The sequence below is a fragment of the Sinocyclocheilus rhinocerous genome, unplaced genomic scaffold (assembly GCF_001515625.1).
Source record: "Sinocyclocheilus rhinocerous isolate Xijiao unplaced genomic scaffold, SAMN03320098_v1.1 scaffold334, whole genome shotgun sequence".
NCBI classification, from domain to species: Eukaryota; Metazoa; Chordata; class Actinopteri; order Cypriniformes; family Cyprinidae; genus Sinocyclocheilus; species Sinocyclocheilus rhinocerous.
Window position 1 is genome coordinate 1,390,665 of NW_015658500.1, and position 72,089 is coordinate 1,462,753.

General features: G+C 36.3%; 2 protein-coding genes across 2 annotated transcripts in view; both read left to right on the plus strand.

The window, feature by feature from the left end:
• The window catches only part of LOC107722231 (ras-related protein Rab-40B), a 14,678-nt gene extending 11,962 nt beyond the window's left edge, over nt 1–2,716 (plus strand). The window contains exon 7 of the mRNA XM_016530511.1: nt 1,683–2,716. Coding sequence (XP_016385997.1) covers nt 1,683–1,954 — 272 coding nt within the window. The 3' untranslated portion in view covers nt 1,955–2,716. The remainder of the gene's footprint in view (nt 1–1,682) is intronic.
• Nucleotides 2,717–12,371: 9,655 nt separating this feature from the next.
• On the plus strand, nt 12,372–55,349 carry LOC107722186 (glutamate receptor ionotropic, NMDA 2C-like). The gene is made up of 13 exons (XM_016530438.1): nt 12,372–12,513; nt 20,691–21,129; nt 33,878–34,473; nt 38,471–38,585; nt 44,375–44,586; nt 46,916–47,084; nt 49,082–49,235; nt 49,621–49,746; nt 50,439–50,668; nt 51,633–51,793; nt 52,158–52,345; nt 52,864–53,096; nt 53,976–55,349. Exons 2-13 carry the CDS (start codon nt 20,707–20,709, stop codon nt 55,347–55,349), a joined length of 3,981 nt encoding a protein of 1,326 aa, XP_016385924.1. The 5' UTR covers nt 12,372–12,513; nt 20,691–20,706.
• The last annotated feature ends 16,740 nt before the right edge of the window (nt 55,350–72,089 follow it).

The following is a 72,089-nucleotide window of genomic DNA, read 5'->3' on the forward strand; positions in this document are numbered from 1 at the left end:
TAAAAAATAAAAATAAATCATTTATTTATAATAGGGCTATGTCTTTTACATTCAGACATGTATGATATGGACATTATCTAACTGGGACTCAGAGGTTCACTTTTGTAGCGATGTGATATTTTAAAAAATATAATAACACAAAACAATATGGAATGTGGAATGATATTTTGTAATTATCATATGTATTTGATTGATTGTTTCTTGTAAATTTCAGAAAACATTTCAGTTACTTTACAAAACACTGTTATTTTCTTTTACAAGAAATATATATTTAGTAAGAATATTTTATGTCTTTTGTATAAGGACTTGTTTTGGGAAGTTACTAGAGGTGAATAGGTTAAAAAATATATATTCTTATGAAATACAGTATATTCCTATTAAATTATAACATTTCTTATTATTATTCTCATTTTACTGTATCTTTTTACATTACAAGTTACTTCAAAACATGTTAATATCAAAAATGAAACACTAAGATATACTATAAGATTGGGAACAACATTTTTTTTGCCCATGTTTGCACATATTGTATAATCTGAATGCAAAAATCATTTAAACAAATCATTCTCTATCAAAATATCCTATTTAACATAATTGAGAAACTAAGTGCAGGAATTTATATGTTAAGTGGAAGTGTGAAATACAAATTCATATGCGTATATGTCCTTACAGAAACACAACATCTTTTTTTTAATTTTTGAATAATATGTTAAAGAAGAAATTTGTAAATGAATTGTTGATGACAGACATAATATAATATTATATTATATTTTTAATGCCAAACAGTATCATTCTGTGAAAATATATTTTATTTTATATTTTATGTATTTTTATTTTAACAATTATTACAGTGAAAATATCGCTTTTCAGTTACATAAATGTAAATCAAATGAAAAGACAGCTAAACCTCTACAATCATCAGTAGTTCACAACAATACCATTGCTGTCTTGTTTCACTACACTTCCATCAACATCTCCCTATGACTCATTATGTTGTTGAGGTTGGAAATGTTCTCTCCGGGAATAAAAAAAAAACTTCTCCATAAATGCTTTTGACATTAAATGATGTATTAAGGAACGCTGTAATAGAATAACGCAGACCTTTTAGTGGAGCCTTTTCTGAGAATGACCACATAAGCAACAGCAATACAAGTTTTTTCCTCAGACCAATGCTGCAATTATGTATAGTCCAAAGGAACGCTTTAGAAACCTGAAATATGCAAAGCTTTGAGACTTTATACTGCTCTCAGCGGAGACACCCAGTGTTCAAATATCAATGTAACAGCCAGCCGCCCACACAGCACATTTCAGCTCTTAATAATCATAGTTTTGGTTTATGTTAGAAGAATGCTTTTAGGAAGAAGGTCAAGCGATACGAAAACATTTACTTAGCTTAGGTTAAGGCGTTTGAATAAAACATTATATGTTTATTTTGACTTGAGATTATTTAAAGGCCAAGTAATAGGATAAAATAACTTTCCATTGAAGTTTCCATTGAATGACTTCATCCTTTAAAACATTGCTGACAGACTATTATAAACCATATAATGACAGATTTGAATTTGTGCAGTATTTTATGAAGAAATAATATCTAACATTTTTCCATGCCTGTGAACTGAGGATGTTTTTATGGTCTCTAATATGTTGCATTTAACCTGATCCTGTTCTTTTCTTTTGTCCAGTGTTGAGTCTGCAGGACCTGTGCTGTCGTTCTATCGTTTCCTGCACTCCAGTGCACCTTGTGGACAAACTTCCCCTTCCTGTTGCCTTAAAGAGCCATCTGAAGTCCTTCTCCATGGCCAACGGTCTCAACGCCAGGATGATGCACGGCCGTTCCTACTCGGTCATAGCTAGTAGTGCTAAAAAAAGGAACGGAACCAAAAAATCCAAATTCATCTACCCGCCACTGAGTCCATCCCAGAACTGCACACGGACGAGCTGCAAGATTTCATAGATCAGTGCAGTTGCTGTACTTACAATACACACTCACAATGCAATTTAAACAAGGAGCTAGTGTTCAAAACCACCACGGTCTTACAATAAATAAGAACAAGCGAGACAACTGTGGCCTGTGAGGGCTTTGATATATTAAGTGTTTGACCAAACTTGATCAACATGTTATTTAAAATATCCTCCTGGCCATATCCAATTGTGATCGCTGGATAGATGTAAGAGAGAGGATCTGTTTCTAAGTGTTGAAAAGCCTTTATAATGCTCTGCATTGTTTAAATATGTACAAGTTCTTTGTCTTGTAAATGTATTGATGGTACTGCATTTTCCTGTGGAGGACTCTTTTTGCTACTGAACTTGGACCAAGCCAGCAGGAGAAACAGACAGCTTTCCTGTTTTGTGATCACTTTCAAAACGGACCTTACTGACAAGTAATACCAGCTTAATTTCCTTTAATACTTTTATTCAGACACTTTTCAGGGGCTAAGAGAGTCAAGGTTGAGACACGCAGCTCTTTGTATGGTGTATATAATTTGGTTTGTTTGATACTATATTATTAAATTCTTAATTATTGTGATACACTTGATCTGTGACCAATATTGTTATTAAACAATACGTTTATATGGGAAACACACCAAAGACATGGAAGATTAAAATGTGGCTTCATTTGTCACATTGAAAACAATGCTAATATTTCAGATTCATTTACACTGCAAGCAAACCGAAATTTCTAACATGCTATCATATCAGGTTTTAAATAAAGATCAGTGAAAAATCAAGAGGTCATGTTGTCTTTTATTAACTTTAATAAACTTAGTATTTTTGTTTATGTTAAGTCTGCCAACATCAGATAAAAACTAGAAAAAGATTACATAAATTTTTTTTTAAAATGTGTAAATAAATACATAAAACAACTCACAAATGTAAACATTTAAATATTCCATATAGAAAGTTAAGTTATATTCATGTGAGTGTGCATAATTTTAAACATTTTTAATGGTTCAGAATTATCTTGGCTTAAAATCTAGTATGTCAAATTACTATGTAGGAAAGAATATTTCAAATTTAGTCTGGGGTTCAGATAATGACTTAATTTCCAAAGAATGCAACTGAGCATTTACTTTCAAATCTGTATAAGAATCGGTATAATAATCATATCTGTATAATTTCTATGATGTGCAATAAAAAGCATAGAACATAGAGGGGCTGAACAGCGCATTAATCCATAATTATTAAACAACCTGCAGAGGGCATACTTCACACATTTATGCGCTTAGAACAATATAAGAACTGCTTTGGATCCTGTATGCAACCTGCTGTTGGCACCTCAGCAATATTCCGCTATTTCATAAAAAATTTAGGTGGTCTGTCCAGTTCCAGTTTTGCCTTCTGGTTTCTTACATTCAGTGTTGCCTATTTGAGATCAATTTAAAATACGTATTGGCCATCTTCACATAGATGCAGTGTAATATTCTTCAATTGTTCTTATCCATTTGTCAAAATATTGTCATACGATATGAGATGAAGTATCATGGGAGATGGATATGGTATCTATGGTGACACTGTCTGACCTACACATGTATTGGTCATATAACATAATACTGATAAGGACATGCCTTTCTTCAAGGCACAGGGCGAGTGACCCTGTCACTGTAAGACAAATGGCTGACCTGTACAGCTAATAGAAGGCCGAGAACAGGCATGTGCACATGCATATGCTCTTATATAGTGACGCATTGGATTAGTGGACCTGTCAGACAGGAGTTATGAGGGGCTTTTTTCTGCATGAACAACCAGAAGTTCCCTCTGGACTGGTCAGTTGGCCTTCAGTTCTGTCCTGCCTCTTAGTAAGAAGCATAAATAGGGTCAGCTTTCAGAAAGGTCGAAAATGCATTAAATTGTATATGGTGAGATGTATGTTGTGGTATAAACATGTTGCAAGGGCACTATAGAGACCCCTCTCACACACATTAAGGATGCATTCAGGTGTCTTTAATGCTAGGTATACATTACACAATTTTGGGCCCATTTTTTACTTGCAGACAATTTCTGGAGATCACCTAACAAAATCCTGAGATTTGAGGCAAATTGGTGCTCATTTATGTGAATCATGATCGCATGATGTCAATTATCAAAGACACAATCTGAGAGAAGTGCCGATGAGAGAGCAAGATACCCAATGAGAGAGCAAGATACAAGGCAAGGGCAATTTCAGAGGGAGGAGTCTTACATCACTTCTCGTGAATGTTTTTGGAAATTGTTGTCCTAGTAAAAACAACTTCATGACACCCAAAACAGTTGTGCAGTGTGAAAAGAACAGCGATCCAACAACTTTGAAAATCGTGTAGTGTAGATCAGGCATAACTTTCATTGTTTTCTAAGCAACTTTCACCATGAGGATTTCATTTTTGGGACAGTCTGCAAAGTTGACCATAGGCCTGGGTATTGATACAGATTTTCTGATTAAATCTGATTCACAAGTTCTCAATTCAGTTGGATTTTGATGTAATAATTTGTTTCATTTCGGTATATATCAGTTATATTTCTTACATTTAAAAAATTCTCAGCGTATGATGTAAATTATACCGGATAACCTTTTAACTTAAAGCTGCAGTCCGTAACTTTTTTTGGCTAAAAATTATCCGAAATCAATATTTGAGCAAGTACATAACCAGCCAGTGTTCGAAACTATCGCTTTACTTTAGCCCGATTCCCAACAGTCAGTTTATAATAATGTTTTCTACAACATTACAAAAGATTAGGCTAATTTTATTGATATATATTAATTTATATATAATTAAATGTTTATATATAAATATATATTAATATATGTATAAAATTAATTGCTAATTACTTTACATTTATTTATATTTAAATGTTTCATCTCTGAAAGTCACTATAGATTTTATAAATAAATATTGAGATTGTTCAAATGAAGATTGCAATTGTTCAGAAAATGTATATTTTTACCTAGCCCATCACACCCTCTAATTTTTTATTTTTAATGTTTAATATTGAGATACACTATTCGCAAGTTAAGATACACTATTCGTTTTAAGTATAAGCACTGTGGTACTATAAAAACATTGCTCTTTTTTTTAGCAAAATTGGCTCAACCAATGGTATAAGTTTGGGGTGGGACTATCTGTTTGTCCAACCAATGAAAGACAGTTATGAGTGATCAGGAAGCCTGTTTGAAAACACTAGTGCTGCAAAAATTACAGTCTCCACCTTTAAGATTAGTCAAATAGCCATTCAGACTACCTTAAAAAATTGTGTAAATATAAAGTATTACACATACCATATTTTCCAGGGCAACAACAAAAATGCTAAGTTAACTTTGTATTCAGTATTCCATGTGTCCATGTTTTTCTGCTTATCTCATAACTGCCATGAAAGCTGGACCAGGCCTTTATTTTATTAGCTGTGTTCTCACGTTTCGTTTCATAGATAATATTTGCACTCCAATGAAATATTCATGATGAGTCTCTATCTCTCGTTCCTTTAAATGGTGCTCCAGCATAGCTCATGTCAAAAACATAATTTGTCTCCTTTGATAAATATTAGATCTAGTATTGTGCTGATTATATCATGCAAATTTGCATAGCCCCTCACCGCAGGCTACATTGTCCAAACGGTCAGATAAGGTGCGTTGCATCGAGCCACAGTGTTTGGATAGTATATCTCTCATCGGTCTCTGGCTGAGAGCACGGTGAGCCAAAAAACAGACAGATAGTCCACAGGTGTGACTGCGCATATGGAGTCAAAGCTCATCCCACCTTGCAGACAGCCATCTGGCCGGCACTGAAAGATCTGCTTCAAACTTTATGGTCGTTAAGCTTATCCAGTTGTCTATCCCTCTGTCCTTCCAATCCCTGTGAAAACCACTGTCCTTGTTAAAGTGAGAGTTTCAATCCTTTTACAGTTGGCTGTTAATAATTCATTTGCAATTAATTCAGCTGTGATTTAATGGAGTTGTCAAACCATGTTAAGTGTCTATTTTTGGAAACTAGACCACCAGGTAGTGCGTGTGTACCTACAGAGTGCAGAACAGTCATGACCATGACATATTTATGTGGACAAAAGATACTTTCATGCTTTATTTCCATGTTCGGATGAACCCTGCGTGTTTACTTATCCCATTGGGGATCTTTGTTTCATTTCTTTGCAGACCACTTGAAGATTTTCCTTTCATCTCCCATGTGAATACCACTCTTTCTTCTCCCGTTTGTCATCTAAGAGCAACAATACAGTGTGTGCAAATTCATTCAGACAGGATGATCATGAAATATGTGCTTTAGTCTCTAGAGAAGCTAAAGGTTGAATATAAATTGAAATAACATACGTTGAGTATTTAAATGAAGGGACATGTGCTTGCTCTCTCTCTCTCTCAGACAGAAGAGCACTTGTATTGTTGACATGTAGACCTTTTCTCTCAAACCTATGAGTGCAAGGAAGAGGCTTGTAGAGATGTAAAAATAGTTTCCATGCAAATTTGGAGTGTCCTTCAAAAAATGCAGAGAATAAAACGAAGACCTGTCTGTAATAGTTGTGCATCTATTAGTAAGCTATTTCCTACTAGGGATGGGAATCAGATAGGACTGGAAAAAAAGAGGTTTGTAGTGCGGTTAAAGTCTGAAGAGGTGTATAATGGCTGTCATGACTCTCTCTGGATAGTAACAAAGCTCTGTAGCTATATGCAGTCACATCAAGAATGACCAGTATAAGTCATTCATTATCCATTTTCTCCTTTATGATTTTCTTTCTTGTCTAGGCCTATAGGTGGCAGCAAGATGATTCCACTGAGGATCAGCAGGTTTTCCTGGTGTGCTTTGATAGATTTTTAGGATTTCAGTCTTAGAAGGGGCTCGACCCCTTAAAAAGAGCATGAGTTGATGTGGCTCAAAATAAAAAAAATGTTCCTTACTTGTGAGTTTGAAGGATAGTACATAACACTTACACTGGAGGGAAGGATAGTACATAATGATAAGAACTTTAACGTTTTGATTTGTAATGACGTAATGACTGGTAAGGGTGAGGACTTCAAGTGAAATAACTTGCAGATGCTATAGCTATTCCAGATGCCCTTTTCAGCAAACATGAAGTGAGATCACATGGCTGAAATGTAAATGGGAGATTGAAGCCCCCCTAAGTACGGTCTAACAGCACCTATGATTGATACCATTACTTTAAAAAGGCATGAAATATAACGGCAGCATATGCTTTAGGGCTGTTCTTTATTCAAAAACAAAATTCTATCCCCTAAAATTGTAGTACTCATACTGTATGTTCATGCACAATATGAATTATGAAATGTAATTTTTTTTTTTTTTTTTTTGCTTTATTGTAAAGAAAGACCTTATTTTCAGCAGTTAATAGTTCAAGAATAAAGCAAAACAGAAAAAGTCATGAACTAGTTTTTAATGGTTATTTTTTGGAGCTTAAACGGATGGTCCACCCATCATTCCAAACCTGTATGTGTTTCTTTCTTTTGTGGAACTCAAAAGAGGATATTTTGAGGATTTGTGGGAACCAAACAATATTGGAGCCCATTAACTTTTATTGTATACAATATATGGGGAAAAACATATATAGACAAAAAAACCTGATACATTACTCAAAATATCTCCTTTTATGTGCTACACAGAAGAAAGAAAGTCCAGTTTTGGACATGAGGGTGAGTAAATGATGATAGAATTTTAATTTTTGCATGGAGTATCCCTTTAACTGCATTTGAGCCCATTCAAACTTTGTACACCATCATATAAAATACCTTTTCTGATTTCATACCAGGACAAATATAGTTTAGCATTTCTATTTATGTCCCGTGTGTATCATTTTTGTCAAATCACACTTTTGAGTTCATGAGTAATTGCAAATTTACATACTATAAATAACTTTTCAGTATTTCTGGTTGTCACTGAAATATTATGCTGTCATGTGGAACATTTGAGAGGAGCATGAGGAGATTGTCTCCATATCTATCCAAATGTCAAATCAAAACTTGTCTCGTCTGTTAATATTGTTTATAAGATGTTGTCATGTGTTAAAGGCTTGAAGCAAAGTCACGGTCAGAATCGAGACTCTTTTGATTTCTTCCAGTTGCTTCTCAGGGGAGTTTTGCAACAAAGTTAACCCTGCTGCACGTTTCCTTCTCGTTTTCTGGCTTCTCTTAGTAAAGTCTATCTAAAAATAGCCAGCAGCACAGCAAAAAAAATCTGAAATGTCACATTTCATAGATGAAAGACGAAAAATTTGATTTATTTATATGCATGGCAATATTTATGTATTTCCACAATGTTGCTATTTTCCACTTTCAGTCCATCTGATGCAGTGTAGATCTGGCAGTTTCCTGCCTTTGGCATGTTAGCTGCTGATGCTAAGACACCTGATGGACAAGCAGCCTCCACCTGAGCCCTTACGGGACACTTGACCGCATGACATTTCCACCCCAGGATCTGGCACGGCTACCAGCTGTACCTGGGGAAACTAAAGCATCTGCATTTCAATTTACACATCAGAGAACAACCAACATTTTGACAAGTGAATGAACAAGATATTTTGTGGTGTTACACATATGATCCATACTTCACAAAACAACTCAATAGCCCATTTTACCACAATTACAGTTCAGGCAATTATTCTACAATGATGAAGGAATCATTGTACTTTATTTAACTTATATAGCTGACTGAATTGCTTTTGAACTGAAGACCCTTATTATAAGATGAAGTACAGCACAACAGTAACTCAGCTGAGTTTATTTTCTCAGATGCTGTCAGGGTGGGAAAATCAACAGTATTGACATTTAAGCAAAACCTGAGCACAGATTAATTTGATAAAAGACTGTCATTCCAGGTACATCTCAGTACTACAGACTCACACAATCCATAGATTTCTTTACGGTAGATGGCGACAAGCAATACATTTCAGATAAGCCCACTGCAGTTAAACAGAATTGATGAATTTGAGATATTCAGCCCTGTCTTAAAATGTAAATAAAGTTAGATCTATCTTACATCTCACATTATTGTATGAGAACAAAACCTGAACTGACTGGAGCTAAATAATGACACCATTGTCTTGCTACAGCTGCTTTATAGCAGAATTTCGATTTGCCTCTTTTTTTGAAGTTTGCACCATTGATTCTGCTACTTTCCTGTTTATTCCTGTGAAGCTGCTTTAAAACTATATTGTATAAAGTGGTATAAAAGTAATGGTGACTTGACATTAAAGGAAAAGTAGACATTGTTCAAGTCCTTTTAAAACAAAGTTTCTACTGTGATCTACTGTCTTTTAACTTGTATGTCTTACGTTGATCGTGACAAACTAGGACAAACTTATATTCTTTTTTTTTTTTGGAATGGACAATCAGAAGCTTGGTTGAGGAAAGGCGTGTAAAAAAGTCATTTTTTGCCCCATTTCTCAGCCTCACGAAACTTATTGCAGCTTTATATCTCACAATATGACTTTAAATCTCACAATGTGATTTTATATCTTGCATTGGGACTTTATATCTTGCAATTGCAATTTTATTTCTCTTAAATTCAAATTTTATATCTCAGACTGTGACTTTACTGTAAATCTTACAATATAACTTTGTCACAATGTAACTTTATTTCTTAAACTTTTTCTAACTATAACTTTTTTTTTTTTTTTTGCTCCTAGGCAGGAATGGGCTTCCAAATGAAGTACTACTGTCATACACTGTCAGAAAACATTATGCATCAGGTACTATTTAAAACTAAAACGTTCTCTCTTTATTTGTCAAGAATGTTTAAACCCATTTGCTTCCCTTACAGGTGATCATGTGTTGTAAGTGGCTTCCAGTGTGTCAAAATGCACAAAAAGTTTGCGCAGTTCGGCTGGAACATGTTTGAAGAGTCACACTGGTTTTTCCTCCTGTCAGTATGCATCATCACCTGGCCTGCTCTAAAATAGCACTATGGTATTTTTAGTTTCTTAAAAGCTGCCATGTGCACAAAGTGATTTAGACAATTTAGAGTTCCTTTTGAGCTAACAAAAAATGAGAGGCAGACAGCAGATCTTTAAAGCTGGGACGACAAAAAAAAAAGTACTGAAAAAAATTTACTAATTTGTGAAAAAACACATTTGTGTTACATGACAGCATCCCGGCTGATCTTTTTTCAAATATTGTAGTATATATTTAGTTTTGCACATGCTGTACAGGTGCAAAAGACATCATGTTTAAAATATGTCTGCAATCAAAGAACAAGAAGCTGTGTGTAGTTTATAGCACTGATTTAACACGTATATTATTAGTAGCCTACTTCAGCTGAAACACCTGGGTTCTGCCATTTAATGCTCTCATGAATGGGAAAACCAGTATGTTTTTATCCTGGATTATGGGTTACAGTAGGGATACGACATGTGGAATCGTCTCCTTACAGGTGGAAAGTTTAATTTGCACTGTCAGGTGAACAAAACTCAACTAGATATTTTTTTAATAATGAAATTAAACCAAATCAAATCTTAAAATTTACTTTCCACTTTCATCTTTCAACTGATTTAAAGTGTCAAATGAAACTTTTCTGTTCCTTGCTACTCAAGGTATCTCCTCCATGACCACTTGATTGAATCTTTTTAAGATACTTACTTTAACTAACTCTTAAGAAAGAAAATTATTTAACTCTCACTTTCATCTCTGTTCTAGTGTCTTTTCTCTTCAGGGTGAATCGCTTATGTTTTATTCTTCATCGTTAAGGCTTTTGTAAATCACTTTGGATAAAAGCGTATAATAATAGGAAATAAATGTAAATTCAGCAGCCATCAATTTAATGCATCCTTGCTGAAGAAAATACAGTGTGTGTTTATATATGAATATATAAAATTATTATAAAATCCACATTGTCCCCATGAGAAAAAAAAAAGCTTATAAACAAATAAATAATCTAGAAAGGTTCGTGTAAAGGTAGGTTCAGGATTAGGGGATAGAAAATTTAATTTGCTTATTAAAACAAATGATATGAAAAACAAACATTGTGCAGAGGACGTGGATGGATTTGGTAATAGACGTCTGACAAAAAAAGGGCAAAACTGTATTCGTAATAACCTCATGCCTGAAGGACAAGCAAGGCTGGAGTGTCTAGAAGTGTCAGAGACAGAGAGAGAGAATCAACAGGACAAGGGAACTTGTCTGTCGGACCTGCTCATCTCAGAATGACCGGAATGCAGGAAGGCTTGAAAAGAAAGAGCATTTAAATTGCAGCAGGAGGATAATGACAAAGACGGTGGGAAAGACAGACAGAAGCAGGAGTAATAGAGGTAGGGATAACAAACAGGACAGGACAGGGAAGTGAAAATTCGACATGGTGAGAAGAGACTCTGGATGGGGAGAGAGAGAGGGAGAATAAAAGCATGAGAGAATGAGGAGGGGGGGAGGCAGGATAAATCTGTACAGCATCATGATTAGGTATCAGAAGCTTGTTCTGTGGTCTGGAGAGCAGAAGGCAGATCACATCAAACAGATGAGACACTCAGCACATCTGCTCTACAAACTGGACAAACATAATTTGTGAATTTGCATTTATGTATGTATTTATTCTGGATTGCTTTCATGCTGTTCTCAGCCAACACTACAAAAACTCCAAACATTTTGCAACCCGGACTAAATCCAAAAGCGACACCTGTGGATATAAAAGATTCTGAAGATAAGCAACACATTTCGACTAACTGAGAAGCATCTTCATGGACTTCCTGCTCAAAATCAGCAGACTACAACTCCAGAGACGGAAAAGGTCATACACAGCTCCAGTCTTTCATTCGAATCTATTTTAATCAGCTGTGCTCACTTCCCAGCATCCTTCTCATTTCATCATGATTATTCCCCAAGGTTGGGGAACTAGGTTGGAGCGGGCGGAGGCTATGGATGAGCGGTTTGATTGAAGATGAAGGGTTAGTCAATGCCAAAAACTCAAATTGTTTTGACTGAAACATACTTTCTCAGCTTCTGGTTTACATGCTACAGGCATATCACAACTTTAGGCATAGGTAAACAAGACCCACGTGAGATGTATTCAAGATTTATAGAGTAAGACACCACCTCACGCATTCGCACGCCAATCTGTGAGCGCAGGGAGTCACCGCCACTCAGCTCCCCACCTGCTCTCGCACCTTTCCTCAGTCAGGGATCACAACTGCAACTCTCCAACTGTCTCTCATCGGCGTCACAAGCCGGCGAAGCTGCTAACAGCTGTTTCTCCTCTTTTTTTGGATACTTGTCTCTCTATTTCTCACTAATTCCTTCCATCTTTTTCCTCACCGTGTCAATGACACCATATTCAGTTTGACCCTCTTTGCCAGGAAGAGCGAGAGAGAGCGAGAGGGAGAGAGATGCCATCACCACAGCAGGGTCTTCAGCTGCCACACAAGTAGACTCACACAAGTGTTGAGAGAACGAGAGAGAGACAGTGCGAAAGATAGAAAAGGCCAAAAGGAGGTGAGAGGAAGCAAAGGCGAGAAGAGGAAACAAGAGGAGGCGGAGACGCACAGCTGAAGAATGTACAGCTTGGGGTCAGGCTCGGATGCATCTAGCTGGCACAGGTAAGGGAATTCTTTTTCATTCAATCTGCTGTTGACAGCAAACATACAGCTTCGCTCGACCTTTGTGCGTGTGTCCATGGAGAGTGGCTTTCCATCTCTGGGTCTTGCATGTGTGGCGGGGGGAAATGCCTGCGGGGCTAAAGCTGCCGTAGTTAACAGGTGGAGCGCCGCTCTCTCTCGTGGCTGCTCGCTCACGGAGTGCATAAACAGTCCTTGAAAGCGTAACCGGCAGAGTGAATGGGATTCTGGAGACCTGAATGCTTTCTGACACACATACCTGCACTGGGACTTTCTTGGCATTGGGAATGACAGATGTACATATATCAGCTCACAGTCTGTGTGAGTGACGCTGGACTAATTTACACACATTTACAACAGGAGAAAGAGGGAAAGTGGGTCATTCATGACAAATTGGGTTAAAAAACACCTGTTTTTAATCATAACGTCTTTCAATTTGTAGTAAAAAGCTAGCAAAGGTGGGTGGAAGGTTTTTTTAACTCAATAATCATGCTTGAATATTATAGATATATATACAAATTGGAGACAGGAGACTGGCCAAGGTCAAAGAAGGGAAATTGATTTTCTTGCGGTGTTGATGTTTTCCTTATGATTTATTTTCCTCACAAATGGAATGTGACATCCTCTAAAGCCCTGTTTGAGTTTGACAGACAAAATGAGGTTTACCTTTAACGTATGTGCAGTATGTGCGTATTTATTTATTCATACATTTCAGTTTGTCATAATAATGCTTCTAAATAGATTAGAAGTGATAGAAAGTGAGAGATAGTGTCAAAGTATGTACATTCATAAACATCCTGAGTCATTTATCACTCAAGTGTCATCTCTGATAATCCTGTTATAGGTATGCTGTTGTTGATGTGTGGTTTTGTCTCAAGAGAAAATGAGAGCCTACTTAAAAGGTCTAACATGTTAATTTGATTTATTTATTACAGACACTCCGGCCCTTCTTAGCATTCAAAAGACAGAGCCGTTGATTGTTGCTGAAATGCTCATCTGTTAATGTCCAATCGCAACTGTTTGGAGTGTGACTAATACATCACTATTAACATCCGATTCTGTCTGCGCCGCCACACAGGATACAAATGCTGGCAATGGTGATACTACCGTCTGTATTTCAATGTCATAATCTGTTTTCATTTTATAGCAGACTCACTGAAACCTGTATGATTATGGCTGAACTGGTGAGATCACAGAGGTTTGGAAAAGCCAGCTGATATGCAATACATGTAGATTTGGGGAACACTAATGTGTGCTCTGACCATGACATTCTGAGCTCTTTCACCTTGGATCACTGTTAAAAATGTATACAGCACACGGTGGGTTTGTGTGGAATACTAAATAAGGATGTGATCTGTTTTTAAAAGAGTTGCTCTACGGCCACACCGACCATGAGTCGTCACTGTAAACGAGTGATATATGCAGTTTCAGTGTACCTGTGTAGCTTAGAATTAGCTTTATGTGTGACAAATTTGAGTTTTAGGCCAGCAACTTAACTGCTTCTTAAATACTTACAAAATACTTTTAAAGTAATGTTAATAGTGTTTTTTTTGTGTGTGTGTCCGTGGTCCATTGAGTTTGTTTGATTAGCAGTTGCTCACACAGTGGTTGAAGCAGCTGGTAACATCTGGACAGTTGGGATTCTGTTGTAACTTTTGTGGCCGAAGCTTAAAAAGGAAACTTACCATGATCCCGCTCTTCTCCTGTGTGATTGATGGCTCCTGTTCCACATTACAAAAAGCAGACAGATCGCTCATCGAAAGCCACGTTAAGACTAGGAATTAGCTTTGTTAACTTCATTCAAGTGAGAATGTGTTTGCGATTGTTGCTATAAATAACAGCGATAGTGTAACTCCAAATGTAATTCAGCTTTAAACTTGCTAACACTCTCGCTTGTGGCGGGATTTTAACTCAGAGACACATACGTCGACAGAGCGCGCAAGATGTTAATTCAGTGCTAATATAACACCATCTGGATGCTGTGTATGACAGTCCATGTATGTTTTACAGCTCTTTGATTGTCATTTTTGATGGTCACAGATGTCTGTCTAACCACAAATGCAACCAGTTCTGCAAATGTCTAGTTTGTAGTTGGAGCAAAGCCTAATCTACAACCATTTCAAGTTGTGCTTAACGGGACGTAATCCTATATACTATGATTTACCAGATGAGACCAGATATTTTATTTATTTATTTTTTCTTTCAGTTATTTTAATATTTTCAGATTATTGTTTTGTGGTAAGGAAATATTACTGTAACTATTATTATTTCTGTTAAACCAAATAGTTTTGATGCATTAGAAATGGTTTTCTCTTTCAAATATGCACATTCTTCTGTGTGATGTCTGTTCATTTGACTGCTATTTAAATTACAGTTTATTTTATGGTATAAACTCAATGGCGGATGTGCAGGTTGTAGTTGTAGATGTAAAATGTATTAAAAGCCATTGTGCTTTAATCAGCTTCACCTATCAGATGCCGTGTGGACAGCTGGCACCCACAGCTGGTGTTTTACTTTGAAAATATTTCTATCTGCGATTATCTACATGGAAGGTGCAGATTAAATTTTGCGACGAGTCGTGTTTATGTGTAATGCTGTGAATCCAGGCAAGTGCCTTACAGTAACACAGGCACCCCTGTGCATTTATCACAGACCTACATGATCACTATTTATTTATTTATTTTTTACATTTACTCAAGTGCTTCGAATCGCAGACCAATCCTGTCCAATGATGGCGTAAAATAGAATGAATGGCAGCTGTTTTTTTGCCTGACATTGATGAACCCTTTTATTTTCATTATTTTGTTGTTTTGTTTGAAATAAGAGCACATGCTCTTGCTGTGTGATGTGATTGTCCATAGGATCTATGGTCAAACACATATCAAAGTGTCCATTTTTAAAGAGATCTGAGGACTTGAAAAGAACATGAGAAGATCACATCTACAGCAGATCTAACAACCTAAAAACGGCAGTGTGAATATATTATTGTGCAGCAGCCTGACTCTGTGTGTGTGTGTGTGTGTGTTCCATTTGCTGTCATCAAAGCAAGGCTGCAGGTGTCTCACTGCTGTTCACAGTGTCACGTGCAGTAGGCCCATGAACACACACTCTGAAGACATCCAACATAGGGGTGTTTCTTCATCTATTGGCACTTGTGTCCCAGGGGTTCATTGTTATTAAAACTAACTGTTTTTTTCTTTGTTATGTTAGGGTCACATGAAATGTGTCTTGGAAACTTTTCATCAGGCATTCATCATTTGTTTTTCATACTTTTTAAATGCCCTTTTTGTATACATTTTATTGTTTTTTTTTTCTTTATCCAAGACCTAGATTTTCTGCTCATATCTTAAAAAATGTAAATTCATTACAGGTGCATCTCAATAAATTAGAATGTCGTGGAAAAGTTCATTTATTTCAGTAATTCAACTCAAATTGTGAAACTCGTGTATTAAATAAATGCAATGCACACAGACTGAAGTAGTTTAAGTCTTTGGTTCTTTTAATTGTGATGATTTTGGCTCACATTTAACAAAAACCCACCAATTCACTATCTCAACAAATTAGAATATGGTGACATACCAATCATCTAATCAACTCAAAATACTTGCAAAGGTTTCCTGAGCCTTCAAAATGGTCTCTCAGTTTGGTTCACTAGGCTACACAATAATGGGGAAGACTGCTCATAGGTCTTCAACCCTGCTCCTGGTGACCCACTGTCCTGCAGAGTTCAGCTCCAACCCTAATCAAACACACCTGAATCAGCTAATCAAGGTCTTCAAGATCACTTGAAAAGTCTCAGGCCAATTTATTGAGATGCACCTGTGTACCATAGGTCTTCAACCCTGCTCCTGGTGACCCACTGTCCTGCAGAGTTCAGCTCCAACCCTAATCAAACACACCTGAATCAGCTAATCAAGGTCTTCAAGATCACTTGAAGTCACAGGCCAGGTGTGCTGAAGCAGGTTGCAAATAAACTTTGCAGGACAGTGAGTCCCCAGGAACAGGGTTGAAGACCTATGCATTATATAAACAAAAAACATAAATTATTTCCATATTTATTGTGTGAAAATTATTTGTATTCATATACACAAATTACTGTCCAGGTTGCAGCTTCATTTCCATCATAATCAACAATTTTACCCCTAATAATTATTTTTCCTTTTTTCTCCCCAGAGTTTGTGTAGTTTTGTTACAAATTGGACAATAGTGTAGGCGAAGAGCATGCTTGAGATGAAATACATTGTTATTTTAGTATCATTGAGATATTATTATAATTTTTATTAATATTTTGAATTAGTTGATTTATTTTTAATGTATTTTTTTACATTTCCATTTCTATTTTAATTTTAAAGTTATAGTAATTTTTTGTGTTTTGTCATATTTCAAGTTTTTCTTTTAATATTTCTATATAGTTTTATTAATTTTGCATTGTAGTTATTTAATCAAGTTAAACTAAAAAAAAGCTAATATATAAATATTGCCTGTTTTATTTTATTTTATTTCAGTTGTTTTTTTTTGTTTTGTTTTTCATGGTTTTACTTTTTCTTAACTAACCCTGGATGAAATATGAAAACAAATAAAAAAGGTAAATGGAGGTAACTGTAAACAGAATATTTTTATTGTGCGTCATTTGCAGTCAAGCTGTAATTCTGTCAAATTAAGTGTGAAAATTAAATTATTCATGAAAAGTAATATTTTATTTGCAACTTTACTCCATATTTAAAATGTAATTTACACCACAGAACTGTCACCACCATGGACTTTTAGTTTGTTTTCTTCCCTCATGTTTTCCCTCGTGTGTTGATTAGTTCATTCTGTTCACCTGTGTTCTGTTAATCTAGTCATTAGTGCCTCGTTTGATGTTACCCTGTGTGTGAGAACTTCTTCATCTTGTGGATTATCTATTAAAAGGATTTATTTCTATTATCTTCATCGTGCCTTCATCCTTGCAGCAGTCGGTATGACAAGAATGCTATGGACCTTTTTCACATTTCCGGGTTTCTCAGCAGCGGTAGTCGTCATAGTTGGGTTAACTTGAAGAGCAGTGAATGGGAGAGTACCACAAATATATTTTTTGCATTCCCATTTGCTCAAATAGCAAAAGAAAAACTCCACGATAGTGTTTTCATTACTTTCAATAAAAGGAAAAAAATTGAGAGAGACTGATAACGGCAGTCAGAAGAGAGAACTATGTCAAATTTACTGTACTTCCCAAAGACGCTGCATTAGAAACACCCTCACATTAGCATTAACTGTTTTTTTTTGTAATTTGATGCAAAGGTGATATAATACAAAGAATAGTGTTATAAATGTACATACATTTAAAAAAAAATACAAATATGAAAAACTTTTGAGGATTTACGATGCTGATGACAGTTAAACGCGTCATCACAGTCTTGTGAAAAGGGTCCATTGCTGTTAAACACAATACATTGTTTGAGATGTGCTGGAAAAGACACATGTGGCGGAAATGGACACTGTTAAACACAGTTAGCAGACAAAACTAATGAGAGTGTGCAAAGTGTGTTTTAAGACACTCCACAGGACCAGAAGTGCCTAGTTAAAGAAACACCCCTAAATATATATTTTTGAAATGAAAGGTGCTCTTTTTTCACTCCTCTCTGTCGTGTTCCCTAGAAACTCACGCAGCTGTTGCTATGTTAACTCCACTGCTCGGCTAAGTGTGAGGATTTTGTTGAGTTACGAGCATACAAATATGTTCATTGATGCTTTGCCAGTATTGAGTGGAGTTTAAACAGTATCTTTTTAATGAGGGTTTAAAAAATAAAAAAAAGGCAGACATAGACCATGACGGTTTTAACTCTCTCTGAGCGTCTGGGTTTCTCATGGCAAGTCTTTTGTTTGGTTTTGTTGCTTTTGCAATTGGAATGCTTCTCCTTAGATCTCCTTTCTTACTTCACCATCTGTCTTCCACTTGTGCAGAAAGTACTTGTTGTGATTCCACATTGGGTGAGGAGTGTTGCTAATGAAGACCATAGGAAAACAATGCAGTACAAAGCATCAGAGCGAACGAGCAAATCCACATGCATTCTTACTGTAATATATCCTTAATGTAGTAAGTAATTAGGTTTATTAGAAGCCAGATGTATTCATGGGAGCATTTTAAGGAACATGATAGCCATCACAATGTGAGTGTTGCATTTATCATGCATAGTAATTAAACTCCATGGTCCAACAGCTAGCTCTGATAGTTTAATAGGCTGCGGTGTCATAGTCGTAAGATGCTGGCATGGATGGATGGGCCTAACCTTTAAGATTCTAATTCAAGTGCATCTCATCAGATTCTAGTTTTGTTTGCTGTTGAAAAGAAAGTCCTCGCTCTGTTTTACGAGCCAGTTTTATTTGTGTGTACTGTAACACACTTAGAAGTGTAGCGGTAGCCTTATGGTTAAAGTTCAGCTCTGGCAGCGCAAAGGTTCCTGGTTCATTTCCAAGTAGCAGTGACCCAGAAACCAGAGAGTTATTGAGATCTCTATTATGCTCTATCACCATGGATACCAGTAATGCACTTGACCTGAGCTCGCTCCAAGGGGCCTGTGCTTGAAATTAATAGACTTTAAGGTCTATATGGTCGCTTGTAAGATCAAGACAAGCTACATATGCTATAGAATTGTGCACTATATAGATATCTGTGTTTCACAAACTGGCAGTGGTGTGAATTGGAATTATTAAACAAGCATTCATCAGATGACTCGCACCATCTGCAGGTTGAGAGATCAGGGACTGACCCCTGTGAAATGTTGAGAGCTGAGTTTAGATGTGATTCCCTACTGGATTCATTGTAAACCTCCCACTCAGCCTGCTAATGGCCTGTTGTGTCACAAAGGCACATGCATGCTGTGACCAGAACACATGCAATCCGAGATTATGAGTGACAGAAATAGACATTCAGACCACATGAATGGTTTTTAAACACAGGATTACTATGCATTAAACACATTTGTACATTTAATTATGTACAATTTCATATTGTGTATCTGTCAGTTGTCTTCAGTAAGATAAATTAAAATTAAATAAATCACATTTTTATATTCAAATTAATGCTGTAAATCCTCAAATATTTAATCAAAATAATCTCAGTTTATTTGTATTTTTTATTTTTTTTTCAATGTTTATTATAAACCCGGAGGGCAATTTTTTTGTGCAGCAGTTAATGTTTATGCATTAATTTCTTTTTTTTACCAACTAAAATATTGTTTTATTTGTGTAATTATTGAGTTTGGCAAATTTGTGTGAATGACACTTGAGGCATATTATATATTTATGTACATAAATAACACTAGACTGAGGTAGATTTCTACAGCAGTTCTTTTCATCTGTGTCACTCAGGCTTCTCTCTTGCTCACAGCAATGCAATACTGTGTCCTATTTTCATCTCATCACAGAACACACAGAAATCAATATTGCTAAATCACTGCGGCTTGTCACTCATTTTCAAGTCTCCCCTGATAATAATGTAAAAAATAATGTAAATGTACACTACGGTTCAAAAGTTTGGGCCTGATGAGTTTATTTAATGTTTTTGAAAGCAGTCTCTAAAGCTCAAGGCTGCATTTATTTGATCAAAAATACAATAAAAACAGTAATATTGTGAAATATTGTTTTTACAGTTTTCTGCTTTAATATATTTTGACATATAATTTATAGCTATCTGTGATGGCAAAAGCTGAATTTTCAGCAGCCATTACTCCAGCCTTCAGAAATCATTCTAATATGCTGATTTAGTGATCAAAACACCTTTCTTGTTATTATCAATGTTGAAAACAATTGTGCTGCTTTACAGTTTTTGAGGAAACTGTGATACTTTTTTTCAGGATTCTTTTGATTGTTTAAAACTAATGCAAATTCTGTATATAACAAACTGTAATAAAATGCATTGAATCTCAATCACATATCAACGTTAATCTGAAATAATAATAATAAAAAAAAAATGTTAAATTAAATCGAAATAAATTTCCCAACACTTTATGGACTTTTTTGTAGACTACTTTATGGTTTTTACTGACCAATGGCAGTGAACATTTTTGGAAAACCTGTAAATTATACACACTTAAAAGAGAACACATATCTGACATTCTCCAATCTGACAAACAAGTAACCATTCTGAAATGTGCTTGTTCTTTCTCTCTCTCTCTCAGGCTCTAGGAGGCTGAAATGGCCACTCCTCAAGGGTGTTGGGGTTCCTCTCTTCAACTCCTCCTCTTCTTTCATCTGTTACTCAATGTAGTGCCTCTCTGCCGGGGACGTCCATTCTTCGGCCCTCCTTCGGTCAACGTGGCTGTGGTTTTCAGTGGTTTGGCCCACCACAGTGAGATCAAGGGCCGTCTGAGTCCAGAAAACTTCCTAGACATGCCCCTGGAAGTGAACCCCATCACCGTGTTGGTGAATGACACTAACCCCAGGGCTTTACTCACACGTCTCTGTCAGACTATGGCTGCAGAGAGCCTCCACGGAGTGGTGTTTGAAGATGACGTGGACTCAGAAGCTGTGGCACAAATCTTAGACTTTATCTCCTCTCAGACGTCCATCCCCATCATAGGCATCAGTGGAGGTTCTGCAGTAGTCATCCCACATAAGGTAAGTGTTTGAAAGGTGGCAGCGGTAGATCTTGGGGATCTGTCAGCTGAAAGGAAGATGGTTTAATAAGTAATGGGGGATTTCCTGAGATCAGAATCCATTGAACACTTATTACGAAAGGATTGTCTTTGCAACTAGGTAGGGAACCTTTGGATCACCTAACAATATATTTTAATTAAGTTTATTTTTTACTATTTTTATATTTAACCAATTACAGAAAATTTTATTTACTGGGTCACATTCATGAAACACAAGCAGATCCAATTTCTGTACAAATGATTCATAAAGCTTTCATAAACATAAAATACATAAAATGATCATTTAATTAAATGACTGAAAATTGTGAATTGTGAAAAGTTGTTCAAATGGTTTTCTTTGGAACAAACACATTTCTACGTAAATCATTCGTAAAGGTTTTTGTACATAACTTTTGACAATTTATGCAGAAAAAAATGAATGATTTACACCGAAATGTGCAGAAATATATATATAAAATCATTTATAGAACTTTTTATATGTAAATTGTCACATTGAATTAAATTCACACAATTTACACTCCAAAATTGAATGGATTTACACCGAAATGTGTTTGTTACACCGAAAATCATTTGTCAAAACTTTTTGTCCATAAATGTCACATAGTCAAATGCAGTAATTGTACACACAAAGCATTTTACAAATGATTTAAACAAAAATTGGCTTGTGTTTCATGCATGAGGTTCAATGTGTGTGCCAGAATAAAAATTAAGGTTCATAAACATTACCCAATCATCCACACACATAAACAAAAAATGTATTAGAGTTATTATAATACAACAACAAAATCCCCTGAGCTTTACTCAGAGATGCAGTTAAACATACAAACCGTATATACATCAAAGCATGAAAGAAAAACATCATATGTATTTCAAATATCAAATCGAGATTCAATCATGGGTATCTGTGAAATCATTTCAGGAACGCTGTTCTCACAGCTCTTATTAGACACAGCAAGTCAGAAATAACTGCTGTGAGGTCGAGAAACGTTAGCATGTGCATGTGGTTTGTGTGTGTATTTTTCAGCAAGCCCCCTGCAATGATATGCTATTGAACAGCTGTGTGGAAAAGTGATTTTGTGCTGTGTGAAAATCAATAGGTGTTATGATTTGTATAACCAGCAACCAACAGTTGTGTCCCATTTTCCTCTGATTACTGAGATGTGGAAACTTCTGAATAACATCAAGAAATAATATAAAATTACAGCTGTTAAATGCCCATTTTTAAGGCAACTGCATATAAGACTTTTTCATGACAGTAATTTTACATACAGTGTGTAGTGAGGGCATTTTGTGTACATTTATTGAGAGTCTGGTGGCAGCCTAAACTGTGAATGAAATAAAAACACAGTCTTATCTGTTATTGGGAAGGAACAAACACAAAGCAGTCTGAACAATCACACAAACGTCTTGGTTTTCAAGAAACTTTTTTGAGAAACTTTCATTATTCCATCTCTAGAAAACAGCCATACAGGTTTGCAACAGCATGAGGTTGAGAAAATGATGACAGAATATTCATTTTTGGCTTAAATAATCCTTTAATTTGAACAATTATTACTAAAAGCATGTGCAGCTGTGTTGCTTTTTTATGGTTTAGAGCACGCTGTGAGGATTTTGCAGCATCTGATATGTGAAATCTACAACACTCAAAAAGTACGCTTTTTAGATGTAAAACAATCATTACACATGCAGACTGGCAAAAGATGTATATCTTTAAATGAGAAACACAATAGCCCTTGATTTAATGGGGCAGATGAGTATCTTCAATACCAGCAGTAGAGTGGAGGACTCCTTCCTGCCCAGCTGTCATTTTTCAAATGCCTTTCAGATTCGCACGATGTGCAGAAAAATGTTGATAAGGTGGGGAAAAAAGTGGAACAGAAAGCCAAAAATATGCATTTGTCTCCAATGCCAGATCATTGTTTAAGAACTGGATTAAAATGAAGCATTCTGGCAGGGATTAATTTTTCGAGAGTTTAACCGTAGAGCGTGAAATATAAAGATCCTGAATAATTTGCCAAATCTTTTGAACAGCCCAGTGACCATATTCTTATTTTTAATAAATCTCTTGCTTCCTTCATATTTATCATTTCCAATTCTCATTTATCTAATACAGTTATAATATTTTGGACAGAACTCTAAAAAAAAAGGATAGAAAATGTATTAATTCTGACTTTAATATCAGTCAAATCAAATCAATCAAGCTGCCACAAAGAAATAGCATAAAGCTGTGAACCATATTTCATGGCACTCTAAACAACCACACTTCCAGATTATGGATTAGGCATTTAATCTCCTTTGAGAAATGCATGCATATCATATCATATAAATTTGATGCGATTATACAATTCCTTTGTATAGGCATGTGGTGGGCGGAGTCAGAGACATGCGACAGCCTGTTCTACTTTATTCGAATCTGGTCATTCTACAGCAAGACAAACCAATGTATATTGCACATGTAAATCCCATGCAATTGAATAAACTGTTCCTGATTATTTTTTCTAGCATGAGGGATTGGACTGGAGGTCACAAACATCTGGTATGGGACTTCTCATGAAATCCCAGTAGCATGGAACACTGTGTCAATGGCCAAGTGCCTTGCAAATAAATAAAGTGAGCTTAAAATATCACTTTTCAGGGACTTCCGGTGAGAAGCGCAATGGAGTAGACGTGTTTGTCTATCTTCCCCGTCTAGCTTCGTTTATTCCTTCAACTACCCCACCGACTTTTTCGGACAAACTATAAAAACTAACAAGACGACTTTTGGATAACAGTGTCTGTCTAAAATGGCAACCAAAACGGCAAAAACATCTAAGAAAGAAGCCAACACGAGAGCCGAGGCGCCCGCGACCTCGGGCGAAGTGAACATGGCGGCTCTAACAGACTTGCTGGAAGAACATAGAGCGGCCTTGGCGGTTGAGTTCAAGGCTGCGATCTCAACATTAGAAGTGAAACTTGACTGTGTGCAAGCTACGGTATCCGATCATGGATAGAGACTTACCACGCTTGAGTCCCATGCGGAGTCACTAGATGAATGGGTGGAACGTCTAGAAACTTCCCTCGCAACATTGACGGAGAGTAACGCAAAGCTCAAAGCCAAGACCGCTGATCTGGAAGCGCGGAGTAGACGGAACAACATAAGGATCATCGGAGTGCCTGAGTCGATAGAGGGTCCGCGGCCAACGACATTTTTCTCCGAGTTGCTTTTTGAAGTTTTTGGCGATCAAATACTATCCCCCCCGAGCTAGATCGAGCGCACAGATCCCTCACTGCTAAACCTGGGCCAGCGGAGAGACCAAGAGCAGTTGTGGTCCACTTTCATCGCTACCTGCTAAAAGATAAAGTAATTCGCGAGGCACGTAAAAAACGAGGCGAACTACAGTATCAAGGGAAACCAATCGCCGTCTATGAAGATTACAGCCCTGAAGTAATGGAGCAACGGGCTCAGTATCGTGACGTCATGGCCGAAATGTACAAACAGGGGTTTAAACCGGCTGTTTTATATCCGGCGAGGCTTCGAATAACAACCAAAGAAGGGAGCAACAAGTGGTTTACATCGGCGGAGGAGGGCAAGCGGTATTTGGATTCTCAGCGCGGCGGTTCTCAATAATCTGGTGTGCCTGACATTTGTGCCAAGAAGCGGAGCAATCCTATGCTGAATGGCATCTTTGTTATTCACTGCTAAACCTAAACCAGGGGAGAGACCAAGAGCAGTTGTGGTCCACTTTCATCGCTACCTGCTAAAAGATAAAGTAATTCGCGAGGCACGTAAAAAACGAGGCGAACTACAGTATCAAGGGAAACCAATCGCCGTCTATGAAGATTACAGCCCTGAAGTAATGGAGCAACGGGCTCAGTATCGTGACGTCATGGCCGAAATGTACAAACAGGGGTTTAAACCGGCTGTTTTATATCCGGCGAGGCTTCGAATAACAACCAAAGAAGGGAGCAACAAGTGGTTTACATCGGCGGAGGAGGGCAAGCGGTATTTGGATTCTCAGCGCGGCGGTTCTCAATAATCTGGTGTGCCTGACATTTGTGCCAAGAAGCGGAGCAATCCTATGCTGAATGGCATCTTTGTTATTGGAACTATGTAAATTAGGAGCTGTATTAATCTAATACAGATTTCGGTTATCTGTTTTACAATGCCCTTTCCTACTGTCTCGTAGCAGAGGTTGTTTTGCACCCGTTCAGATTTAACGCCCTCTATTGCCTTTGAACTGCATTAGAAATTGTATAGTCGTTGTATGCCATATTTTTGATTGAACAAGCTTTATTCGATGGGCTGTTAAAGTACATTTTTATATATTATTTTGCGTTTGGGGGTTAAAATGTGTTATTGGGGAAATATAAGGTTTGCAGTATAAATAGGAGTGAAAAAGGAAGTAAGGTATTCGGAGAGATATGGAAGTTATTGGTTGGATGTTTAAGGGGAGATTAGAGGTATCTGACTATTTTTACGGATGTTTTTTTTTTTTTCTCCTCCCTCTTTTGTATTTATCTCTTTTCTGCATCACATGGATCAGGGTCTTACAATAGTTATTCATGATTCAAATGGCTGGTAATACAATAATATCAAATATAAATATTAATTTTATCTCTTGGAATGTAAAAGGTTTAAATAACATCGTAAAGACCAAAAAAGTTCTTTCACATTTACAGTCCCTTAAAGGAGATATAATCTTTTTACAAGAAACCCATCTTCGCACTTCAGATGTTTCTCGCATTAAGAGTGCATGGATAAGTCACTGTTTTCACTCCAAATTTGGTGTGAAGGCAAGAGGGGCAGCGATCCTTGTGCATAAGAACATTGCTTTTGAACCGGAATCAGTGGTTTCAGATCCGAATGGTCGTTATGTGATTGTGTCTGGAATCTTACAAACAATTCCAGTTGTTTTAGCATGTATATATGGCCCCAATTGGGACAATGATAGTTTTTTTTGCTCATTTTTTTTTCTGTACTCCCTAATTTTGATAGTCACCACATAATTATAGGGGGAGATTTTAATTTGGTTCAAAATACAATTCTGGACCGGTCTTCTTCAGAACATTCCACATTGTCCAACTCTGCCAGGCTCTTAGAGTCTTATACTAAACAGATTGGCCTGTCAGATCCCTGGAGATCAAGGTTTCCAACTAGCAAAGTCTTCTCTTTTTTTTCACATGTTCACCATTCATATTCACGAATCGATTTTTTTCTTTTAGATAATAGAATGATGCACTCTGTCAATTCTTGTGACTATCATAGTATAGTCATCTCTGATCATGCCCCCACCTCTCTGGATTTAATGGTTCCACAAGCCAGAACTTGTTTTAAACAGTGGAGATTTAGTTCACATTTACTTTCTGATAACAATTTCAAAGATTACCTCACATCTCATATAAATCTATATTTTGAAATAAATGACAACAACTCTGTTAGCAGTAACACATTATGGGAGGCATTTAAATCTTATATGCGAGGACAGATAATTTCATATGTCTGTCAGTTGAGGAGATCTGAGAACTCCAAGATGGCAGAAATATCTAACCAACTTTCTAAACTAGACCTTCAATATTCTCTGACCCCCTCACCCACAATTTACAAAGAACGGCTTCAACTCCTTTCAGAGTATAATTTACTTTTAACTCACAAAGTTGAAAAACAACTGTTGAGTGCCAAGCAACATTTTTTTGAATTTGTTGAAAAAGCTGGCAAATTACTTGCATTTCAATCTCGAACTGCCCGCACATCTAGACTGATCCCCAAAATTAAATCTCCTAAGGGTGACATAGTTTTTGACCCAGAGGAAATTAATTTGATTTTTTCAAAATATTACTCAGATCTTTATTCCTCGGAATGCGACTCAAAATTATTGAGCGACCCTAACCCCTTCGATCAACTAATATTCCCCTGCGTAAATGATGGCTCCACAAATGATTTGGGCAGGCCTGTGTCTATCACGGAAGTACAAGAGGCAATTCGTTCACTTCAAAATGGTAAATCTCCTGGCCCTGATGGCTTCACCACTGAGTTTTTTTCAACTTTCTCTTCTGTTCTAGCCCTAATACTACAAAGAGTATCTAATGAGGCCTTTCTTTCAGGGCGGCTCCCAACAACCATGTCTGAGGCATCCATTTCATTGTTGCTAAAGAAAGATAAAGATCCATTGCTCTGCAGTAGTTACAGGCCAATTTCTTTGTTAAATGTGGATTTTAAAATTTTATCTAAGATCCTTGCCCTTCGCCTTCAGCAAGTGTTGCCTGCTGTTATTTCCCCTGACCAGACAGGCTTCATGGCTGGTAGACACTCTTTTTATAACACCAGAAGATTTTTTAATACCATCCTTTCTTCAAGTTCCGACACTGCCGAGGTTATATTGTCTCTCGATGCTGAGAAGGCATTCGACAGGGTTGAATGGGAGTATTTGTTTTTCGTTTTAAATAAATTTGGTTTCAGCTCAATTTTTATAGCATGGATTCGATTATTATATTCTTCCCCTGTAGCCTCTGTGTACACCAATGCAACGCATTCTAAAACCTTTCTGCTTTGTCGAGGCACTCGCCAAGGTTGCCTCCTTTCACCTCTATTATTTGCATTGGCTATAGAGCCATTAGCTATTTGGCTGCGAAATTACGAAAAGTTTGAAGGCATTACTCGGTTTGGAACCTCTTATAAACTGTCTCTCTATGCAGATGACCTTCTTTTATATATAACTAACCCCACTTCATCATTACCACCAATCCTCCAAATTTTGTATTCGTTTGGCAAATTTTCTGGTTACAAATTGAATCTACAAAAGAGCGAACTGTTCCCAATCAATTTAGCAGCTGAGACACTTTCTCAATATCCTTTTTCCTTTAAGTGGGTTCAGGAAGGATTCAGATATTTAGGTGTATTCATCACTAAATCAGTCACAGTTATTTTCAGAAAGAATTTTAATTCCCTGCTAGATGCTTATAAAGAAGATATACAGAGATGGTCCTCTCTTCCTATATCGCTAATTGGCTGTATTAATTTGGTTAAAATGACAATTTTGTCCAAATTCTTATATCTCTTTCAACATATACCCATTTATATTAACCAGTCTTTTTTTGTTACTTTGAATCAGATAATTAACTCTTTTCTGTGGGGTGGCAAAAATGCACGGATAAGTAGAAAGGTTCTCGAACGTCCAAAGTCGAAAGGGGGCCTTGCCTTACCAAATTTTCAACAGTATTACTGGGCCTGTAATATTACTAAGCTTTTGTATTGGACCAACACTTCAAGAGTTTGTGAAAACCCTATTTGGGCCAAAATAGAATTGTCATCCTCAAAACTTTCCCTTCATTCAATGATTTGCTCTCAGTTTCCTATAAATAGTAATTATGTCTCAGACAGTTTAGTGGTGACCAATACTCTTAAAATATGGGTTCATTTTAGGAAGCATTTTGGGTTAATCAGACCGTCAGCTCTTGCACCTATAGTTAACAATGTATCTTTTCTACCATCATGTTCTGATCCAGTTTTTCGTGACTGGTCTTCTAGGGGTCTTGGAACCATCAAGGACTTGTATGATAAAGGTATATTCTTATCATTTTTAGAATTGTCAGAAAAGTTTAATCTTCCTAAAACCCATCTCTTTCGCTTCTTTCAGATCAGACATTTTGTACAAAATCAGTTTCCTCAGTTTCCTAATCTTCCTCCTGATTCAAAAATGGATATCATTCTTTCTCTTAGTCCAGATAGAAGAGGGCTAATCTCTGTCATTTATGAATCAATAGATTCTTTGAATTCTGACCCCTCTGAATCACTCAAGAGTACCTGGTAACAAGAGCTGGGGTTAACAATAAGTGAAATAGAGTGGGATTATATACTTGATTTAGTACATTCTTCTTCCATATGTGCCAGACACCATTTGATGCAATGCAAGATTCTTCACAGAGCGCACTACACTAACGCTAGATTAGCCAAAATATATCCAGACAGAAGTAACACTTGCAATAGGTGCCCACAATCTCCTGCAAATCACACTCACATGTTTTGGTCTTGTCCAAGACTGACAGAGTTTTGGTCTAAAATATTTGTTACTTTTGAAAAAACCTTTAACATATCAGCCACTCCAAACCCTTTTACAGCTCTGTTTGGAATTTCTTTTAAGCCAAACTTGCCTTCAACAACGCAAGGCGTTATTGCTTTTACCATGCTATTGACTAGGAGGCTTATTCTCCTTAAGTGGAAACATGCATCCCCTCCTTCATATGATAGAAGGATAAAATAAATTATTTTGTGTTTAAAGCTGGAAAAAATTCGTTTTTCATTAAAAGGGTCTTTAAAAGCCTTTTATAAAACATGGAAACCTTTCTTGAATTATATTGATACTATTGATCTGTCACTTGAAGATGCAGAAGAGGATTAACAGTTTTTTTTTCTCTCTCTTTTTGGTTTTGTTTATTTATTTAGTTGTTTTTTTTTCTTTCCTTTGTACATTTATTGTATCATTTAATAACTACACTTACATAATTATTGTTATTTGCATTTGTTTGTGTTATGTGGTTAAGATAATAGGGGTAGAGGGGATGGGGGATTGGGAGGGAGAAAAGCAGAATTGTGGATTACTAATTTTTGCATATATAAGATGTTGTATCTGCACAAAATGCCAATAAATATATTTGGGGGAAAAAATATATATATCACCTTTCAAGGCAGAGCTTCCCTTTTTGGTGAGTGCCAGCTCCAGACATTAGCCTGAACATAGCCTGGAATTTAATTTAATGGCATTAAATAATATTTCTATATATTTTAATATTATTTAATGATATATCTCTCTCAGGATTTCACCCAAAAATTTACACAAAAGAAGATATTCTGAAGAACATTTTGAAGAATGCTGGTAACCAAAAAGTTTTGGTTTGGTTTGGTTGGACTTTCTTTGTATCGACAAAAAATACTGTTCATAAAATTCATGGCACCCAATGAAGCTCATGGGACACATTTCATGCCCAAAGTGTACATGTAATACCTATTACCAAAGTCCTGGAAGGATCGTGCCATTTTACTGCTTGAGTGCAAGTTTTTTTCCAGACACAATACACTTTTTGACTACTACGGCATGGCTTCGAAATGGTCTTGTCAAGGCTCGTAAGTGCTAATCACAGGAGAGCTGGTTCTGGGTGATTGTATAACTTCTTAAAGAAAGAAATCTGTCAGAAAAGGAGGACCGGTGAGTCCCAGAGCACCTGACATTCACAAGCCCTCTCTCTCTCCAAGAGGTAGCCTACTTTAACCACAGAAGTTATTTGAAGGACACCGGATCAGTCTGTCGGGAAAGCTCTAGTCAGAGAGGAGTCTTGGGAGAATGTCTCTTGGTTCCTGACACTCCCAGACCTCCACACACATTTTTCTCACTTTGGAACTTAATTGGACACCACCTCCTCCGGTACCTTTGAGTCATCTCATGCTGTGCGGTGGAAGTAGATGCGGTTGGCAGTGTAGGGCATTAGGACACTTGCTCGTTTAATGTTAAATAAGTGCAAGTGAAATTAAAACAGCACTTAATAGCACTCACTATTTTTTTCATGCACAATTGTGGCTTGATATTGACACTGTGATAATTCACACATTTTTATATGCAAATATATATTTTTTAATATAGCTTTTTATAGCATTTTTTTTCAAAGAGCGCATCATACCGACATAATATTGAACAGCTGCATGGATAAACGAGTATTAGGTGTCAAGTGTAAATCTATTCAGTGGGATTACAGAAAGAGGAATAATGGTTGAAAGTCAGGCAATAAATCAAGTCTGCTACGCGTGGCTGTGGTACAGATAGGATCAATAATCTAGTGAATTGTCTTTGCGTTGTAAATCCAATTCTCGTATCTCATACTTTGGAACACATTCAAGGTTAATGTTGCTCAGTAATACATGTTATTTCAATGGTATGAGAAAGTCTCATGTACCATGATTGAGTTACTATGGATCTCCTGTATGTGTTCAGCAACCTGTAAAACTGAAATGCAGAAAATTATAGGGCTGTGTGAGTTATGGTTGCTATCAGAAGCTCATTCATTGACAATTTAAAACATACATGCACTACCTTTCAAAAGTTTGGGGTCGGTAGGATTTTTTTTTTAATGTGACCCTGGACCACAAAACCAGTCTTAAGTTGCACGGGTATATTTGTAGCAATAGCCAAAAATACATTGTATTGGTCAAAATTATAGATTTTTCTTTTACTCCAAAAATCATTAGGATATTAAGTAAAGATCATGTTCCATGATATTGTCCGATCCTAACAAACCATACATCAATGGAAAGCTTATTTATTTCTAAAAATTGACACTTAAGACTGGTTTTGTGGTCCAGGGTCACAAATGGTTTTGAAAGAAGTTTTATGGTTAAGGCTGCATTTATTCAAAAATAACAAAAACAGTCAATTTTAAAATAACTCCGTGTCACATTCTGCTTAAAAATTCTTTGATCAATAGAAAGTTTAAAATAAACTCAGCATTTATTTGAAACAGAAATCTTTTGTAACATGAATTGTCTTTACTGTCACTTTTGATCACTTCAATGTTTTTTGTATTCATTTCTATGGGGGGAAAAAAATTACTGACCCCAAAATCTTCAACAGTGGTGTACATAAGTAAATATGTATTTAAATGCATTTTACCAAATTTAAAGTGTGGTGTTGTGGAAGCTACTTTAAATTAGATTTTTTAAATATATAACTGTATAATATACACTGGAGATCAAAATTAGAGAACAACCTGCAATTTCCTAAATTTCAAGGTCACTGCTTAGGCCTATTTGAAGTTATCCTAACAGGAGTAGAAGGGCCGTTTTTAAGCATATTTCATAAATTTATTGTATTCTGAAGCACAGTATACAAAACCAAAATTAGAGATTATCAAAATTAGAGAACACTTACAGATACCTCCAAGTTATTGGTGTTAATCTGGCACCTGGTGCTAATTTCCTTAATTATATGACAAACCCTATTTAACTGGCAGCTTTCCTCTAATTTTCACTGAGATTGCAAGATGGCGGGCCGCTCTAACATGACTGAAACTCTGCGACAGGAGGTTGCCCAGATAAAGGATGACCCTTTCAGCCATTGCAAGAGAAGCTGGTCCCAAATCTGTGATTTCTAGAATATTGCGGCTTTACAATGACACTAATTCATTCAAGTCCCCAACAAAGGGCTGGTCGTCCACGGAAGACACATGCACAAGAAGACAGGATAATACAGAGGCTCTCAATGGGTAATCGTTCAACACTGCAGCTGGAATTGCTCACCAGTTCAGCGATGAACAGGGTATGGATCTGTCTCGGCATGTTTAAGAAAGGCAGGCTGAAAGTGCACTGAACATTGAAATGAAATAATGAAATGGCCAGCCCTGATTTAAACCCAACTGAAAATCTCTGGAAACTCCTTGACAACAAAGTTAAGGCTAAGAAACCCACTACAGTTACCATACTATGGAAGAGACTGGAAGACTTTTTTTTTCTCTGGTACAGATAGTTATTTTATTATAATTATTTTGGTTATTTATACATGTAATTATTTTTTTTAAGCCTTTCTAGGGACATGAGATGCAAATTAGCACTTGCTATAATCTCTATGTGCAGTGCATTTTTTCCAGTCTTTGACTGGAATCATGTCTATTGTACTGTCCCTATCTAAATAAACGAAATAAATGAAATAAAAAGAAGAGTGGACCAAGATCACACCAGCGCAGTCTGAGAAACTAGTGATGTCCTGCAGCTGCAGATGTGCTGAAGTCATTCAAAGCGGGGGCCTCTACAATTCCTAATAAATTTTGGCAGCTGTAACCCTCCAAAATTTTAGTCGCACTCTTCTTTCATGCTACAGTGGTTACTGTTTTCTAATTTTGATCACTTTTTTTCCACAAAATAAAGGTTTTTGTTGAAATCCCCTGGTTATTTTGTTAAACATGTTAGTTGTGTTTATCCACAGCTAACATTCCTTCACATTTTGAGCGATGAAGATTAATTCAGAAAATAATTAAATTAATTAGTAATTTAGAATTTCAGAAAAAAATGAGGTATATATGGATTGTTCTCTAATTTTGATCTCCTCTATCTATCTATATATAATTTCTAAATCAGAGCTGTATTTCTCTGGCTCAAACATTCAAGCAAAAACTTGAAATTGTGAATCTAAACTGACTGAATCAGTTTAAAAATTGACTCTATGTATTTTCAGAAACTCTGATTTAATTCAGTAAATCAGTTAGTTCAAAATGAAATGAATCAAACTTTCCAACACTATACTGTATATAATAAACAGGACATTTTAAAAGAGCCCATTTAGTTTTTGCCTCAGCTCGATCTTCTGTAAAGCAATATAATGTGAAGAGAAAAACACTTCAGAGCTGCTTGTTATTGAAAAGGTTTCACTTTGAAAACGGAGATAATGGCATGTTAGGAGACAAGAGCTAAAGGCTAGTTCGTACTGTTGCTTCTTTTGGGTACTTCACAACATTACTTTAAGTGATCAGTTACAGTATTCATTTATAGTTTTACATTTGACCTTATTTACCATTAGAATGTTGAGTGTAAATTAGATCACATGTCTTGAGGTTTTGATTGCATATATATCATAAAGCATCTTATTGTCTTGAAATAACAAATTTATGGTACCCACATGTACTTGATTAAGCTGTAAACATTCATCATCAAATGCAGAATTAAATCTACTGTATCTTCTGTCTTGATTCTACAGGCTGAAGGTTCTACCTTTCTCCAGATGGGAGCTTCTATAGAGCAGCAGATAAATGCAATGTTCAAAGTGATGGAGGAGTACAACTGGGGTAATTTTGTAGTGATCACCAGCTTGTATCCTGGCTACGAGAACTTCGTGGACTACATCCACTCCTTCACGGACACCAGTTACTTCCTGTGGGAGCTGCAGGATGTGCTGAGCTTCGAGATGTCCGTGGGGGCCAATGACATCCGCACACGTAGACTACTACAGCAGGTGGACTCGCAGGTATATCTAGTGTACTGTTCCCATGAGGAAGCACAGTACTTGTTCAGAATGGCCTCTGATGTAGGGCTGCTAGGGCCCGGATACATCTGGGCCATCCCCAGTCTGACTGTGGGGAACCCTGAAGTGCCCCCTCCTGACAGTTTCCCAGTGGGCGTCATCAGTATTATCACAGACAGCTGGAGGAAAACACTGCGCCAGAGGGTTCGGGAAGGAGTCGCAGTCATAGTAAAAGCGGTGCACAGTTTCCACAAGTACAGAGGATTCATTCCCGAGGGTCACAGTGACTGCAATAGTCCGGTCAAATCGTACACCAACAATTCTCTCTTCAGGTAAGACTTGTTCAGATTGCTAAGTAAAGGTATTTTTGAAAAACAACTTTAGTTTGTTTGTTAAAGAGAAGGATATAAAACCCATGACTTCAACTGTGAAAGTAAATTTTAGTATACTTTTAAAAAACTTATTATGGAAAGAATGTACTTCAAATATTCTTTAAAAGAATATACTTATGTGCAAACTGAATGTAATGTTTTTGGACACTTAACTGCATGTCAATTGCAGTTAAATGAAAATTTACTATAGTGTAAATTTATAATAGTAAATGCAGTTAGCTTAACTTTAGAGTGCTTTTTTTGACCCACCCAAGTACATATTTATAAATAATTTCATAAATACTTTGAAATATGTTTAAGTGTACTGCTGAGTAAAGGTATTGACAAAGCATTTATGGTCAACGAAAATATACTTTAATGTCATTTTTTCTATTGAAAATGTATTCAGTGTTGTTTTCTGGTCTGACCTACAAAAATTGCTTGTAAATTTCTTGTTGCGCTAAATTTTTGCCAAATATTGGATTCAGCCTTTTTATAATTTTTTTTTAAATTTCAAATAGCACATGTTTTGTATGTATTTTTTTTTACTCTGTTTCGAGCATATGCACCCCTGTTTTTGAGTGAACGTTGGCAAAATTATTTACAAATAATGATTTTTTTCACTTAAAAACTGCATAAGCTCAGAAATCAATTACAAAAAGAAATACAAAACCTGTGCAAATTGAAAGAAAACAAGGTGACATAATAATTTAATCAAACATTTGGTGAAATGTGGCATAATGAGAGATCATTTTTGACTGGGAACACCAAATTAGGTAAAGGATTTTCAGCACAGCATAAGGGTTAAATGAAGGGTTAAATGAAGGTTTAAAAAAAGGTTGAAGTTTAGTCCATTTAAAATACACAGTATTAAATTGAAATGCAATGTTATGTCCACACGTCTATAGGAGTGCACTTATTTAAAGCATTTCAAAAGATTATTAAATCATAATGATTTAAAATGTACTTTAAAGTGAAAATTTTAATTTGACATAACTACAGTTTAAAACATTGTACTTAAATGTGTTTAAAAACCTAGTCATGAAAGTATACTCTCATTATCTCTCATTATTGTGGTTTATTGATCTTTATTAACATCAGTAACATCATTGTTAACATTATGTCCTGAAAAAAAAAACTATATCATAGTCATCTCTTTAGAGTATCTGGGTACTCTGACTGCCATGTTTTATGAAGCTGTCTTATATTTAGTCCTCCCTTGGCCAGCATTGCCCTATTTTTGTTTTTTCGTCAAACGTGATCACATCAAAATCAACAGGAAAGTTGAACAAATCCTCAAAATCCTAACATTTTTAATTCTCGCAGCTTAGTTTTCCAGACAAAACATTGCGTTCTTGAGCTTTTTCTTGTGGTCTTCCTCCGTTGTAATGAGACTGGGAGATTCTCCAGATTTCCTTGTTAAATCTGCCGTTCACCTGGGAGCCACCGTCCTCATTAAATAGTGTTCCAATTGCCTCTCAGAGCTTTCTGTGATCAAGCGTATCAGAGACACATGAGTGACTGGGTCCTCCATCCGGAATGTTCCCAGGCTTCGGTGCTGTTCAGGTGTCTGCACATCTCTCTAGCATAAAAAGAAACATCTGTCTGAAGACAGTTAAGGAATCTTTAAAGAACTGGCTTTGAGACAGGACACGGACCTTCTTTTCAAACATGGTGACTGGTTGGGCAGTATCAAAGGATTCATCAGGTGGCAAGAAAGAAAATATTGTCTTGGAAAAATGTTTTATCAGTAGGATGGTCTGAGGTGAAATGGTAAGTTGGGTAGAGGAATAAATGAAAATGACATTTACTCACCTTCATGTTATTTCATGTATATTCACATGATGGTTCTTGTCAATACAATGTGAAAACCAACAATGAAAAACGGGCCATAAAAGTAAGATGTTAAAGGGTTAGTTCACCCAAAAATGAAAATTAGCCCATAAATTACTCACCCTCAAGTCATCCTAGGTGTATATGACTTTCTTCTTTCAGACGAATCCAGTCGGAGTTATATAAAAAATTGTCTTTGATCTTTCAAGCGGTTTAATGCCACTCAGCGGGTGTTGCATGCATCAGTCCAAAAGAAGTGAAATAAAAAGAGCCCATCCATAAAAAAAAGTGTCTCACACAGCTCCGGGGGGTGAACAAAGGCCTCCTGTAGCGAATCAATGCGTTTTTGTAAGAAAAATATCCATATTCAAAACGTAATAATCACTTTAATGTAGCTTGCGCTCACTGTTGTACACTGGAAGCAGTTCCGGGGGAATGACGTATGGGGTCAGCGTTGCGCATGCGCCGGTGAGTCTCGTGAAAACCAACGTTTGTTTACAGGATCAAAGGAAGCAAAGTTTCCTTACTTTCCTTACTAGTCTTCTCTTGGCTTATATCGAAATCCTCCGACATTCTTCTTTACAAATCCTCGTTTTGTACTTCTAATAAGTGACCGTTGCTTTGTTTTGATCTCTCCCCTGAGCTTCCACGTTCATCATTTCTGAGCGGCACATGCGCAAAGCCGACCTCATACGTCATCAGCACTGAGCTGCTTCCGTGTACAACTGTTGGCGCAAGCTACATTAAAGTGATTATTACGTTTTGAATATGGATATTTTTCTTACAAAAACGCATCGATTCGCTACAGGAGGCTTTTGTTCACCCCCCGGAGCCGTGTGAGACACTTTTTTTTATGGATGGGTGCTTTTTATTTAACTTCTTTTGGACTGATGCATGCAACACCCGCTGAGTGGTATTAAACAGCTTGAAAGATCAAAGACAATTTTTAATATAACTCCGACTGGATTCGTCTGAAAGAAGAAAGTCATATACACCTAGGATGACTTGAGGGTGAGTAATTTATGGGCTAATTTAAATTTTTGGGTGAACTAACCCTTTAACTTAAGTCAGTGAGAACTGAATCATTGAATGAATCCTTCTTTTCAATGAATTGTTCACAAATCGAACTGATTCTCAAATCGAAATTCAACTCACTGACTTGATCAAATCTCAGCAGGTGTCACATTAAAAGCTCATAAGAAGGGCAGATTATCAGTAAATAATTTTAAAATTCTGTCTGTTTGTCATGCATTGTCAGATCATATGGCTTCAGAAATTTTGGAGCATAGAATACAAATAGTTGGACTACTTTTAGGTTTTTTTATTTTTTGTTTTGTTTTGTTTTATCATACGTCATATTTTCAGACATGGTGAACTTTGCACTGCCATTAAATGAAAATGATCTGTGCGAAGTGTTTTTTTTTCTACAGACATTGTTGTTATTAAAATTTTAAATGACATGAGGGTGAATAATCAGTGACAAAAGTTTCATTTTGGTAGGAAATATTGCTTTAAGTAATTTACATTCATATTTAGTGCATTGTGCAGCATAAAATATTCTCTAGCATCACTGAAATTGAATGGTTGTTTATGAGCTTTGTTGTTTACAAAATAGCTAAATCTCAGTGATGGTGGATTAGATGGAAATAGAGCTGTGTATCTGAACTTCTGTCAAGAGTTTTTTGTTGATAGTTGTTAGTCATGTCAGGATTAGCCATTATGAATTATGAATGTCTGTATAATGCTATCTGCTGCTGCACTTTACATCAGTAAAACTGAATGACAATGTTAAATCCTGCCTCATGTTCTGCTCCACCCGTAGCTGGTCCTATAAGTGAACAATTCGTTTAGGAAAAATGTTCAGGTCTATGAGACAACGAGGATTAAAAGAGAGAGAATGAATACTGTAAATGTATTAGTGTCTGTACGCTCTGATATCAATTCATTTGACTTAGTGGAAGAAAAAAAAATTATAGGCTTGTATTTGAAATGTACTCCTTTCTGTGCCTAATAGTCTTCTGTTTCGTTTCAGAGATGGATAAAATCCAGGCAATTGTACAATCACTTATATTCAAATCTACTTTTTTTGGTCTACTAATTTAAAGCTGCTACATTTGTTCTACAGACATATGCTAAATGTGTCATGGGAGCATAAGGACCTCTCCTTCAATGTTGATGGCTATCTCACTAATCCTTCCATGGTGATCGTTGCTTTGGATCGAGAGAGACACTGGGACAAGGTAAGTCTCATAAGATGTAACAATAAAAGTAATAATGTCAAAACATTTCAGAGGTCATCACACAAAGCTAGAAGAGGGAACACACAACTGGAGATACAGTCTATCTGGTTGCAGCCTCTAAAGTGTTTTATCGCTTCCTTATAGAAGTAAGTGGTTGGAAGTCATATCTTATCTATTTCTGGAACACCTATTAGAGTAATACTACAATATAATGACTCCGTCATTTCAATTCACTTCATTGTACTGTAGTGGCATTGGGTGATTATGGATTATGAGATTATGGATTTGAATGCCAGGGAATACACAACTTTTTGGGGATGCACAACTGTTTTCAACATTGATAGTAATAAGAAACGGTTCTTGAACACCAAATTAACTTGTTAGAATGCTAGAAACAGTTTTTTGCTGCTTTTGGTGTTTGTGAAATCTGTGATAAATTGTTTTCAGGATTCTTTGACTTTCAGGAAACTTTTTTTTTTTCTTTTAAAATCTTTCTTACCCCAACTTTTTGAATGGTAGCGTATCACAGTTTCCACAAAAAGATATGTTGGACCATTTCAATAACTTTTAGCTTTTCACATTAATACAACAAGAGTCATAAAAGCCAGCTTCACAGGCTCCTCCAACGCTAGAGATTTATTACCATCCACACCAGGTCATGATGCAATTACACTTGGCTCTCTGAAACAGTCCTTTCTTCCTCACATGGCCAGCCCTCCAGCACTTTGGCCTCTGTGATAGGGACATGTGTAGGCCGTCTGGCAATGTGTGAACACCACCTGACTACAAAAAGAGATTAGGGGAATAAATAGAGATCAAACTGACATCCAAATTTACATCCGGTCATCACACCCTCCTCTAGATGGATTAGAGGATACGGATATTAGAGGATGTGTGTTGTCGCCTAAGACTGAAATAAATATTACTGGGTAATGCACTCAGATTCTCAGTCCTGTTAATGGCAAGTAGATGGCAACTAAATTTAAGGTTTTAAATTTAAAATAAAAAATAGGTTTTAAAAAGTTATGAGCCTTTTCTGTAAATTTCAGTGGCTGGATACCTTTTTCCTTTTGCATCTCCATCACCTGCTTTCAGATGGAGAGGCATTTACTACACAGAGCCGTAGTTCACTGACAATTAGACAAGATCGCGTTCATAATCGCAGATGAATCACATTCGATTATGAATGCGATATTGCCTAGCTTGTCAGTGAATTACGGCTCTGTGTATTAAATGCCGCTCCATCTGAAAGCAGGTGATGGCGATTTACTACTAATCACGGAACCGGCTTTACTGATGAGATGCGCATGACAATTGCATGCGATTAATTGCAGAGCCCTAATACGTAGCATTTCAACAATCCAGTTTAACCAGCTACTGAATGTGCTACAATTTAAATTAATTCTTTAAAATAGGTAACTGTCATTCTTTTCATTGCTTTTTGCACAGCATAATTAACATTGCACTGTTAGCGGAATTATGTGGGAATTTAATTTAAAAGAGATGTTTGAGTACATTTTCTATTGATCACGACAGCAGTAATTCATCAAATGACGAGCAAATGATGGAGAAAACTGTTAGAACTGGGCATATATCCAGCCACGTGTTGTCGACAAGTGAATTTTGCACTTTTACAGAGATGAATCAGGCATCTGAATCGCAGTGGTGGAGCGATACTGTGCAGTTCCAGCATAGTATGCCAGAGTCTGCTCTATTTAGTGTGACATACAAATAGCTTTCAGCACAGATTTTGCAGGTGTGTTTGCTAATTTGCATAATTCCTTTAGTAAATTAAGCACTAAAACAATGCAGACAGCGTGTGCAAATAAACTATGCAATTAGTGAGAGTAATTTGTACTCCTGTTAAGAAGTGCACAACAAGTAGAGTTACATGTGAAGGAGCTGCAAATATCATTATTTTTGAAAAGTTTTGATAGATTTCTTTTCTTTGAAAGTCTTTAGTTTTAACTCCCTCCTCTGGCCTTCATGGCTCACCTGACCCCCGTCTGTGTGACATAACAGTTAATCTATATCTGGTCACCTTGCTCTGTAGCCCCTCTCACGCTCGCATTGACACTCTCTGCACCGCCTCACTTTCCCATGCTGTGCACACCCTGTTCATGTTGTGTGCTGAAGTCATTAGCGAGATGAATCATTGCTTCCCTATTTTAAAGTACAGGCATACTGACAGCACCGAGACGGTGTTTCTCTGCTGGTACCATGATAGTATCTCCAAGAAAGACAAAGCCCAAATGACGCAGATCAATCTGTGATAAACACTGGTTTTAAAAATGGCCTCATACATCTGTGTAATTAGTGCTTGATTTTGAAGGAAATGTTAGAAAATTGGTTTCACTTAAGAACCAGATGCTTTGCATTGGACATCAAGTGGCAGCCTGAAACAGTATGAAGCTTATTTGTTGTCCAAAAGTAAACAAAAACAATGTCATCTTCTGAGAATTCCGCCTAATTTGCCTTGCTTCTGACAAATATGTAGTGCTTGATGAGACGCTCTGCCTTTGACGACAACAACCAAGCATACGGGAAGTATTGTAATGCTATTTTCTACTTGTATTAAAAGGTAATAAGGTAATTTTGCTGTTTAACTACACACAATTAAATGGGTAGTTGCACTTTATATTTGCACTGAATGATTTTTACTTCCCACTGTCCTCTAATCATTGGCGATTGGCAAAAATATATCATATAATTTTTTCAGGAAGGAGCATGATCAACAATCTTATCAGTTATTTTTCATGTTGTTTTTTTATGACTATTTTGCAAGTTACTGAGCAGTAAAAGCTAGTAGGCCATATATCTAATATAAGTAAAAAGTTCTCCAACTTATTTAAAGGGGTCATATGATGCCCATTTTCCACAAGTTGATATGATTCTTTAGGGTCTTAATGACAATTCTGTAACATAGTTTGGTTAAAATTTCTCAATGGTAGTGTAAAAACACCTTTTTTTACCCTGTCAAAAACAGCTCTTTTCAGATCACAGTTCAAACAACTTGTAAAAGTGCATGTAATATCCTATGACCCCTTTAAGACAAGTAAACAGTCAGAACGAAGACTCAAATGACAAGCAATAGAATAAATAAATACAACAGATACAACAGATAGTTATTTAAAGATACAAATTAAATAAACTTAACAGTCTGTCTAACAGTATTCAGGTAAGACATATTACAGAAATTAAAGTAATCAAATGTAAAATACACTGCATGAATAAAATATACATAGATTTTTTTTTCAAGCTAAATGTACTTTGTGTGTTCGCGTTCCAGGATTCAATTCTCTTTCATGGTTTATTGTGCTTTGAATAACTCATTTTAATATCAACCACATCACACTCTTTGCTTTCTGATTCATCCATGTTTCTTTATTGCTGTAATGCGTTAAGAACTTTACAAAGTCCTGTCAGTTGAGTATATTTACATATGGTCATAAATAGCACACATTTGGTCACAATCTCTATGATTCATTTGAAAAGTAGATAGTGGACTTCTTGACAATTCAAAATCGCCCACCCCTACTTTCTGTAACCCTTTCAGAACAGACCTGAAATCCATTTTTGGTTGCAATTCACTAGTTGAGAATCACTGTAATAGACAAAATGCTACTGTAGTTTAAGTACATGATGACTTGTATTGGCTTTTGAAAAACTCTTCTGAAGCATCCCAGGTATGCTAGGCAGCTGTAAAACGAAATAGGTTATTCCAAATAACAGATATCTACTCTGACCGAAAGCTGGTTTGTGCCTCAGAACAAGAATAGAATACCCTGCTATTACAGCCATTATATTCTGCTGAATTACTATACCTCTCACTTTCACCATACAGCCTATTTCAGTCGCTGGTCTGAAATTGCTCACTAAAACAGCCAGAAATAACTGCTGGGCTTTGTCTGGATTCATTCTTTACATATAAAGAACAGTTTCAGAACACCCTCATTTAATGTGCAAATAAGATGTTCTTTAGTGCTCTTGTCGTCATTTGCTAATGATCAGATATGATGTGCCACCAGGCTGTCAAGATATTCACACCTGGAGTCCGGAGATTGAATCTGTTTGTTCTGCTGAAGTTTATGAATGATTCTTCAATAAATCCCTGTTGCAGAGGCTTATCACGCTCACTTCCCCTCCCAGATAATACCATAACCAAACATGGATTACAATTCCCAATCCGAAAAGCCTCCGGTGCATTTGGGAAAGGCTGTCAAACAGCTGCTGCACAATTAGTGGCAACACTTTCCTGTCTTTTGTAGTAAAAGGATATGCAAAAGTAGACTCTTTTTAGCTATTTTATGTTTTTTCTAAAAAAAAAATGATGCAAAAAATGGTTTGGGAATACAGATGATAAACTGCTCAAATAGAGCAGCTGGGGTCACATATTCAAGAAGTAGTCGGGTAATAACAACACCAGCTAATGGACTGCAGCTTTTAGATTTTAGGAGTGTATGTTCTTCTCTCATGTACCTTTAAAACAGGGTCCCAGGGATGGACAGTAGATTTGTACTTCTCCCCCTTGGTATTTGTGTGTTACGCATGGATTCTTGGGAAATTTTAGAAGAGGCAGCTCTGAAACTAGCTCTCCATAGTCCCTTTTAAGCTGAGCTGGACCAGTGGGTTGAGTTCTCTCTGGATAATAGGGCTTTTCCACAGTCTACAAACAGCTCTGTAAAGATTCCCCATGAGCCTCTGAGCCCTGGGAGATTTACGGCTTTGTGCAACACCTTCATTGCTGGAGTAGTATAAATTCTAACCATTATTACAAATTCATTCCAAGTTCAGAGGAAAAATCTAAAAAAAATAAGAGCAATAAAAGAGAATAACATTAGAAAGCTTTGGGATATTTGATTATACATCATGCTGATGGTGCGATATTAAACAGCAGATGAAAAATACAACATACCCGTGAGGAAGACACCATGAATTGGACTTTGGAACATTTTCCTTTATCACTCCTGTCATTTGCTTGAATGTTTGTGTGTGGTTTTGCCTATCAAAAGGTCCTTGCGTTGAAGAAATAGAAAACTGGAATGAACAACACTGTGTCTTAACCCTATAAAACATACTGAATAAATTGATATGCAAATGTCTTCTAAATTATCAACATGATCAAAACCTGAAAGAATTTCCATGCCTTCTGTTGTCAGATTGATAGTTTAATGATTTTTTTCAGCAAGTAAAACATTCACTTTCTGGTCGTGTTACATGTGTCCACAATAAAAACTACAGAACTTTGATCATAAAACTAAGCATTTAAATATCTTATAAGACATATTCTTGGGAGTTATAGAGTGAAATTTATATTTTTATGCATTTTATGCAAGTAGTCTGATATGCTGTTATAAATATCTTATTGATTTACATTATAAGCTCAGAATTTCATCTTACTTTTTGGATATATAAACATCAGCAACTTCACCAAATTGCATATTTTTGCTCAATTTTGGCATCGAAATGAAATGTTTTCCTCCTCACATAGGAGCTCCATATTCTCCTATATCATAGGAGGCCTGATGTATAAAATATGATATTCAACAGGTTAAAAAAAAAACAATTTGTCTAAAGGTTCAATAAACTTTTCCATTAAAAAAGGCACATATGTCATGCTTTACAGGGTTAATGAAAATCTAAAAATGCAGGTTAGCTTTAGGTTTAAGGGATAGAAAATATAATTTGCTCAGTATAAAAACAATAGAAGTCAATGAAGAACACCTTTGCTTTGTTTGCAGTCCGTAACGTTTAATCCACATTTAAACCTGTTCTGAAACCCTCCACAGGTAGGAAGCTACGAGGGAGGGATTTTGCAGATGCGATACCCTGTATGGCCCCGTTACGGCAGCTTCCTGGAGCCCGTGTCTGACAACCGCCACCTGACTGTGGCCACATTGGAGGAGAGGCCTTTTGTCATCGTGGAGAGTGTTGATCCTGCCACGGGCACTTGTGTGCGCAATACTGTGCCGTGTCGTCGGCAGTCCAACAGGACTGAAAGGTACATCTGTGAATGTGACTTCAAAAGGTCAATATCTGTGGCTCTTGTTTACGAAGATATTCCCCAAATGGGCTTGTTTATGAGACCAATATCTAAAAAATTGAATAAAGAGCACAGGCTCCACATTAGATCATCCTCTCTCTCTGCTGCACATGCAAACGTACTAATTTGATTGCATTGATCCTAAAAAATGAATGGTCTCTTATTAAGGAGAGCAATAAAGAGTGTCCGCTGGATGGATTGTCCTCACTACAGTGATAATAGGTTCCCATTAATAATTATAAAATAAGAGACAGCAACCTTTTCACATTTTAGAATGAGTCACCGTACAAACACAAACAAGAACATCTGAAACCGAGTTTTACTAAACTTTAGGTAAAAACATCTAACAGTATTATATGATATTGGCCAGCTTTTGATATTAGAAAACAAGAAAAAACTGAGTCTGCTAATTAAAAAGAAAAGTCTAATAAAGCCTACACAAAATTGGCAAACATTCCCATTTAGCAATATGCTGTGAGAGTCACTTAGCATATGCAACTTGTTACAGTCCAGCAAGCTTATTACACACTATTGTGGTGTTGCATCTGTGAGATTGTAGAGAGTTCAAGATGCAGCTAATTACCTTACTGGAGTATTATTTAAAGGTGTAGTTCACCCAAAAAAAAGAAATTATTTGCATGACTTGCATGAAGAATCTTAATGCAGGTCTTATTCATACATATTGCTCCAAAAATTATGAAAAAGCTTGAGAAATGGTATGATAGGATCATTGAGTCAATAAGTTCAGGTAAAAGGGTAATTTGAGTCATTTGAATATATATATATATATATATTTTGAGACTGTATTTATCTACTATTATGTATGGAAGCATATTTCCGCCACTGAATAAAAATTAAAAAGGGTAATTGTGACTTTTTTTCTCACCATTCTGACTTTGTTTCTTGCAATTCTGAGTAATATCTCACAATTCAGACTTTTTTTTCTCATAATTGTGAGTTTACAGAGATATAAGTGCAAAATTGCAAGATATAAACAATTTATAGTTATTTCTCGCAATGCTTTTTTTTTCTTGAAATTATGATTTGATCTCACAATTCTTTTTTCTCACAATTATGAGTTTATGTCCAACAATTCAGACTTTTTTCTTGCCATTCTTACATATAAAGTCAGAATTGTAACAAAAAAATAATTGTGACAAAATCAGAATTGCAAGAAAAAAGAATTGAGAGATATAAGCTCAGAATTGTGAGACATAAACTCAAAAGTCTGTGAACTATGAGATATGAATTCACAATTCTGTTTATAGCTCACAATTCTGTAAGAAAAAATGAGATACAAACTGAGAATTGTGGTGGGAAAAGTCTAAATTGTGAGAGGGAAACGCAGTTGTGAAGAAAAAGTCTGAATTGTGAGATAAAAAGTCACAGTTACCTTTTTATTTTTTATTCCATGGCAGAAATAAGCTTTCATGGTAACTCTTTAGTATAGGGACCAATTCTCACTATTATGCTTATTAGCATGCCTATTATTAACATATTGGCTATTTATTAATACCTATAAAGCACATATTCTGCATGACCATATTCTACATCCCTAATCCAACCCAATACCTAAATTTAACAACTACCTTACTAACTATTAATAAGCAGCAATTTAGGAGTTTATTGAGGCAAAAGTTGTAGTTAATGGTTTGTTAATAGCGAGAATTGGACCTTAAAATAAAGTGTGACCGCTTCGATAAATATGTGCTTAAGGATATGAGTAAACATAATTATGTAGACTATTTACTGTTCTTCTCAGGTCAGTAAGAGAGAAAATCCCTCAGACATACAGAACTGTAGATGGCATTTTACCTCTGTATATGAAGTCTTCTGATGTTCTTCATATCCTCTTATGGCAGCACAGATCCTTTCCTCTTTCCGTATTCATGGCTGTATTATTTCAGTTATAATTAATTAGTCTTTCTGTCAGTAATCTTTCTTTCAGATGTGAGTCACACCATATGTTTTGCCCTAGAAACATACGCTTTGATCTTCTTCACCAAATGTTCAATAGACAGACATGAGACCTAACCTTTTTAACTGTGGTTCCTGATTGGGTTAAAGGAATAGTCACCTAAAAAAGTTACACGGAACATGGACTGAAGTGTTCAAGCTTTAAAAAGGACACTAATAAAAATGTGCAATTTTTGACTCAAATTCTCACATAAAGCTCTCATTTAGCTTCAGAATGCTTGGATCAATTTGTAATTTTTATGTAAACTATTCATTTAACTTTATTGTTTTGAAAAAATTGTAATGGTTACATTTATTTCTTTATGTGCAGTGTAACAGGACACACTGAGCCTTACACCAAACTCTGCTGCAAAGGTTTCTGCATAGACATCCTAAAGAAGCTCTCACGCACCATCAAGTTTTCATACGACCTTTATCTGGTCACCAATGGGAAACATGGCAAGATGGTCCGTGGCGTCTGGAATGGGATGATTGGAGAGGTATGAAATGGCACATTTTCTCTCTCTCTTTTTCTCACATAAACGCACTCACACTTCAAACATGTCAACAGTTCAGAGCTCATGGGAAATGAGCTAAATTAACATCTGATAATACGAAAATAAAACCGTTTACAGTGTGATACGAAAAAATTAATCAGCTTCCTATGACAGTGTCGACACGCTTTTCCTAGCATTACTCACACCCCGTTTTCTTTCTGTATTTAACAGATCTCCTGAACCCTCCAATTATTGCAGCTAAAGTTTTTAAGGGCATTCATGGAGCATAACTGGCTTTAAAATGCGATCTTGACACATTTCATCCTGTGACCTCCTGCTGCGTGTAGTGTCACTTAATCCGGTGGTTAAGTGTTTTCCACAGCTGCTGATCACTTCATCGGTTCTCATCACCTGCATCTGCTCACACGCTGATGAGTTTAAAGATAGCAAACCCTCGCCCCACATACAAGGCTTAAATGCTTTTCACACCGCAAGAAAAATAGATAATTAAATGAGATAAATAATGATTATATAATAGCTAGATAGTAATTCCGGACTGACGTGAGTGTGATACAAGGAATTTTCGTTTATGAGGCTAATTGCGGGTGACGGCAAAACAAATCTGTCAAGACTGATTTGCGATGTTACAAGTTGTGTGATGACAGGGCTAGTGGTTCGTGTCCATTTCTATACCTTGAAGAAATTGGAATCTGGAAACCAGTGGCTATAATAGCAATAGTCTTAATTGTGATATCCACAAAAACGTTCAGTAGCATGTCACGTTTATAGTGGGTATTGACATGGCTTACACTGATGTACAAGACACCCGCACAATGCAGAGGTCGTCTTCACTCTGTTTTGAGCTAGCTTACTTACATATATATATTATACATACATACATATGTATGTAATTGTAAAATACAATTTAATTAAAATATTTTCTATTTTATTATATTGTAACATTTAATTTATTCTTGTGATGGCAGCAGCCATTACTCCAGTCTTCAGTGTCACATGGTCCTTCTAATAAAATCAAATGGGCTGATTTGGTGCTCAACATTTCTTATTAATATCAATGTTAAAAAGTTGTGCTGCTTAATATTTTTACCAATAGAAAGTTCAAAAGAACAGCATTCATTTGAAATATAAATGTTTCAGTTGAAATAATATATATATATACTTTTGCTTCAATAAACTGCTAATTACTGTGTATTAATAGTTTGCAAGGTAGTAGTTAAATTTAGGTATTTAGTAGGATTAAGTGATGTAGAAAATGGTCAAAGAGAATAAGGCATTAATATGTGCTTTTTAAGTACTAATAAACATATAAATATCCTAGTAATATGGATGCTGATAAGCAACTAGTTATTAGTGAGAACTGGTCCCCAAACTAAAGGGTACCAATTTTTGCAATAATGTGAAAGTCTTTACTGTCACTTTTCATCAGTTTAATGGATACTTGTTGAATAAAAGTGTTACTTCAAAAATAAATAAATTATTTACTGACCCCAAACATTTGAAATTTGTACTTACTCCAAATTGGCTAATATATAGTACATTGTTTTTACTTGGCTTTATTGCTGCATGGAGACATTCTTTATGCCTACAATATAGCATGTGAAAAGCATCACGTCAAATGAGTATTATGTCTGAATATGCAGTATGCAAAACATACCCATGTGACCTACTCTTTCCACTGAAATTCTGAAGTGCTCATTCACAGGACACTATACTATCCCATAAGGCCACAGCAGAGTCATTGTAATTGTAAATGGCAGATAGTATGTCCGAATTGTATTCATACTACTAGAAAGTACTTTATTAATGGTCTAACGTAAGTAAAGTAAGTTATCTGTTGAACATAGAACTTAATTTTGAATGTGTCACTCCCAAATGCTTGATATCACCATGTGTGGGAGGGTCCCGTCTCATGATTCATGGGGACCTCCATTATTTCGGTATGCGACTGATGACTGCCTAAAGTTTTCTCCTTGTCCAAGGTCTTCTACAAGCGTGCAGATATGGCAATTGGCTCTCTTACCATCAATGAGGAGCGATCAGAGATTGTTGACTTTTCAGTGCCGTTCGTGGAGACTGGGATTAGTGTTATGGTGGCCAGAAGCAATGGAACAGTCTCACCTTCTGCCTTCCTGGGTGAGAAGTCATCATTAGCCGTCTTTTTCCAAGGCCTCCCTCACATAGACTATGAGAGATGCTTGCAGGCAGTGTTAAATATTTCCTACCAGTGGTGGCTTGGATTAGAATGTGATTAGATTACAATTTTTAATTAAATCGAGAATAAATCCTAGACAGGGAAAACATTTTCTACTGAATCGCAAACTCTGCACACAAAGAAAGCCATTTTGACTCTGCTCAACTGCTAATTTGTTCATTATTTATGCTAACAGCACAGCATTTACATCACAAACAAAAACAAGTTATAAATTATGTACAAGATCTTAGTCAGTTAATCAGATCATTTTTGTATTTTTATGAGGACTTCTGTGAGCCGAAACGTGTCTTTCTCTCTGTCTTGCAGAGCCTTACAGTCCAGCCGTGTGGGTTATGATGTTCGTAATGTGCCTGACTGTTGTGGCAGTCACCGTGTTTGTGTTTGAGTACTTCAGCCCTGTTGGGTACAACCGGAGCCTTGTCTGTGCCAAAGGTCAGCCTTGGTTTTTCAAACAGTATTCTCTCTATCAGGCACAAAACTCTGGGAGAGGAAGAATAGTTGTGGAAGCAGCCTAATCAATCCATATAAACCGAGCTGACAGGGTGTGTACTTGTCTCCTAGTGTAAAAGGTCATTTTTCGGAGGTTTAATTAACGTTTGTCGCTTTGCTAATTTGACTTTGATTGATTGCTTGGCTTTTCTGTGGCTGTGTGTGAGACACAAGAACCACATTAAGAACTGATGTCAAGGTAGAACTAGAAAAGAAAGCTTGCCCATGTGGACTGATCTGTGAATAATTCAATCGAAAGAGACAGAACATCTGTTATATAGGATGCACAGATGTGTATTATATAAATCATTCTAATATGCTGATTTGGTGCTCAAGAAATATTTCTTATAATCAATGTTGAAAAAAAAAAGTTGTGTTGCTTTTTTGTAGAATCTGTGATTTTTATTTAGATTTTTTTGATGAATAGAAAGCTCAGAAGAACAGCATTTATTTGAAATAGAAATATTTTGTTCTGTCACCTTTGTTTATTGTATTCTTGCTGAATAAAAGCATTCATTTCTTTCCAAAAATTTCCAAAAAAAGCTATTGATTATATATAATTTAATCATATTTATATAAATTATTATAATTGAATTTTATTTTATATATATACTATGAATGTATCTCTCTTACAGCCCCTGGGGGTCCAACCTTCACCATTGGGAAGTCTGTCTGGCTCCTGTGGGGAATCGTCTTCAATAACTCTGTTCCTATTGAAAACCCCAAAGGCACGACCAGCAAAATTATGGTCCTGGTCTGGGCTTTTTTTGCTGTCATCTTCCTCGCCAGCTACACAGCCAATTTAGCTGCCTTCATGATCCAAGAGCAGTACATTGACACTGTGTCTGGACTTAGTGACAAAAAGGTACATTGTATGTAATTGTAAATGAGCTGTTAGACAGTGGTACTGTATTTGAATACCTTTTGATATGTTTTGTTTGTGTAATAGCATATATGGCAAAAATGTTCTAATAGAAAATTGAAAGGAAAGGCCTTGCCACACCCTATATGCATATTTGGTATGTTAAATATTCAATAAGATTTTAAAATGAAACCAAACCTGAAATGTCACTGTGATAATTTGTCAACTTTTTATTCAGGGGCTAAGCAATTTTTAAATTGTTCATAAGCCAAGCAATTCATTTTTGTCAAAGGATAAAGAAAATTCAGCATCAAGACAAAAGCTTGATTGAAATCAGTAAATTGGCACCTTTCAATATTCCCTGTCACTTGCTGTCTCAAAAATAATCTCAGGATCACTAGCATTTTTGTTCATTGTTTTTCATAAGAAAACACTATAAAGCAATAGAAATCCATAAAAATTATGCAGCTGAGAAACGAATTGGACCTCAGGGAAGAACAACAACAGATTAATCGTTCACAGATTTATAAAAAAATAAAATAAAAAAAAACACAAACACAAGTGCTTGGAGCCATTTTATTAGATGCTAGAAGCAACATAATATAGTAGTGTTATATAATTAAAATTGACTCCTAAATCTCATGCATTGTGACCAAGAATTTGAGAGGCTTTGGAGGAAAACTAATGGTACTGTTTAATATGATCACTCAGAGCAAATTACTTTATCCCTTATTCATTTGCATTAATGTGAATAAGCTGTTGCCAAATGTCCAAATGCATGAATCAGTGAGGAGAAGAAAAACAAACAGTACATTTGATATCCTTTTCCAAGGTCACTACCACCCAGGCAGTTGGTAATTCTGTGTAAAGTCCATGTAATCTGTGTTGATCTACACTATTAAGGTTAAGCCGCAACCTGCCTCAGCTAAACAATTGAATTGCCATCTACTATTCCTTTTTGTTTCAGTTTCAAAAACCCCAGGAACATTATCCTCCTTTTCGCTTCGGGACCGTCCCAAACGGCAGCACAGAGAGGAACATTCGGAGCAATTACCCTGACATGCACACCCACATGATAAAATACAACCAGAAGGGAGTGGAGGAAGCTCTCAACAGCCTTAAGACAGGGTGGGCTTCAGCAATAACACTTTATGTGTGTGTGGTTGTGTGAAAGAGCTCTGATTGCTAAAAAAAACCTATGTACTATGTTGGTACCATTTACATGGTATTTCAAGGTGCTTCAAAGAAAATTAGATTTATTCCATTGGTCATTATAGGCATCTAGAAGCAATTTTGTTAGATATTTTCGAGTTGCAGAGATCTAAGGGTCAGTGAAACACTGGTGGGAAACAGCCAAGCATAAATAATGTAATATTCACCATTTGTCAAGGAAAAAAGGAGTATAAATTAACAAGCGCTAATTATTTACTTGACATAATTACGTGTAATTATTAAGCCATTTGCCTTGGGCTCATTTCTGTCCTCTGTGTAGGAAGTTGGACGCCTTCATATATGATGCAGCAGTTCTTAATTATATGGCTGGCAAGGACGAGGGCTGCAAGCTGGTCACCATTGGTAGTGGGAAGGTGTTTGCTACCACAGGCTACGGCATTGCTCTGCAGAAGGACTCCCGCTGGAAGCGCCCCATAGACCTGGCCCTCCTCCAGTTCCTGGGAGATGGTAAATTGCACTTGGGGGACCGGAACTGGTCCACACTTAATATCCTCTGCCCCAGCATGGAAGCTATCACATTCCCCTCTTACTGTAAAAAACTCAAGGTGCTGAGAATTGAGAGGTTACGTATGAAATATAAGAGGTTATGTATGAAATGCAAGCTACAGGCATATTAAAGACTCCATTAAACAGTAGAAACTAAATCCTAGTGCCTTGCTGCCTAGTGCATTTTTTTTATTTTCTATTTTACTTTTTTAAATTGTATTTATTTATTTATTATTTTTTTCATGTCTGTCACAATGTGTTCTGGAATGGCCTACACCTTGAAGGGTACATCCAATATTGCTCAAACTAGGTAGCAGCCTTCACATTGTCTAGGCAGATGTCTAGGCAGGCAGGTAGGCTTACTAGGTTTTGGAGCAGAGCACATATGTGGTTCTTATAGTATCCACTTGTTTCTGTTGAGTAGTCTTTGACTGCCGCTGTTTCTGGCATTGTTCCTGACCCCGTTTTCTTTCATGCAGGGGACACACAGAGACTGGAGACAGTATGGCTGTCTGGAATATGCCAGAATGAGAAAAACGAGGTCATGAGCTCCAAACTAGACATAGACAACATGGCAGGTGTTTTCTACATGTTGCTCGTGGCTATGGGTCTCAGCCTGCTGGTCTTTGCTTGGGAACATTTACTTTACTGGAAACTGAGGCACTCTGTCCGCAAGTCTGATCATTTAGACTTCCTGCTGGCCATTAGCAGGGTAAGACTGCATTGCTAATTTAAATTTCAATACAGATTTTTTTATTTATTTATTTATTTTACATTTAGAGAATGCAATGATAATTAGGGCTGGGTATCGATAGAGATTCCAACTCTATTCCATTCCAGTTTTGATTTGGCTTGATTCTAGTTAATTTGAGTATATTTCAATATGTCCATTTTGCTTACACTACTATTCAAAAGGGTTTTTTTTTTTTTACAGTATTTTAAAAAGACATTTTATTCTGCAAGGAAGCAATAAAGACATTAAAGACAATAAAGACATTTATAATGTTACAAAAGATTTCTATTTCAAATAAATGCTGTTCTTTTGAAGTTTCATTTCATCAAACATCGATAATAATACAAAAAAATGTTTCTTGAATATGAATGTTTTCTGATAGAAAGAAATTCTCTCTCTGCAAATGCTGCAAATTATGTAGGGCAGTGTTTCAGATTGATTCAAACTCGTCTTTTTGAACTACTCATTAAAAGAACGGACTCATTAGAGTCATTTGTTTTAAGAAATGGGCTACACTGGCATTTTACACTGGTAAAATATTTTTACACGGCCCTAATCTTATGTTATGTTTACGCTACTTGTTATGTTTAGGTAAATTAAGTTAAAATAAAAACCTCTTATTATTATTTTAGTAAAAATCATCAATTAATTCACCATAAGGAAGCACATTAAACTTTGACATAAAACACTGAACTGACCTTTATCTCTCACAAATACATCATCTGGTATATTAGTCATTATAATGGAGAAAAAACTGCCGTGACATGAATGAATCCAATGAAATGCCCAAAAAATAAAATTTATCTGTAGGAATCCACAATCTCTGTTCATTGGACATTATGATGCTTTACATTTCAGGGCATATACAGCTGCTTTAATGGCGTTGAAGATATTGGCAGATCTACCAGCATACAGAATCCAGATATCACGGCCAATTACGCCCAGGCCAACATGCTGAAAATGCTGCAGACAGCCAAGGACATTGTCTCCTCAGCCAAAGTGGAAAACTCATTGGATAATGCTACCAAGACCATTGAGAACTGGAGCAGACACAGCGGCAGCCTGCCAGCACGTATCCCACTGGTGACCACGACTGAAAAAGTTCCTGGTCACTTCTCTTATATTACTAACCTCACAGAGAACCACATACCTCACATGCAGCGTTCCATAACTCCACCTTTCACGCAACACACCAAAACCACTAGCCCACCACCAATGGTAAACCACAGAGTCTTAACACGGCCCACTCCTCTTCGCTACACGCTTCCCGCCAGGACAAGGGGTCTTTATGACGGTATGCTTCCTGTGTCCAGTCTGAGCACACCTCATCTAGCCATGCATGATTCTCCATCCGACCTAACCCGTCTTGGATCTTCCTTTGTTCCATATAGAGACATCTACACTGAACACCATAAGCCTTGTCACAGCGATTTCTCAGATGCCGTCAGGCGAAAAAAGAGACCCCAGAATCTCATGGTGGAGTCCATGGATCTGAGGGGGCTTCACGATTATAAAGACCAATCAACGTGTCATAATGAAGCAAACCGTTTTGCTGAAAACTACCTGTCCTCATCCTTCAGCGAAAATCCTTTCGTAGCAGCGGACACAGCTTGTAATTCCTGTGTCAAAATGTACTTTGACTCTGCTTTTGATGGCATACCTTTGATAGGGAAAAGGAAGCTTCATCGCAGACCTTCATTCCTGAAAGCCACTTGGGGCCCCGACAGAGTCCGGTTCCCAGGTGACAGACCCACCGCCTCCCCACAAGTAACTATACCTGACCTGTTCCCTTGCGTGGATGTACACGGACAGGTGAGGAACACCCTGTGTTACGGCCAACCGATGGATCACAACTACCTTCACACCTTCCAGCGAAACTCCAGGAAAAGTCAGAAGTTCAGACACAGCCAGTCCACAAGGCTTCCCTCCTACAAGGAGGCGATTTTCCACAATGTGGCAGCTGTCAGAAGGGCGTCCAGTTTGGTACATAGACCCTACTCCTACCCAGAGCTACCAGTCTACCAGAGCCCACTGTCATATGGACCTGCCGAATTATGCAACATCTTCCCCTGCATGGGACATCCCAGTGACAGTGTATATGGAGGGTATAGGGCACCCGCACACCTACACAATGACCATCTAGTGCCTGTTCCAGGCAGCAGGTTGGTTCATAGCAGTCCTGTTGTGCCCATGACATGGGGCAGAATTTCCAGTCTGGAATCAAAGGTGTGAACTTGTCCTTCCATGTGCCAATTATGAACAATTTGGTCTACGAGCTTCTACTGAACAATAAAATGACTTTGCCTTTAAATTAAGCAGAAACACAAACCATGTTACTATTTTTCCTTTGTTTTTGTTTTTTAATTATTTATTTAAAATTAATTTCATATTTTATTTGTATTTATTTTTTTATTTTTTTAAAGTGCAATAATGTAATAATTAAGGGAAGTATTTAAAGAAATAATCAAATCCATTCTGAATTTTGAATGAAGGAATGAATGAATGGACATGTAGAATTGTAAATGATTAGCCGTTCTTATCTCTTTAGTCCACAAAATGCAATATATTGCTTATATGTATTGGACTGGATGAAAGATTTTTTCTTCAAAGATTGTCGTAGAGAAGTCAAACTGAGACACTAAACTATATGAAGTGTTCATTTTGAAGTACATTTGGTATTATACACTATGTAATTCTCTATGATACTGAATTTTGTAAACACTTTAGACATATTGTCCGATATTTTTTATTTTAACAGCAGGGCTATATAAGTGGATTTTTCAGGCTCTATCGTTTCCGTTCTGTCTCTCGTTCAATGTCCAATCTCCTCTCGCTCTCTCTCTCTCTCTCTTTGCTGTGAGCAGGCTTTTGAAGAAGAGCAAATTGAATGGTACTCTAATATTAGCATCATCAAGGATCTTCACACTTTAATAAATCACAAAGGACCATCAGTTAGTCCTTTGTAACTGCTGTCTTCTTTAGATGGCTGATGGATATAACTCTTTGAACACTGCCTTTTATATGCAGAGCCATGGCGTATTTTAACAGGGATTGGCTGTTTGCAGTTGTGACACGACAGAAAGACGCATTACTTTAATAATATCCCAAAAAAAAAGTCTACTGCCACCCATAAGATCAGGTTTAGGGCAGTTTCGCTGTTGGCGTTGGACGACTGCTATCAAGTCTGTTTGACCTGCATACTGAACCTCACATACCCACGAGGAAATCTGTCTGTGCCTCAAAATAAACTTGCGATGCTCCAGAGTGTGAAAGAGCGAGAGAAGGATGGCACAACGGATGGAAAAGAAGAGAAACAACAAGGAAATGAGAAACCACACTTCCTTCAGTTGGGATTTAAGCTACAATATCTGAATGTTTATGAGCTCATGAGGCTCATTTGAGGTTGTCATAAGAGTCTCATTAAAGCAACTCTGTGGAGTGATTATACAGGAGGACGTGTTACCAAAAAGTGTCCTTTACTCTAGGATTTCATTATGTCGGCTGTCTCCACTGCACGGCATTCTTGCGACGCCCAAGGTGACCTAGGCTGGGGTAATTATGCTGTAAGGCTTTTGTTATCTCCCGATAAGAATCCTTCTTTTCAAGTAGCGAGCGAGGAGCATTTGAGAATCTAAACATCGAGAAACTTTAAATTTTTTCATCACAAGCTTTTCTTTGTTATTGCCGTATTACAGTTCATAGCGCGACAGCAGTGATTTAATCTTCAATACTGCCAGCGTGCACAGATAGATTTATGTGCCACAGGATAATTGTACTTCTTTCATAATGTTTCTGCCAGTTCCGTGACATCAAAAAGGAGGCCTGCTGCATAATGACATACATTTCATTTTCATAAAAAAACAGGCATGAGGAAAGGCAGGCTAAAGCCATCATCATCATCATCATCATCCCAGCAAAGCCTTATTTCTCTGTGTTCCTGAAAAGCATATTATTGAATGATCCTGCGAGTTGATAAATGATTCAATACATGCATATAAAAACATCAAGGGAGGCTAGGGATCGTCCTCTTGTAGAAATAAGCAGCAATATATCAACGCCACAGGTAGCTGTGGTGAAAAATGAAATGCATTTAAAAGTCAAGGGGGCCTGGTCTCATCCAGCCATGAAAAAGATGCAATGGAATGACTAGGCAGACACGTGTTTTCGGAACATTAATAATTCACGTTCATTTGAATGTGATAATTTCAAGGATTTGCTTGCCATTCAGCCCCCTTGGAATCACCCAGGGCATCTATTTCCACTCAAGTGATGATAAGAGTGGTATTTTTATGATTTTATCATAGACACTACACTGAAAAAAAAAAAAATGCCTGTAAATTTTTCACTCAAAAATAGCGAATACATTTTACAAATTGGATTTTACACATTGGATTAAAGAAATAGTTTACCCAAAAATGAAAATCAGGTCTTCCAAGATGTTTAATACTTGATGTTTCTTCATTGGAACAGATTTGGAGACATTTCTATTTTATATTTATATTAATTTTCTCACCAATAGATCATCTGTAGTGAATAGGTGCCATCAGAATGAGAGTCCAAACAGCTGCTGAAAACATCACAATAATCCACTAATAATCAACACATCTTCAGTCTTGTGAAGTGAAAATCTGCATTTTTGCAATAAACAAATCCATAGTTAAGACGTTTTAACTTTAAACCTTTGCTTCTGGCTAAAATATGAGTCTTCTATCCATAATATTGCTTTCTCCTGTGAAAAAGCCCATCCCCTTTTGTCCTCTCACAACAAAATCCTCTGACATATTTGTTTGTTTTGGGCTGTTTTTGCTTGTAAATGGTGCTCGATCTTTGCATATTTCTCTCCTGATTCAGACGAGACAACTGGAGCAAGAAATAGTTTGGGTAGGACTCATATTTTAGTCTGAAGTAACAGTAAGTTAAAAATGTCTTAATTGTGGATTTGTTATTTGATTTTTGCTTCACAAGACTGGAGAAGTAATGATTACTTGTGGATTATTATGATGTTTTTATCTGCTGTTTGGACTCTTATTCTGACAGCAGAATAATTCACTGCAGTGGATCTATTGGTGAGCAAGTGTTATAATGTTTGCCGTGATGTAGTTGGATCATCATTTCTTTTTTCTCCTTGGGTGAACTATTTCTTTAAATTTGATATTTTGAAGTAGAAAGACTGAAATAGTATTTTCCCCCCAATAATCTTTATTTATACCTTAGAAAAATCATTTTTACAGTGTATTATCACTGTGCCATTATTGAAATAAAGAGAAACAAAGGAAAGGACTGGAGAGAAGGAGCAAAGGAAATGCACACATTTACAGACACACTCACAATAAAACAATTACTCACACCTGCACTGTCACGCCTTCATATCATTGCATTTCTCTGAAGCATCATTTCAGGGCTGCAAATTGTCCCAGATGCTGCTGGTCACCTTGAGCCAAGGGTTTCACAGCCTGGCGGGAGAGGGGGAAAGGCGATGGAGAAAGACACCACAGAGAGGCTGGCAGTCTGAAATTCCATCAATTAACAACTGAACAGGCTAATAAACAAGTATGTTAACTCACTGCCCGTCTGCAAACAACGAGCTGAAAATGTATATCCGTTTTTATACCCTGTATTCTGTTGCAAGCCTATCGGTGCAGTACTGAATGTGGTTACAACATGAAAGATGTAAGTTAATGTAGGTTAACACGCAAGTACATTGTCTGCACTGAGCGTATCCAAATCAAATGAGGTGATTTTATCAAGTTGCTAGTGCAATTGTTAATTAGCCTATGAGTAGTATGTGTACTATACTGTTCTGTCTATTTTATCTCATCGAAGAGTAGCAGTGATATCAGGAATCCAGGGTCTGTCCTAATCTATCAAATCTATAATTGAAGTGCTGTAACTAAATGTTGCACATTAAAGATAATTAATCAAAAAATATATTGTTATTAATGTGAATCACTACTTGGAAATGGGTTCCAACAGTATATAATCAAGTTTTGTTTTGGGCGTTTATTGTTTCTAGATGACCTGGTTGTGTTGTTTTAAAAGTTTACGTGTCCATTTTAATTGGGTCTAGCTCTACACGGTTTGTCTTCTGACTGTCATATCATACTCATGGAGAGACCTAGTGCTCAATGTTTTAATTAAAGGAACCCTGTGCTGTGCGAATTAATAGTTCCCAACCTTTGTACTTACCATCTGTTATAGCACTCCTCTCTGCTCAAAGGGATCTCATGATACGACAGCGGGTGACAAGCATTCATTTCTTACCGACCTGATTCACTGCCCTTTTAACACAAAATCCTGCTGAACCTTCAGCCCAAACTCATGGGAGAGGTTGTGGGGTTATTAGTTTTAGTTAACCGTCTCTTTTGAGATGGCTCCATTGAATCAAAAGGAACGCGCTACTGGCTAATTATTTAAAAGCTGTGATTGAATGACAGCTCTGTGATAATAAAGCAATGTTCTTGTCATTAGAGGCTGGTTATCTTTGTCCCTTCGTAATTAAACAGGCTGTGGCTGATCTTAAAAGACAGAAAATATGAGATAATCTAACATCATCCCAGAGAAATATTATGGTGTACATGTAGATTGACCCATTTAACTGAAGACTTTTATGGCCTGAACATCTAAAGGATGGTTTAAAATGAGAATGTTGATAGCGGTGGAAACTGTGGAAAATGATATTTCAGTTTCAACCATTCTGAAATTGCCAGAGGTTCTATCTTTAGACGGAGTTCAAAATGTGTTGGCGAAGACCAATTTCATCTTGTGTCAGGGACTCAGCCCAAACTCATGGGAGAGGTTGTGGGGTTATTAGTTTTAGTTAACCGTCTCTTTTGAGATGGCTCCATTGAATCAAAAGGAACGCGCTACTGGCTAATTATTTAAAAGCTGTGATTGAATGACAGCTCTGTGATAATAAAGCAATGTTCTTGTCATTAGAGGCTGGTTATCTTTGTCCCTTCGTAATTAAACAGGCTGTGGCTGATCTTAAAAGACAGAAAATATGAGATAATCTAACATCATCCCAGAGAAATATTATGGTGTACATGTAGATTGACCCATTTAACTGAAGACTTTTATGGCCTGAACATCTAAAGGATGGTTTAAAATGAGAATGTTGATCATGGTGGAAACGGTGTAGAAGGATATTTCAGTTCTACTGTTTGCAACCATTCTGAAATTGCCAGAGGTTCTATTTGTAGATGGAGTTCAAAATGTGTTGGCGAAGACCAATTTCATCTTGTGTCAGGGACGGCCTGACTAGGTACAGGGCCGTATATAAGCAATCGGTTGTATGGGCAGTGGAGAATGAAGCAATATAGTATTGTGTTTTTGCCTCCGGGCATGAAATTTGAACATATGAATGAATGGCGAAGTTTAAAACGTCATACATTTACAGCAGCACTGTACACTCAAAATAAATTATTTTTGCTGTTTGTCAACTTTTATTTAAAATTAGCTAATGCAAAAAAATTAGCAAATTGAAATTTTTTCACAGTTTAGTTTAATGTACTGTTAAAAATAGTTAACACAGTTAAATTGTACATGTTTATAATTTAAATATGTAAATAATAAGTATACTTGTGTTTTTGCCTCTGGACATAATTGAACATATGGATGAATAGCAAAGTCTGAAACTTTTTTCATTCTTTCCCCAGTATACATTTTACCCATAATATAGTAGCTGTAATGTGCACTCAACTTGCTAGTTGCCCAATTTATTTAATTAAAATGCTAATGCAGCACTATACTTTTTGTCACAACTTTTACAATAAAAAAACTTTACACTTATCCACAAAACCATACATTTTACTCATGATAGCTGTAATATACTCTATAAACTTATTTAAAAGACACTTATGCAACTCAATTATTGGATTTTTGTAACAATTTTCTGTAGAAAACTACTGTTTAAAATACATAATTAAATTATACATATTTATATTTAAATGTTAATTTCATTGTTTAAAAACTACAGATTTGTAATTAAATTCTAAATATGTAAAAGTTTAAAGTAAATATGTCAATTAAGTATACTTTACATTTAAATTAAATTATTTAAATATGTAAAGTAGTAGTTTACTCAAGCCATTTGTGTTGGGACTACATACAGTAAATAATTTGCTTTGAGTAAGGAATATAGTTAGCACTTCACACTGTACTTGTCAAAAAGTTCTAATTTAAGTTACATTAGTATGTAGTTATTTCAAATGACAGACAAACAAATGACAGACAAATGTCAGTGTGTATTCCTGTCAAAAGGTTCAAGTAAAAACGGCCTGAATAAATCCTGCATTGTTTATCATCGTTCATTTTGTCCTTCCAAGGTGACAGTCCCAGCAGTAGGCTTGGCTCATAACATGGCAGCAAATTAACATCCCCTAGGTTGCCATGCCATAGGCCCTGGTATGAGTGAGACTACACTTTAGCAGTTTGCCAGTGAGCACTTGGATACATATTCATTTCTAATTAAGAAAGGTTTGAGTCTGAACCACCAACTGAGTTTACAATAAAAGCCTTTCTTTAAGCAGCAAATGCATTTATTCACCCTCATGCCATTCCAAACCTCATGTGACTTAATGTCCTCTGTGATGGAACAAATTATGAGAAATACTGAAAAATATCCTGGCACAATACATTTTTAAAGAAATAGTTCACCCAAAAATGAAAATGTACTGACCCTTAGCTAAAATATGAGTCCTTCATCCATAATATTGCTTTCTCCAGTGAAACAGCAATCTTGCCTGAATCAGGAGAGAAATACGCAAAGATCAAGTACTTTACAATTAAATGGTACAAAACAGTTCTAAACAAATATACTGGTGGATTTTGATGTAAGAGGACAACAGGAGACAGACAGTTATTATGAATTGTGGACTATTATGGATTATTGGCCAGAAGCAACAGTTTAAAGATGAAATGCCTAACTTGCAAACATGCAGCTTTTTGCTTCACAAGATGTTATTTGAAAGACTGGAGTCATGTGGATTACTTGTGGATTATTATGATGTTTTTATCAGCTGTTTGAACTGTCAATCTGACGGCACCCATTCACTGCAGAGGATCCACAGGTGGTAAATTTCTCTAAATCTACATCTTGAATGGCCTGAGGATGAGTACATTTTAAGCAAGTTTTCACTTTTGGGTGAAATATTTCTTTAATACATTACATCCCAAGACTTTTGAAGCCATACAATAGTTTTGTGTAATAAACAGACCTAGATTTAAATCATTATTCTTTTACAATCTCCCTCCATTTATCTACAACACAAATAATCACATCGCATTGACGTCACTATCTCTTTAAAAAAGGAAAAATAATTGCAGACAGTCCTATCTAATATTAGGATGTATTTCTTTCACACCTAATTTAAACCTTGTGGCTGGAAGAAGGAATGAGTGACTGAAATACTAAATTGTGGAAACAAGAAACCCACAGCACATCTATTGAGGGGGTCTTAATTTCTAGAGTCACAGAGACGACTCGGCTGTCCTAAAGGAAATCAGTTTTGGAGGCTAGATCCATTAGAGTGGCCAGCACCACCTATTGTAGAAATTATCTATGAAATCAAGTCAGGTCACCCATGTCCTTGACAGAACAAAGGCAGTATAACCTTTTGTATATATCCATCTCTCAGAGAACAGAAAGCTCTAATGGATTTTGCTATGGCTTTGTAAATTAGGATCATATAATGTCCTACTGTACTTGTATGTGGCCTCAACGGGTCATATTAATATACGTAGGGTAATTTCCACACCACGGCAATTGCATTCTGTCTTGACACTTATATGTATTACACTCACATCAAAAAATATAGTGCTATTACCAAGCCAAAGCAATCACCATGATTTGTTTAACTTACATACAGTATGTAAGTATAATATGTGTTTCTGGTTATAGATTTAGAGCAATAAAAGTCCATATTGAATTTTGAAAGCAAGATATTAAAGAGGGTATGTTTACATGCCTTTGCATACATATGCCTACATCAAGCTCTACACCAAAATACTCTAATTTATGAGAGAATTATCATCATATGGTCTGATGAAAGAGTTAGTCAACCATTAAGAAAAACATGCAATTCCTGTAAATTAAATTCAGTTTATTATTCAAAGCATAGAAATGAGTTGCCGCTGTCCCATCTTATCAGCTTGTCAGGATGATGTTTCTAATGAACCAGGTCTCAAATGAGCATTTAATTGACTCTGTGGTGCATAAAGATTCAGATATATTTCATAATTCTGCTTAATAAATTAGTAGACCATGGGGTCTGGATCCATATGACACTTGGGGGGACGTTGGTCCCAATAGCTTATATTCATGATCTGGTCCATGACATTTATGTTTGAAATTGTGTGTATTCTGATCTGTTCTATTAGAGGAGAAGAAAGCATGCTGGGTAGTTTGTATACAGTGAAATTCTCAGACCAATAGTGAAAATGTTATAATTTCTATATAGCATTTTTCTATTTAAATTAAAATGTTTTTCATTACAAATGATATAATCAGCATAATAATAGAGTGAAAAAGAAAAGAAAAAAGAAAATGAATTTCAGAATTTGTCACAGAAAGTCTTTGTTTTATGTTTTAATCCTAAATTTGGAAATAATTCTGTGAAGAAATTCTGTGAATTCTTTTATTTTTATTTTATTCTTACATTTTCAATAACATTTTAATTTCCAGATTTTCAATATAGTCTCAGAATTCGGATCCCACTATGTTGTAGCACAAAGGTACAGAGAAACCTAATATCTCATTTTTAACTAATTTAGGTGGTGCTAATCAGGTTTCTTCTTCGCTGTGGTGCATCAGGGTTAATATGGTGTTTCTGTAAGGTTAATGAAAAGATTTGTCCTGTACCACTGGCCTCTGTGTTTCAAGATGGCAAGATCTCTGTTTCTCTTTTAATTAATACCCATTCACTTGCTCTTTGTGTTGACGTGGACTTCAGAGGCTTCCATTCATCTTGGCCTGCTATTGATAGACTTCCTTTGATTACCGTTCAGCTGAGAGATGGAAAAGGGAGGTGGAGGCGAACAAAAAATACACACAGAGTAGCCGTTCTTCAACCCCAACCGCTCTCTTTCTCACTCACTCACTTTAATTCACTATTTCACTCTGTTAGTTTTTCATATCTGCTCAATTAATCTCTTTCTCTCTCTTTTGCTGTCCCATTTCTCTTCTTCAGTTTTGTAAAATCTGTCTGTGCAACCAGACAATTCAACTCTATGAATGCAGTCATCTATTGGTTTAAGAACTGGTACATTATAGTCTCGCTATTGTGCCATTGTTTGTGTTTCTGTATGAGTCAGTCTAAGACTTTTTACAATAGTTACATTAATGATGATGTTATCAATGAATTTGATTTATTTTGTGATTCTACAATTGTTCTTCTTCTCATACATTTTTTAAAAAGAGCAATTACAGAGATTAAATGAATGCTGAGCAAGTCTCTCTTATTAAATCACTTTTTTTACACTGCAACAGTCTGTCTGTCTGAAATGAGAAAGACCATTTCAGAATGATATTTTCCCCAGACTGCTATGCCAATAAAATATCCAAGTCCAAGTAGGCCAGAAAGGGCACAGAATCCTGGCTAAAGGCGTCTATCATATTTTGCCCTCTCGGTGCCTAAATAACACATAAGTACAATGTTTCCCTGAATGGACTAAATAATTACTATGTATATGATCACAGAGACAGCCCAAACTGCACTATTTGCCTGCAGCATAGTCATAAAAGATATAGAGTCCAGGAACAATTTTGATCCAGTCATGCTCCACAAATCTGACCCATTTTCCGGCGCTGTAAAACCCTGCGGAGCTAAATGTAGATGAACAATCCTGGGTCATGAGAGAGAAAAATTCCACCTGATCACTGACAGAAATGCAGGGATAGGTGGATTAAAGTAGGCTCAAACAATACAAATATATGTCAGTTATTGTTTACAGTTGGCAAAGCAAGGTTCTGGAATGGCTGGGTCGAGCATTTTTCCGCACAGGAATTATGAGACTGTAGATTTTGCAGATATTTTTTATATATATATATATATAGCCAGCAAAAAGTTACATCCTATGTGTTTTATCTAAAGCTAAAGAAGTTTTATCTCTACATTTTATCAGTCCATTCCTTGAAAATCAAATCCATGACCGTGGTATTACTAGCACCATACTTTACCTGTTGAGCTACAGGAACACATGCAGTAGTATAAAGAGCATTCAATTAAAATATCCCCTTTTAGATATTTTAAGAATGGTGTCCGGGATGGTATCATAAACGACTTCTTTTATGTTTCATCATCATTAGCGCTATTTCCATTGTCTTAAATACAAAGAACAGCTTGACTCCGCAGCCCAGTCCTGAATATAAGTGTGCACACTGGCAGCCTCAGGCACGTCCATTTAATAATGTTTAAATTCATTTCAGTGCTCTTAAAAAGCACAAAGGGCTATTAACACTTGTCTCCCAATATCTATACATGAATGGAATTTTTATTCTGCTGAAGCAAATACTTCAAAGTATTTTGAAACAAACAATGTAATACGTTCTAATAAGTCAGCAGGCTCAACAACTGTTGATTGTTCTATTTAATCAAAAAAATGCATTGTTTTACTTAAGCCTATCTTTGATAAAGCATATTATAAAATATAATATTAATATTATGAACAACAAGTCAAAATAATATTATTATTAATAATAACAATAATAATAAAAAATTAACAGAGAAATAGTAATAATAATTATTATCACTGTTGTTTTTGTTGCTATAATAATAATAATAATTATTATTATTATTATTATTATTATTTAAGAGAAAAAATAATTATTATTATTAATAGAAGTGTTATTACTGTTGTTGTTAATACTACTACTACTACTAATGATAATTATAATAAAGTGTTGTTATTTTTGTTGTTGTTAATATTAATATTTAATATTAATTGAATAGAACAGACTAGAATAAAATTGAATTAATAGGGAAACAAATCTGAAATGTGATTTCCAGGACATTTCTATTGGATGGTTTATCCGTGTTACAAATCAAAAGCTAGCGATACCAATGTCTTATTTATACTCATGCCACTTGCCTCTACACACAGCCTGCCAGGAGGCACCCTATTCTGTCCCATTGTGGGAAATTCAGGAGACGTGCAAAGAGCAAGGTGCGGTCCAAAGCCTCTCAGCAGATTTTTCATTATCGTGATAAAGTGCACAAGGCTCTGATGGTCTGAGCCCATGCCAGGCCTAATACACTATATAATAGACTGTGCAGCTTAAGATCCATTCGCTCCTGCCATACGGATATATATCCCAGGGAAAATTGCAGCACCCCCAACACAATATTAGATTGCATTTGTGGCAAGGAGGCATTCCCAAAAGGACCTGGGAAATGTATATCTGGGGGCCCAATCAGCAATACTGTCCCCAAACAGAGCAAGGTGGTCAGTTGGTGACTGGACTAGAGATACAAAGATAGAAGGCAGGGCAAATGAAGAGGAGTGAGGATGGCGAGGGAAATTACACCTGCTGATACTGTTGTTTATTTGCACAAGCTATCTAAAAGAATCACGTGCAATTCAGACACGCCCACTTCATGAAACATTTAGCATTGAATGCAATTCGCACTGGGCACAATCCATATGATTTATGCCGAGTTCACACTGCACGATTTTCAAACTCGTCGGATCGCCGTTGTTTTCACACTGCATGACTATCTGGGGTAGCATTCAGTTGCTGCTGTGTTCACACTGCACGATGGATCGGCGACAGGGGGTTTCACATTGCATGAGTAATTCCTTAATATATTTGAATTTACATATTTTAGGATTGAAAGGCTGAGTCTAAAACTGTGTTTTTCCTTTGTCCCAGACCCAGACTTTCAATCTTAAAATATGTACATTTCTAATATATTAATTAATTACAAATATTGGGAGAAAAAAGAAAAGTAGCAAAAATAAATGAAGGCATAAAAAGCTATCAAATAATAAATCATTTCCAAAACAGTTTTAATGTGAACTTATAACAAAAAGAAAAATTAACCCTAAGCCATGAAACACCTAGTTATTTTGATGAATATTTATTCCAGCTCCACTGAGCCAATAACAAAATATTGGGTTGTTGAGGTATACCACAAACATTTGTCATTTCAGGATGAAAGGCAAAATTAGTTTTGGCACCTGAACACCCCTCTAACCCAGTTACTCAGAAGGTGGAAATGAACGGTGTTGTTTGTGCTGGACCTCTGAACTGCTATGCCAGTCACACACACAGACTGTCTAAATAGGCTGTAATGACTGTGTCACCTGACAGACAGAGAGCAGGCTGTAGATGCAGAGGACTATTATAATATTTATGAAGAATTTGAGGAGCCCATCCTGCGGCAGCTCTGCGTCTCTCCTTTGCCCATGTCGTCGTCATGGGGAGGGCAATGGGTGGTGGACATGGTTGTGTCACACAGGAACTAATTAAATGTGAAAACATCAGACGGCAATCAATTTTTGAATTTGACACGAGAGGACGGGGAACAAGATGGTGGAAGCCCTGTGAATGACAGAGACGGACAAGGACTAAGAGTCCACTAGACTGCTAACCTCTAGCCTAACCTGAAGGAGACTGCAGTGAAAGAGATTAAAGAAACTGATGCCACATCAGTGTAGATGTAACTCTGTGAACGAATGCCCCTCTGAGGCAAATTGATCTTATGGTTCACTCACAAATGATTTACTCACACGTCTTTCAAAGCCTGTGACTTTCCGTCCTCTATGGAACACAAAATAAATAATTTGTGTTTACTGTCCAAGCTTCTCTTTTCCTTACAATGAAAGGTTCCTCAGAACTTATAGTTTCAATCACTTTAAATACAAAGTCATATGGACTACTTTTATTCAACTTTTATGTTGCTTTATGAAGCTTAATAGCACCTGGTCACCTTTTATTTCTATTGCAGCTCAGCCTTTCTGCTAAACTTCTTCTTTTTGTGTTTTATGAAAGAAAGACATTCTTTGACATGAGGCTGAGTAAATGAAAGAATTTGAATTTTTGGCTGAACTATCGATTCAAAAGAGAGTCTATTGTAAGGCAGATACATAAGACTGGCCATCTCAGAAGGTTTTGTCCACTGAGCTGAAATCATCCAGGCGGTTTTGACGTATGAAGTGCCAGCGTATGCAGACAGTATGAGTCCCTAAAGCACAGGCAAAAAATAGACCTGCTGTCTCTGTCAGTGATGTGATTGAGACTGCACAGATCAATGAGTGTGGTATCAGCCAAGTGCCCAGTGCACCAATGAGAGAAGAGGGGGCCTGTCATATGTGGGACATGAGAAATCAATGAATCTCTGAACAGCCTTGTCATTCAGAGACAAGTTCAACTGCATCACATGTGACAGCAGTTGATGTTCTGAACAACATATGCAACTGGAACATGTGCTTTTTTGTGAAACATGCAAGACATTAGAATTATATACTTCAGTATGTTTTTGAGAGAAATCTCGCATGCTTACCTAGGCTGCATGCATTTATTGGATCAAAAATAAATAAAAAACAGTTAAATTGTGAAATAGTATTACAATTTAAAATAACTGTTTTCTATTGTAATATATTTTAAAATGTAACTTTTTTTCCTGTGATGGCGAAGCTGAATTTTCAGAAACCATTATTCCAGTTTTCAGTCATGAGTCACATGATCCTCCAGAAATCATTCTAATATACTGATTTGATGCTCAAGAACAATTTCTAATTATTATCACTGTGATACTTTGTCGGGATTCGTTAATGAATAGTGTAGGGATTTCTAGTACATGAACGGACACTGCTATGCCTCGGGCTAAAATCGTGCAGTGTGAACTCGGCATTACTGAAGTCTGAAAAGAATTACAATGACTTCTTTTAACTATGTCAGGGCATTTAGCATTTATTTTAACTGGATTCCTGGTGGCTAGTGGTTAGCTTTTTGCCCTGAAACACTGCATGTGAAAAGAAAGGAATCTTAAAGGGATAGTTTACCCGAAAATTTAAATTTTTTAAAGTCATTTCAGTGTCTTGTGAAGGAAAAAATTGCATCCATCATTAAGACATTATTATCTTCATACTACTGCTTCCAGCTAAAATATGAGTCCTCATTTAATAATATTGCTTTCTCCAGTGAAAACGTCATCTGTATCAGGAGATAAATATGCACAGATCAAGGTAAGTTTAAGAAAGGTAAGATCCAGTGATGACAAAATGTAATAATTTCTTTCAATCAGCTTTATGCAATTTGTACTCTGTAACAGTATGACTGATATAAGCAGTTTAGTAAATAGCCACTAGGAATTAACTATGGAGAAGTCAATCATCCTTTCATAAATGGACTAGTGTTATCCCTAATTGTTCTGGAGGACCAAGAGCGTCTTGCTTGATATTCATTTATTCAGTTACTTGTAAAAAATAATGAGCCATTACATTATGAACAGAATAGATGTATTACTTAAACTCGTAGCTGAGACCAGAGGATTAGTGTGGGCTTTCAATTAATGCAATGTAATGCAAAGTATCAGTTTTGTAGATCAATTGCTCTTACCCTGACAGACAAAAGATTAGACCATGATAAATGTGTGTTTTACTATGGTGGGTGAAGTGACTAAAAAAAGTATTTTTATGTTTTACTGAGCTTGCCAAAGGAAGGCTGGAGTCTGACTGAGCTCATTTTTTGGCTTTGCCCTCTGCCATCTCTCTTTTCCAACGGAGCTTGCTTTACTCAGTGTCTTTGAACTTCAAAATAAATCATACTGAGCCTTTTCCCAGCTACCAAGGGAGATAGCCACATAGTGAGTGCTAATGGTTTAACAATAAATGTATTAGATCTGTACTGTCACAAGGGCAGAAATGTTGAGATTGAAACTGTGACCATTAAGAACAATAGCCGTTTCTTCGACTATGGGTTCACTTTTGGTCCTGTGGACCCGCTTAAACTCATTAAAACACACCTTTCACACTTTCACTAGTTGATTTAATAACAGTGGATATAAACCACAGGATTTACAGGAAACATCACACCATTTTTTCCCCCTAAACTGTTACTTTAATCACAGTTAAAATTTTGTATTACGTCTTTATTATGTGGTGGAAGTTACATTTTAAGCAATTTTGGAATAAAATGGCCAGCACTGTTGTCTTAGTAGGTGCTTACTTAATTCTCTTACTTTTAATTTAATAACTAGAATTTTATGTATCCTAAATACACACAATTAAATAATATTCACATTTTTCCCTTTTTAAATTTCAACTTAATTACAACTTCACTGGATATGACACACAATAAAAAAAATGTTTAAATGTGATTTTACCTGGATTTTTCTTTTCTTTTCTTTTCTTTTCTTTTCTTCAAAATTTGCTTGGTTACCAAGTAAATTAAGATTTTTTTAATAGGCATATTGTTGATCATTGTGCCAATGACAGAAAAATTAAAGGTCTTTTTTTTATTTTTTATTCTATAATTCAATTTCACACAATGAATATTAGAATGTCTTAAATTTATTTCACTCTGTTTAAAAAATGTACAGTTAATATTTGGTATATTTTCTATTGTAATATATTTTAAAATGTAACTTTTTTTCCTGTGATGGCGAAGCTGAATTTTCAGAAACCATTATTCCAGTTTTCAGTCATGAGTCACATGATCCTCCAGAAATCATTCTAATATACTGATTTGATGCTCAAGAACAATTTCTAATTATTATCACTGTGATACTTTGTCGGGATTCGTTAATGAATAGTGTAGGGATTTCTAGTACATGAACGGACACTGCTATGCCCCTATCAGCCATCATGAGGTTTGTTGAAATCATTTCTAAACAGGTGGACTTAGAATTTTCAGATCCGAGTCCTTTCAAACCCTGAATGAATTAATAATAATTAATTCCCTAAAATTAAGTAATCAAAGACATTACAATAGAAAGCATTTTTTAACTAACTTTTAATTTTATTTTTAATTAACTTTTATAACAGTGTAAAAGTCTTTATTACTTTTGATCAATGTGCTTAATGTCTTTGCTAAATAAAAAATATTAATTACTTTCAAAAAACGGACTAAAAAAAATAATAATAAAAGTAATAAATGGATAATACATTTGTCATTCTGTCATAATTTACTCGCCCTCATCTTATTCCAAATATCACTTTTTTTCTGTGGAACACAAAAAGTGACATTTTATCATGATCCTTATGGCTACCTTTTCCATACAGTGAACAGAGACAAATATTGCAGAATCATAAAAGGACAAAAATATACAGTATAAATCACTGTTTTGATACATTAATAGCACTTTTTGTCATTTGAGAGGTTGCAGTGTTTGTTCTTATTTACTATGGAACAACACGAAGGTGAGTAAATTATGTCAAATATTTCATTTTTGAGAAAACTATCCCTTTGTAATTGTCAACATAATGTGAAGCATGTGAGCAGCCATCTAGCACAATGATTTAAATAAGGAATTCAAATTCATCAACAACCCATAAAGCATAATTTTCCCCATGAAACCCATTCATACCCAATCATTGTGTCTGTCTCCATCACTCATATGCCATGTCTGTCATTTAATATCATCATCAAGTCGTGGCACTCTGTATTCAGAACACAAGTGGCAAAATCTCCACGGTGCCGTGAGCTGTCCGACCCCCCGCGATTCCCCCTATCCATCCAAAGACTCTCAGTTAATTCTGCTCTACCACATCTAACAACTCACTCCGGTGCTTCACCAGATGGGAGCCCAAGGGGGGGACAGTCTAAAAACACATCCCCTAATTCGCACAACTTTGTTCCTTGGACATTTTATGACATGTCATTAAAACAGATGAGCAGTCCACAGGGAACCTGATAGCAAACTGAATTAAAGAGCTTATGAAGAAGTGCACAGATAAGTAGATCACAGCATAGCCCAAACTGCATATCCTGTTTTTCATGTCCAACAGACCAACTTACAGAACAGCCACAGG

Excerpts from the sequence above, each read along its gene's own strand:
- LOC107722186 (XM_016530438.1), top strand. The coding sequence starts at position 20,707 with ATGGCCACTCCTCAAGGGTGTTGGGGTTCCTCTCTTCAACTCCTCCTC. Across the intron at positions 34,474-38,470 it reads ACCAACAATTCTCTCTTCAG|ACATATGCTAAATGTGTCAT; the intron begins GTAAGACTTGTT and ends TTTGTTCTACAG. Across the intron at positions 50,669-51,632 it reads CTGGACTTAGTGACAAAAAG|TTTCAAAAACCCCAGGAACA; the intron begins GTACATTGTATG and ends TTTTTGTTTCAG.